Genomic DNA, 67,195 nt, shown 5'->3' with positions numbered 1-67,195 from the left:
TGCACACATGTAGCCGATATATATTTGCGATCAGATAGATAGATCCCTACTTACTTGAGCCACAAGAGACAAAAACTTTGGGCTACCATGCGTAACCACTATATTGAATAGGGCGCCTAACGCTTTGTGCGTACTAAAACGCGCACGTTGTTCACGGCTATTGGTTCCCCTAGCAACCGGTCACGCTGTATTGTAACCACCAGTCATTATACCAAGAACCTCCTTGCTCATACCCGTACCCGGATCCATAAGCGTAGTTACAGTGACACCGAATTTGGGTTCATATGCACAATTTAAGCCTGCTTTTTGAGAAGTGAACAGTAGATATGGTGTTAACACTATACAGTGTGGATATTAGTACACATGCTGACACAAAGTAACGTTCTTCGTTCTCTGCACAGTTCCCTCATTCTCTCCCAGGTCGAGTTATACACGGAGGTTTGTACCAAAAATTTGACATCCAGTCACATCAAACCTTTCTTTATGATAAAGGTACTGGGTGTTCAAATCTAGTGTCAAAATGTCCACTCTATATTTTCTTCAAGGAAATAAAGTTTACGAATCCGATACTTTTCCGATTGGGATGATTGTATAAGATGATACAATATGAAAACTATTAAAACTTATCTCTCGCTATCTGACAAAGAACAAAGAAAGATTCATTCTTGGACTGTGTATAATTACAACGTTGATAATAATTGAAGTGATAATGATAATAACAATGATAATGATAACAATTATAAAGAAATGAAATGTATCAATTATGCTCTTGAAACTGTTAGTTGCTGATCATCACGCTTGTAATGCTGCGGCTAAAGTGGACTGACATATATGATTAGTTTAAAAGGGAAGTATCCGTTTAGGTAGCTGTTTTTCTTTTTTGTTTGATTTCCTATAGTCTGCATTTAACCTTTATTAATTTTCATGAAAGAATGGCACCTTCCTGTGTAAAACAGCAACAACACAAAAACAACAACAAACAAACAAAAAGTTAAATGCATCAAAAGATGACACTAGTAGCTATAAACTTCACAAAATGATGCTTGCGCCCTCATCGAGAAGGGACAGGAAATTAGAAGCTTAGACAGTAAGAGGATTGGTTATCTCAACATGTGGGGAGACCAATGCCTAACCGATTCGGATATATTCTTCGGGAATGCCCGTATAGCGAATTGTGTGTACAGCTGTTTCTCTGTATTTGGTAGAGGAACACACAGAGCCGAAGAATGTCGACTGGAGTCGAACGTTACCGATGAGCGTATGCTTTGAATCGATGCACAACTGCTGACGGGGAATTCTATTTTTCGAATGTCCTCCGATGTTGGGCAGCAAAAAACTATAAAGATCAATTTGAGAGGTCTATGTCCGGCCAACCATCTCTTCCCTTTTTTCTTTTCTCGACTCCTCCCCCAATTTCTCATTTCCTTTTAAATTCAGTTGTTATTTACAAAAAGAATTAGTTAAAAAGTTCCAGGCCAAGGATATAAACGAATCTCTATCAATCTTTTTTTCTCTCTTTTGCTATGATTGTATATCGCTGACGAGCTGATTTTCAATGATGTAACTTTTTGAACTAGTGCATTTATCTCGGAGAGATAAAATTTAGATCATGTGAAAGAATATACCAGACAAGAGATGCATACCCCGAGGGAAAGGTGTCTTGAAATACCAAACCATTAAAGTTTTTCTTTTTAATGATTACATTTTCCTTCTTTGAGAATCACTTGAATCTCAAGACTTTTTCAAACTACAGTTCTTAAATCAAAGCGCAACCATCAGTAATCTTATACTGGTTTGAGATACCACGGAACTATAAGCTTATGATATTAAACATATCCACCAAAGAAGACATGATTTTGAAATGAAATGAAATGAAATGAAATGAAATGACATGACATGACATGATATGAAATGAAATGAATATTAATTTACCAAACAATAACATAAATGTAGTCAATATAAAAACTAAATAAGAAACAAAAACACAAATAAACAAACAAAATATAGGACCACTTACACATTGTGGTCTTTGTTTGATTTGTTGGCATATTCATCTGACGTATACTCCACTTCTTCAAAATGATTTTAGCAAATACACTAATCATAAATCGAGCATGCGTGTCAACGTGGAAAGTTGTTTTGGAACCACAAATGCTCAATCTCGCTGTGATGAGTATTCTAAAGTTTAGTCACCCAGCTGAAATGTTTTCACGGGGCAGTAAAAATAACAGTCATAATCACTGTCTATGCAAATTAGAAGTGATGATGATGTCACATTCAGCATTTTATTCATATCGGGACAACAACAATGTTGTTTTTTATTTTTCAATAGTAAAAATATACAAGATTTTATAATAAATTCAATCGTTGCGATTCTACCAGAATTACCAAATTGATAGAGGTATATATACTTGGCACACAATGTCATGTAATCATGGGCGTCACCAGGGGGGGGGGGGGGGGGTGCGTTGGGTGCGAACGCACCCCCCTTCAGACCGTTAAAAAAAAAAAAAAAAAAAAAAATTCAGTCTGCGAGCGACCTCAACGCCGGACCCTAAATGATGATTATTTTTTTTTATCTATGCATTTATTTTTCGAAATTTTGCATCGGGGACAAAAAAAAAAAGAAAGAACAAATGTGGACAAAAGCAATTCGCACCCCTGGTTCTGGCAGCACTGATTTTATACATATCTACTAGTACAAGTGTATTCTATACAGTGTTGACTATATAGATAGATTTTGGACATCCTTCCCATGCTTGGTCACTTCGACGCCACCTCGCTAGTCGTTATACCTCTCCCAGTCATGAACATAAACCGACACCCTTGAATACCAGTGGCGGATCCAGGGGGAGGGGCGCACCGGGTGTCCCCCCCCCCCCCCGCCCCCTCTTAATTTCCAAAGCGAAAAAGTATAGCTACAAACGGCAGTTTTGGGACTGTAAAATGTCAAAATTTTCAAGCTCGCTCGCTGGCATTTAGTCGTAATGCCATTCTCCTGAAGTTGCTGCCAGTAATTGCCGGCAGTTCCACCCGGTGCGCCCCCCCCCCTTACGGCAAAAAATATAGCTACAAACGGCAGTTTTGGGACTGTAAGATGTCACAATTTTCAAGCTCGCTCGCTCCCCTCGCTCGCATTTAAATTCTCCTGATATTGCTGCCAGTAATTGCCAGCAGTTGCGCCCGGTGCGCCCCCCTTAATTTCGAAAGCAAAAAAGATATAGTTTCAAACGGCAGTTTTTGGACTGTAAAATGACAAAATTTTCAAGCTCGCTCGCATTTAATCTTTATGCAGTTCCCCTGATGTTACTGCCAGTAATTGTCTGAAGTTGCGCCCGGTGCGCCCCCCCCCCCCCCCCTTAATTCAAAAGCGAAAAAATATAGCTACAAACAGCAGTTTTTCTACTGCAAAATGTCAAAATTTTCAAGCTCGCTCTCTTCGCTCGCTCGCAGTGAATCGTCATGCAATTCACCTGATGATGCTGTCACAAATTGCCAGCAGTTGCGCCCAGTGGCATGCGCTTCACCCCCCCCCCCTTAATTTCCAAAGCGAAAAATATGGCTAAGAACGGCAGTTTTTGGACTGTAAAATGTAAAATTTTCAAGCTCGCTCTCTTCGCTCGCTCGCATTTATTCTTTATGCAATTTCCCTGATGTTACTGCCAGCAATTGTCTGCAGTTGCGCCCGGCGCGCCCCCACCTTAATTTCCAGAGCGAAAAATATAGCTACAAACGGCAGTTTTTCTACTGAATAAAATGTCAAAATTTTCAAGCTCGCTATCTTCGCTCGCTCGCATTGAATCGTCATGCAATTCACCTGATGTTGCTGCCAGTAATTGCCAGCAGTTCCGCTCGGTGCACCCCCACCCCTCCCTTAATTTCCAAAGCGAAAAAATAATATAGCTAAGAACGGCAGTTTTGGGACTGTAAAATGTAAAATTTTCAAGCTCGCTATCTTCGCTCGCTCGCATTTAATCGTTATGCAATTCACCTGATGTTGCTGCCAGTAATTGCCAGCAGTTCCGCCCGGTGCGCCTCCTTCCCTTGATTTCCAAAGCGAAAAAATATGGCTAAGAACGGCAGTTTTGGGACTGTAAAATGTAAAATTTTCAAGCTTGCTCGCATTTAATCGTTATGCAATTCACCTGATGTTGCTGCCAGTAATTGCCAGCAGTTCCGCCCGGTGCACCCCCCTCCCTTCAATTTCCAAAGCGAAAAAATATGGCTAAGAACGGCAGTTTTTGGACTGTAAATTGCAAAAATTTCAAGCTCGCTCTCTTCGCTCGCTCGCATTTACTCGTTATGCTATTCACCTGATGTTGCTGCCAGTAATTGCCAGCAGTTCCGCCCGGTGCGCCCCCCTCCCTTGATTTCCAAAGCGAAAAAATATGGCTATAAGAACGGCAGCTTGACTGTAAATTTTCATGCTCGCTCGCTCCGCTCGCTCGCATGTAATCGTTATGCTCTCCTGATATTGCTGCCAGTAATTGCTAGGAGATGCGCCCCCCCCCTTAAATTTCAAAGCGAAAAAATATAGCAACAAACGGCAGGTGTTTTTTTTTTTATTGTAAAATGTCAAAATATTCAAGCTCGCTCGCTCCGCTCGCTCGCATTTAATTGTTATGCCTTTCTCCTGATGTCGCTGCCAGTAATTGCCGGCAGTTGCGCCTGGTGCGCCCTCCCCACTTTATTTCCAAAGCGAAAAAATATTGCTCCAAATGGTAGTTTTTTGACTGTAAAAGATGAAATCCTAGCTACGCCAGTGCCCTTTCCCCGCTTGGTTTCCCCCAACAACAGTAAAAGTCTAGGGATTGAGAGCTTCCTATATTCCAAATGTCTGTCAAAAAAAAAAAAATCTCGTTACATCAGGGGCAAAACGCACCCCCCTTGACAAAAAGCTGGTGACGCCCCTGGTAATACATGTATTCATGTAGCAAACCAACTTCGAGTTTAAATAGGTTAACTTTTAGTTTCTCTGATCAATCAAAATGTTCATCGCGTGTGATAATTATATTCATGGGTCCACAAATGTCGCTTCTCCAAAGTGCAATTTACCACCAGGTTCAAAATGATTTAATTCTCCTCAGCTCGTTTGGATATGTGATCATTATAGAACTTAATAAATATATTCACTGTTTAGTGACAAAATATGAAACATCAAATTGCAATAACTTTTCTCTCTATTTGTCTGAGTTTACTATAGGCTTTCCCGGGCAATTTTCGTAAAAATGTCATTTATATTTATTTCATTTGCGTTCAAGTTCGATATGTTTGAAGCTTGAAGTGACTTTGGTCAAACGTTTTCATGTCTAATGCTTTCAAATTCGTTTTAGGCACCCAAATTATTAGTGGTCACAAGTTTAGATTCGGATGTGAGCATTCAATTTCGTGTTTGGGCATGGATTTCCAAGTTTGTGCGGTCAAATTAGTGCGATGCATGATGGGCTCGCTTTTTAAGTACTTAAAAGCACTATCAAATTTCGTTTTTAAGCAAGCGATTTTCACAATTGAGCATTTGATTTCGTTATATGCACGTATACTTATAAATAGGCAAGAGTGATTACGTCCAAGTAGTCATTGAATGAGACTTTTACTTTATCGGGTTGTTTCCTACTTTGACTGGTTTAAGGCGGATCCAGGGGAGGCGTATACCCAGCTCATTAGACCCGGAAGTGGCACCAGAAATATATGTATATATATATATATATATATATATACCTTTTTTTCCCTTTTTTTTTGCGCCCTCCCTTTGCGGAATTCCTGGATCCGCCCCTGGAAACCTAAATTGTCGAAACTCGATGAGTCGCTGTCCTCTGTCGAGAATATTAATGTCCGCACTGGTTGCTAGATGAGTGGTATGGGTATTGCACTTGCTTTAATACGATCCTTTGAAGAAAACGAATTTGTTCTGAAATAAGGTCGACGGCTCGTCATAAGTATTACGGATACATATAAGAAACAAATGCGGCACTTTAGATCGAGTCATTGTGTGTTTATTCGGGACACTACATTCTCAAAATACTTTCTTTTTTCTTTTGTGGTAATCAGTGCCACGCATTGCCACGCATTAATCAATACTCCGGTTAATTTCAGCAGAAACACAGGAATATAACAAGCTAAACTCAGCACTAACTTACCTACTTTGCCACTAAATAGTAAAGAATTTGATTGAAATGTTGGACAGTGTTGGTAAATCGTGTTTATGAATATGGCTTCCAATAAAGTGATTCTGTATAGCACAAGCTACCGACCAATTTATGTTACTTGGCTGTTATATCTCAGGAACTTATGAAACGTATTTGAAGAAAACTTCAAACATTGGATTCAACAATGTGCCTGCACACAAATCTACACTAAAATTTAGCACTACCTGCACACAACTATCTTAGCTCAGGGATTTCTGTCGAAATCAATTGTCTCCACTGAACATCTTCTGCCGATTTTGGTACAGAGTTAACACCGAAAGCATTGGCAAATGAACAGAGCAAAGGTTATACCACTGACATGACAAATCACTTTTACTATACCGGTCCTATCTTACCAATCGTAGTTTTGCCATTTTAAAAGCGAAACATGAAAGTGCAATAATAATTGGCATATACTTGATGTTTTAGTATAATGAGTATTAATAACAAAGCCTTTTCCCCAGAGGAACATCGTATAAAGCCTATGTAATACAATATAGCACCATTCTTACAGAAATAGAAGTAGTAGTGGTATACGCTACAACTCAATAAGATTTATAGTATATCAGTCGTGTACATCCACTCTCTGTCATTTCTGGACAAATACAAACAAGCAACAATAATCAAACAAAGAAGGGCCCGTCAGGATAATTCGACAAATCAAATCTTTCTAAATCTTCAGTTTTCCAATTTCAATCTCACTATATATCTCTTTTCGAAACGTCATGAATGTTAATATACATGCTTTTAAAGGATACTTAAATGTCTCTTAACATCTTGTATGAAATCTTGCGGTCATACACTTCGGAGTTATTTGGGAAACAAATGAAAAATAACCACATATAGAGCAAAAATACCCTTTCTTTTCGAACAGAGAATTTTGGAATTTTTCGGGGTCCGAATAATTTCGATGGAAGTCTGTTTTTCCCCTCCATCATAGAGAAGTTTCCAGTTTTATCATTCTGAGGAAAGTTCTGAATTACCTTTACACAATCTATACCAGCTGATGAAAGTAACCTGGTTTTCAGGGTTACCAAAGGGGCACACAATCATGTACTTTAATTTACAGACTTTAAAATATCAGACAGCAGAGGAATGCGAGCGAATGAGACCGTCTTATCCGTACCACCGCCAGTAGCAATATTTGATGCCAAGCACTTTTACGCAGACGTAAGATCGGTCGCGTCTCTGCCTTCCTGACATCGCTCCATCGGTCTCTACCTCCAGCCACTGAGACGTTCGACCGCTGCACATCCCGCTGATGATAGGCCCGTTGGCGGTCTGGACGTAGCCCTCCGGGATTGTTCCTGCGACACGGTAATTCTCTGTCTCCATCTTGTCCGAGACCAAGTCGATGACCTGAACAAATAGTCGATGCAAGGGGAAAAAATCAAAGTATTCCGTTAAAGCGGTTCAATAAACTCAAATCGACACCAACTATGTGGTTCATGGAAATAGAAGCAGGCATGTACAATGGATGTGGACAGAACTGTGAGAGACAGCGCTTGTTTTGAGGGGCCAACGGATCAAAAGGCACTTGAAATAATATAATAGATTCTCCTAACGTCAAACAGAAAGTCAAGTTGGATCTTCTTTTTTCAACTTATACCTCAAGTACTGATTAAGTTTCAAAAGAAGTGACGGCAGATGTCGAGGAGGTTGTACATGGGCATATACCCACAACGACAACCCCACTTCCCGTAATCATGAGATTTGGGCCCTCGAGCCTCTTCATTTGAATTACTTTAAACACACATACACGCACACACTCACAAGCACACTAACATTCTTTTATATATATATATATATATATATATATATACGTTATATATATAAATAAATATATATATACATATATATACATAAATATATATATCAGTATATTCATGTATATGATTATAATGTATAATAGATACATGCACACGCACAAACATGCACGTTTCATAAAGACATACACACTAGCACACATTAACTTTTTAATGATACCTGATTACGTTCCTTGTTCCTGGTGAAGTTCTTTGTCATCTGTGCCAGTTTGTCTTCCAGGTCGAAAGCCACGCACGTGTTCTGATCATGAATATTCATAAACACCACATTCTGCCGGAGGAATTCATAGGAGCAATATTGATATGGTTAAAAAGTACATAGGAACTTTATGAGGGATGCGTCAGAAAAAAACCCCCACACACACACACTCACATAGGACGAACTCATAGCCATTTTCCTACAACATGATGAGTTACCTAGTTATTAGGGGATGTCGATGCCCCCTCCCCTCCCACCGATAGAAAATGTTGGGGAAAAACAATCATTTTGCCTCCTTCCCTGCCCCCCATGCAGTAATCGCAGATATGTGCAAAAATCGTTTGTTTGTTTTTTAAATAGAAAACTGTTCAACTATTTCACCTTAAACTGTGCGCCAGATTGTTAAACGTCATTGACAGATCCCATCCCTTCAGTGAGACATTTATTTTTCCTTCATGTGACACTTAAACTGGGAAAGTGCAATTTGTCATTGTTGTCTTTACAGGTTCATGTTCTCAGTTATGCATGACATTAAACTTTATCAACATAATTAGGTATCAATGGAAAAAGGAAGAGTTCTTAATTCCTTATAACCAACATTGCACTCTCCATAGCTGACATGAAATGGTAGTCCTCCAAATTTGGATTACCTTTTTTTTCGTCTTTTTTTGGATACACTGTGTATTATGTAATATGTAATTTTTCATGTTGTTATTGCACATCATGAAAAATAATGTAACTCTAGAGGAAGAAACGCGAAATCAAGCTCACCCGATCAAAGTCGATCGCGATCGTCGCTGGCGAGCCATCGCTGAAGTTACCAGGAGCGCTGATGAGAACAGTGTTGAGGGCGCTGTTGTAGGTCACGGTTTCGGAGGCAGACTCCCCGTTTCCACCCCTCAGCTCCAAGTGCCTAACCTGCAAATCACGTGATCAGTTTAAACGGCCTTCACTCTTCAGATTAGTTTATTATGACGTTAGATAATTATGACGTAGCGACTTGTATTTGGGCATGATATTAAGAGGTTCAGCCAATACCTGACAAAAGTCAGTTTCATCATGTGAAACGCATGAACAGATACAATGTTACATAGAGGACTGAGAGGCACGATTTCAACGTATGAGAAGTCAGCCTATATCACAAAATAGATCGGTAAACTGTTTTTGTAACGATCCTCTTACCTAGCACAACATGAAAATATTAAAAAAAAAATATACGCCTTGATCAGATAGAAATGAGGTTCATATAATTGATTAATTTTGGGGTTAATTTCTGAGTAGATATTCTCTTCATTTCGGAGAAAAATAATCGTAGTAGTCTCACTATTATACCTATTTTGTCTTTTAAGCTTTCTTAGTCTCCGTGAAAGCGTTTGTATATGTAATCTGCATTATAGAACTTTCATGCCATCGATGATTTAATATGATTACTTGCAGAGTGAAAGTTTTCACAAATCTGTTAAGGCCTTGACCATAGCAAACACAAAGCAATTCTAAAGTTAAATTAATGCTACGAAATTTTTGAAAAATCACGATCATCACTTTCACCATGACCATAATACCTAACATTATCATCATGGAATCTATAAAGTATGTGAAGTTTCATTGCACTCACTGCATCATAATCGAGGATTTGATCGCGTGCCCCATTCAGGCGACCACTTTTGGCTGGTTCCTGACACTGAGCACTTCCCTGGTGCACCACTGCAGCGATCGTGATGGCACCAGCTACAAGCAGAGCTGTTATGAGAACAGCGGTACAGGGGATCCTCCACAAGGCGAAACGCGAGGCTCTTGATGACGCCGTACCTGCCCCCATCTCGGAGTACGCTGGCAAAGACGAGGAATTGTCGCACTAACATAGGCCAGAGATGACATGGAAGATGTCGATAGTTTTGAGGTGTTTGAATGAACAGAAATGAACTCCGGAGATATCAAAGTGATGATATCGTATTTGTTGACGTGACTATTCAGATCTTAACTTTTTGCGAGATACTGAGAAACCACTTGAAATGAAATGATAAAAAGCTTATAATATTCTAAGAGGAAATCGAAGTTTACTCTATAAAATTTGTTTTTGAAATGGCTGCGAAATGCAAAAGTAAAGTAAAACAAAGCAATCCTAATAAGAGGTGGGTCTTACCTTTTATTAGGATCGCTTTGTCTTGGATCTCAGCTATTTCTAAGTCAATTTTCATCGAATAAACTTTAAATTCAACTTAGAATTATTTTAAGCTCTTTCATATTTCGTAAGAGGTTTCTCATTATCTAAATATATATATATATATATATATATATATATATATATATATATATTTAATTATTATCAACAGAAATTGGAAACCTGAAGCCCCATCTCAACCGAAACTGTATACCATCCCTTTAACTGTGCGAAGATCTTAGATGAATGAATATCAACGTCGATCGTAATATCATGACAATATTATGCTCATTGCCAAGGATACCACTGTATATAAATCTGGTACTTCATTCCTGACTTTCTTGAACAGTTGCGAGGAATTGAACAGTGATAGTTATGTTTGTTTTAGGGAAATTGTAAATTTCTTGAAAGATTGCAATGAGACCGCACTGCACTATGTGAAAAAGTTTGTGCAATTTCTTGATAAATCGTTCTGCATCCAATTGGAGTACACAATCTGAGTAATTTAATTCTTTCAAACACACACGCACACACACACACACACACACATAAAAGTGCGAATTATGTTGTGAAGTCATTTCTGTGATGTTATATTAGTCTAGAAAGCTCACCTGTGAACCTGATTTCTCCATGGTGAAATCGTATAGTTGATGCAGACGGTCGGTGAAAGAAGTTGCAAGGTCGACAGTTGAAGGAGTTGGTTGCTCACCGTCCAGTTGCGTGATGAAACGACACTGCAAGTTCACACGATTTATAACAAAACGCTTGGGCGTGGCTTTGGTAAGATCTGAACTTTCAATCAAAATCCTCACGCTCTGATTGGTTGGAGCCAAATCAACGGAGCGCTCATCTGAATCTGGCTTTGGTTCAATATGATCTCAAATTTTACTCAAAATCCACGTGCTCTGATTGGTTGGAACCAAATCAAAGGACCTCCCATCCTAGTTCAATTTGTACTCGCGCATTTCTGCTTAATGGCGACCAAGGAAAGAACAACAAAAACGCGAATCTCCTTCACCTTACTTCCTGAAATTGTCAACATTGCCTAATAATCATATTCATTTGGCTTTAACAGATACAGTGAAGCACAGGTACCGATGACGCACATGATGTGATAGGTCAATGTTCTCTACCTTTGAAAGTGAGAGTTTCTAAACCCACTTCCTTGTATAATGATATCTCATTGAAGCAATAGCTCTAAAATATTGATGTTTTCTTCGTCGGGATTCAGGGTAACAAACAGTTTAGGACTTGAAGGGAAAGCCCCTCAATATCCGCAATATCAGAGCAAGTGTCACATTATAGGTAATTCAAATGTCAATAGGGAAATCGAGTGATGTCCACTCAGCAAAACCAAAATTCTATAAGGTAAATAAAAATGTCCGTAGCCAAATCAAATATCCATACAATGGGAATTCTTGCGTCATCTCAGCTCAGTGAGATTATATCACGTCAATCATAGGTAATTCAGATGTGACATTATAGGTAATTTATTAGTTATCAGTTGATTCCAAAACACAGCAAAGATATCTTAACTCAAGAATATAAGATCCTGATAAGCATATCAGGCGAAGACAATGACATTATCATGCAGAGACAATTTTTCATGACTTTCTTAAAACAAATAAGAGTCTCACTCATCTTTGTTTACTTTTTTTTCTGAAGAACTCTGTTTGTTTGTTTGTTTGTTTGTTTTTTATCAGGGAATACGAAAGAGTGATGATACATTATTTAGAAAACTGAAACTTGACAAAGAATTCTGAATTTGCAGGAAAATGACAGGTAAATATTTATGAACTGCAACAAACCTGTAACAAAAGAAATATCTTTTTTTTCCGTGGGATGATGCAAAAGAGTTAAGAATCATTCTCAAGAAGAGTGTTTTCCTGTGTGTTGGGTTTGTTGTTGTTTGTTGTTGGGTGTTTTTTTTTTTGACAAAGTAAGTGAATAGCCCCAAGCCGGATTTTTTTGTTTGTTTGTTTGTCTATTCTTATAAACTATGAAATATACGATGGAAGCCATATCATGAGATTCACATTTTTATTTTTATTTTTGTAGGTGTGCATCATGCAAAAATTTCAATGAATTGCAGTTCTTTCTGGCATTTGATGTATGGTGCTGTTTACACACAAGAACATGTATAGGTTTACCAAGTCAACTGCTATATCAAAGCAAATGATAGTAATTCAAATTTCATCAGAAAATCAAATGTCCACTTATAATTGAGTAGTAATGACCAATATCCTTATAGGGACATATTTAAGAAGTCCATAGCCAAGTCAAATATTCACACAATACAAATTCTTTCGTCATCTTACGTCAATGAGACTATCACATCGATCATAGTATAGGTAATTAACATGTCACATAACAAAGTAATTCAAATATCTGTTGACTCAAAAATACTGAAAAATGCCTTATCTAAGAATATCAGATGTAATGACGTGTATGACAAGCATTATATATTGTGGAGATTATGACATTATCATGCAAAGACTATTTTGAATAACTTTATAGAATTATCTCCGTTTCTCTTTTTCTATCTTGTCTGGGGAAAAAAAAATCTTTTTTTTTTTTCAGGGAATGCAAAAACAGGCCCGTCGGAGCCAATGGTACGGTATATATAGACAGTCAACTATTGATATTTTTCCTACGCCGAAAGAAGAAATAAAACTATTTTGTGCTTTCACTGACGGTCGTAAGGCTTTTGATTCAATCAATAGGATTAAACTATGAAAATGTATGATCGTTTATGGAATTGATGGTACAATGGTAAAATTTTGAATGTTATTATCAATCTTATACGCTGTGGTCAGATGTTTCATCACTTCACTTCTCGTGTTGGTGTGAGACAGAGTGACAATCACCTCTTTTATCTGCTATATGCTTAAACGACCTAGAAAGTGAGCTCTTGTAAAGATGTAATGGCTTAAAGGTGATATCGAAACTATCCTTTGAATTACTGCAGACTGAGGACACAGTCACTTAATGTAATCTAATAACATTATCATATAATATGCTGATGACATTATCATTATGGGTAAATCTAAAGATGATTTCCAAAATGCCTTAGATACGTTGCACACTTATTGTAATGATAAAGACCTTCTTCTGAGGCACCGTGGAATAATGGATAAGACTCCTGACTTTCAAGCGGAGGACCCGAGTTCGAATCCAGTCCTGTGCTTTCCCTTCTCGACCCACATTATCTATTTATCTATAACGATGATAATAATAATAATAATAATAATAATAATAATAATAATAATAATGAAATATGTTGATAATGATATTATTAGTATCATTATCATTATTATTATTATTATCATTACTATTATTATTAATATTATCATTATACCTCCATAAGATTATATCTATAGCACATATTATCTCCCCCTACCCCCTTTAAGGATGTACGTTGAACTAAAACGCATCACCTTTGGTAGAAATGGGAAAATCCAATCAAAAGTTGGCTTAAACAGTCACCAATGAAGCACAGGTACCGATGACGCACGTGATGTGATAAGTCAATGTCCTCTACCTTCGAAAAGGAGGGTTTCTAAACACACCTCCAATTGTTTATTGATATCTCGTAAGAGCAATGGCTCTAAAATATTGATGTTTTCCTCTCCGGGATTCAGGGTAACACACACGTTTGTAGGACTTGAAGTCTTGAAGGGAAATCCCCTTCTGTTTTTGAGCAGTTCCATACCATAACAACATCCAGGATCGAGGCTGCTCGAGTCGGGAAATGCGGGAAAGATGCGATAACCCTAACCCTAACACCCCCCCCCCCCCCCCCCCCCCTTGTAGAGGTCACAGGTGAAAGCACTTCTGCCCTTTGTTGAAAGCGCTTAACGTTACTGGCACTTTAGCACAAAGAAACAAGTACAGCACAGTACAAAGACGCAGGTCATTAAAAAAATCAAAAGACAGCAAAAAGTGAATTTCTGAGGTGAATGAATGACTCGTTCTACTAACGGGACAGCAAGTGGTTCGTCCGCAATTTTAGTGTGTAATCAAGTTCCCATTGTAATATTTCATCTTGACATCATAATTATGTGATGGTGTTTGATATGCTGATTTTGATACAGTAAACTTGAAAATGGCCACCTTGAGGAGAGTTATTTTGCCATGCATGACTGCATGACTCAACTCTTTTGGTATTGAAGTAACCATTTTTGTGATTTTATTTTCTTTTATGTATTTTCATTTATATTTTTTTTCATTTTTGTCATTTTATTTTCATTTCATTTCATTTTCATTTCATTTCTTTATTGTCCAAATTATGTATAAAAACATGACATGGAAATTTGATTTTGTCACACATTCGTAACACATATTAACAACAGATGAATAACAAATTACATTACATATGAAACATCAAATGAATACTCAAAAAATTCAGGGAACTTTTCATTTTTGTTATTCTTTTTTTTTCATTTCAGAGCACCATGACACATCCTTTTGCACATCCACATTGACTCTATACAAGAACTGTGTAATAAAGTTAGCGAAACTTCACAAATACAAAACTTTCTTACTTTTTATTCGATTTTGATATACAATTTTCATTGTTGTTAGATATATTTCTTTCTTTTCAAATTTAACTTTCAGTTGAATTGATATTCCCCTTTAAGCGCAATGATAAATTAGTATATTCATTCTATCGACTCTTTTAACTGGCAGTACTTTGTATTGGAAATACGTCAGTAATTAATGTTTCCTACACTAAGTATCCAGCGGAGAGAAGCGCCATTCCATTCGTCTATTGGCCTTCAAATCAAGTACTGTATAATAATGATGTACATCACATCACATCACTGCTGTTATTCAATACACTCAGTGCCGACCAACTATGCAGGATGCATAGTGGGCGGAAACTTCTCCAAAGCTCCAAAGTTCACACTGCGTAAAAGAGGGAGGGAGAGCAGTGAGGGAAAAGTTGAGAATGCTGTTAATCTAAACTCTGAAAAAAAAGGAACCAAAATATATACAGTTGTGAAACAAACTCTTTTAGTGCAAGCATGATTTCAGTGTTTCCCTCATTTTTCGTATATTATTCTTCACTTCAATATTCATATTCAAAGTTCCATTATCATCATGTTTTGCTGTTGTTGTATTATACACTGTTCATATTCTCTGTTTAAAAAAAAAGAAAGCGAAGTGTATGCTTTCTCTGTCGAAATACAAAAAAAAAGAGAAAAGAATGCTAACATAAATGTTCAAATCGTCGCCTGCTTTCACGCAAACCCAGTATGGCCTTACGGTAGTGGATGTTTCGCGTATTAAAGATGCTAGAATTATTACTGTATGCCTATGGTTAACTGCTTTGGAAGAGTGCTCTATGTATAGAACCTATCACCGCGAAGTAGAATCCGATAGAATTAAGATAAAATGATTATCATGTCTTTAATTCGACACCGCTAAATTTTGCTGCATCACTAATTATATTGGAAAAAGGGTAGATGGAACCGGTATAATATTTACTGTTGTTACAACAACATCAGCAGCAGTAGCAACAACAACAACAACAACAACAACAACAACAACAACAACAACAACAACAACAACAACAACATCAACAAAAACAACAACACGATAAAAGAATTTCATTTTGACAGAGATGCGTGGACGTTAATCTTCTAAGATTTATTGCCAATAGTAAAGAATCTGTTGTGACTTTGTCATTGAAGAAGCTTCTGCTTTATAAGGATGTATAGAGTATCTCTTTATCCCATGTTACAATGTGTATTATTAAGAGAGGGGGGATGGAAAGAAGAGATAATTGACAATTGACATTATACACTGTCACAAACGGTATATCGAGTATATTACAGTATGTTGATGACGGTAATAATCAAACGCTTGATGTTGATATTGGGTAGCAATGTCAAAAGTGCAGCGCCAATGAAGACCTCAAGTAATAAGTATACTATTGACATCGACAATATGCATAATATTTTGACTGATTTGTGTTCAGGCAGGTGTCAGAAGTAAAACGCAGGAGGTATGAAGTTGTTTGTTTTTTGTTTGTTTGTTTGTTTGTTTGTTTGTTTGTTTGTTTGTTTGTTCATTTCCATCTGAGAGATGGCTGGATAGCCCATATTCAGCTACGTTAAGCTGGTCTTCCATGGGGTCCAGTTGGATGTGAGGTGGGACCACTCACTTCACCGGGTTAAACACCCTGCTCTTTGCGATGAATGAATGAAGCGGGATCTTTTACGTGCATGAGTTGTTACTCTCTTATACACGGGACCTCCATTTTATGTCCTATAAGAGGGACAGAGTGTTTTTGCCTCTAGCTAGAGGGAACGGTATGCTTACACACAACATTGCTCAGTCCAGACTCGGGTTCGAACCCTGTATGGCCGCGTGATCGTGAGGCAGACGCGCTACCAATTGACCGAGCCAACTCACCGCCCTTTCAGCCTTAAGTCATTCTTATTATGCATCTGAGAGTCAATGGTGCAATAATGTTGATTGTGAAAAGTCTCAAATATCATGAAAATATGAGTTGCATAACAGAAATGTAGAACAAAATAAACTAATAATCCAAGAAAGTTTTCTGACGCATGCAGTGTCATATGATTCATAACTTGATTTGATTTGATTTGATTTGATTTGATTTGATTTGATTTGATTTATTGTCGAAGAAGGAAATTCAGTTTTCACATGGTTTGACAATACAGATACATGATATGTATAAGAATATACATTATACATACACATTCAATGATATACATGAACAGAAAAGTAACATTCTAACGGATAATCAATTGAAATTTACTGCATACTTGATGGTTATAAATAACAAAAAAAGACACATTGTCTATGTTGTTGTATAACAGTATCAACATTATATTCATAACAAATATAAACACTGCATGCATTGACCTATGTTAATCATCGGATCATCACATTACACTGAATAACAAAAATCCATATTCAACAAAATTATTATACACTGACTGACACGTTTGCACGGTGAGTATTAAAAACCCCGAAATAAGCGGCTTAAATTGTGTCTAACTTCACTTTGAACAGTTCCGTTCAGTTCATTTCAGTTTAATTCATTTAATCCAGTTTAATTCATTTTAATCACAGCAATTTTCTTCAACAAAGCTATTCTTCTGCAAACCCGTGATCAACATAAAAATAACAGAAACTTTTAACAAACTGCATATACAATAATAAAGAAAGGAATAAGAGTCAGGCAACAACAAAAAAGGGGAAACGGAGCAAATACCTATAAATATGCTATTTTAATGATATCAAATAGAGAAAGAGAGGGAAAAAAAATCCTGGGCAGTTTCTTAGGAGTATAGCAGAGATATATCAAGAGCTCGTTTGAAACTGGACAGAGAGAGCTTACTTTTGAAGTCACAGGTTAACTGAATCTAAGTCTGGACTTCACTAAAGGAAATCGTTCTTGTTCCAACTTCTGTTTTAACCTAATACTAATACACATTTTTTCATACTGTTTCTCATAAAAATATTCGTTATGTATTTTCTTCAAAATTTTGCAATACATATTCCGGAAGCATTCCATTAGAAATTTTATACAAAGTGTCCAATGACAAACGATAGTAGATTGATGAGGTCGAGTACCTTGGTTGCACCAAAAGGACAGTTTTCAAAACTCTATTTTAAATAATTTGCAGCTTTTAAGAATCCGTTTTTCGCAAATTACCCCGGCTATACAATACTGCAATAATCGAATTTACTCTGAAAAAAACAACTGGAATTATATAATAGAAGAGCAGTTTCTTCTTGTCCATTTGGATGATACGTTTGTTACTAGTATTCTGTCTGGTTGATTTTGCAGCATTAATCAATAATCATTGAAAGCTGAAAGGCGTAGCCTATAACCAGATGCTCCCTTGCGCCAGGGGTATGTACGGTAGCACTGAAGTATTTTGTTTATTACTACATACTATACTCACCACCTCGGTATTTTGTATTGGGCCATGGATACATCGGTGCTTTCGACGTGGTCAGAACCATTATTATTGATACAGAAAAGAGCTATACGGATAATTAACTTCGCCACATTTTTGGAACACACTATTGTCTTATTCTTTTCCAGTAGAATACTTAAGATCCAGGATTTATATCATTTCAATATCGGGTCATTTATGTATCAATTAAACTCAGGTGGTCTCCCTGATGTGTTTTCTTCGATGTTTGTCAAAAATACTGAAGTTCATTCTTACCCTACTAGACCAAAAGATTCTTTTCATCTTTCTCTTGTACGGACCGTAGATTCTGCTTTAAAAACAATAACCACTACAGGACCTAAATTTTGGAATGAGTTGGAGAGAGAAATAATCCAATCTCAGTCTCTTTATTTATTTAAGCATAAACTTAAACTAGTTTGTCTGAATTTGTATCTATAGCTATTCTTCAATCCTCATCGACATTCTCTGTTCATACTTCACATTACTGACATTATCGATTATGTCACGTGCCACGCTCGTGATTTCTGTATTATCTCCTGAACTTCCTTTGTACACATTTGGTATCTCTGCTATTGTACAGTTTACACTGCATCTGACTTGTACCTCGCTCGGGTGATCACGCAACTCTCAAGAAGTCTTGTGCCGCGGACATTGTTTTCTTTGTTTTTTCTTTTTCTTTTTACTTTTCGGCGTTTATATTTCTCCAATTCACAAATTGTCATTCCTTTAATTACATATACCAAGTAAGAAATAATCTCACATCCGCATCTGGGAATCTACACCCTATACAAGCAATGCTTCTATGTAGATTCCTCATATTTCACATGTTTTATTGTCTTATAAGCTGTACTTGACAATTCATCCAGGCTTTTGTATTGTGATGTTTATGTTTTATGTATTTGTTGAAATGTGGAATATGGAACAATAAAAAAACAAACAAACAAACAAAAACAAACCACCAGGGAGGTGCAACTCCCTGCATGGAACCGCTGATCCCTATGCGGGATATCAGTCAGACGTTATCCTGAACATGATTGTATAGCCATACGGTAGCCTACATCGAAGCACAGAATGGACGCCAGTAATACTTGCGGTAGATGGACTCGGGCATGTAGATGGACTCGGGCATGTTTTCTCGAGGGTGCGGGCTCTCCAGGTGTCGTCTAACTCGTGTCGTCCCATTAAGATCTCACCAAGGAGGTATGAAAGTGGGCCAGTCCGTTGTGTGTGTGCTGGTGCGTGTGTGTTTCTCTGTGTGTAAAAATAAAACAAACAGAACAAAAAAAAAAACAAAAATGAAAATACTGAAAAACAAAAAAGTGTGTGTGTGTGTGTGTGTGTGTGTGGTGCATTTATAACATTAATTCCGGAGGTCATAATATTGCTGAAATAATGAAGCGAGTGAAGGTACTGAAATACAGAGCAAAGATAATCAATGATATATTAGTTAATTTTTTTTCGAATCAACGATGAACAGATATCTTCATTCATTTGATAATGACCCTAGGTTTGTTTTTTCACTTTTTTTTCCTCAGACGATCCATGTTAACCCCCCGAAAAAAACAACAGCAACAAAAACAACAAAAACAACAACAACTTCAACACATCGAAATTTGCATTTTTTATTTCCTTCACTCTAAACTAACTTAATTATCCTAACTGTGAAATTATTTTCTTGTCACTTTGGAAGATAATTACTAGTACAAGTATGTACAATCGTAATGTATCATGAATAGGCTAAGTGGTCGATTTTTTTTTCAGCTGAAAAAAAAAAACCCAGAGAGACCCAAACAGATATACAAACCAGTAGACACTATTGATAAGACACATGGGTCTGATCAGTGTTGTAAGTGATATTCAAACATCACTAAATTCTGGAATCGTGGTAGGGTCCATAATGTAGAAACACTGAAGAGAAAGAAAGAGGCAAGTAAAGCGAAGATACATGGACTAGCTAGTAACAGAGAGAGAGACAGCAAAATCTATTGAGGTCATCATGTATAGCGCCACCTAACAACAGTTTGCAGCAAAATTCCCCTCAGCAGCAGCTCTGCTCTCTTGGCTGCGCTGGTGTATGGTGTGCTAGCTCTCCGCTGGTATTGCTCTTTCGTACGTACTGGTATTATACACACACTGCATAGTCTCTACTTTACCTGTACGTAATAATATTTCCACTGCTTTTTCTCTGTGAGGATCGAGATCCAGTCCTGAGGAAGGAGAGAAGACCAGAATTGATATCAAGTTCTCGATCGCAGTGCTGGTTTCCCGGTTTCCTATCGCATCTAATACGTGCTTTGACTATTTAGTGTTGATGTAGGAGGAATCTACGAAAACGTTTCTGCTGTCGTGCTTTGTCATTTGCTTGAATATTCGTTGGGGAATATTGAGGACTGCTGTGTGCGGACGTCAGTGAAAAGGTAACCCGTATCCGGTGGGGTGGAGGTATCCCAACAGTACGCTAACTCCAGATCCTAACCATCATAGCTTCCCAAGTAACTTGTGAAAGCTGTCTCTGCTGTTTCGGTCATGTCGTGTGGCCACAAATATGGCGGAATTATCTACGTTTCGATCTAATTATCTGGTCAGAATAGTATTGTGTTTGGTACTGTGGATTGTAGTAAGACGGTATTGGGGTTCTTCGTCTGTGTCCAATCATGAGCATGCTGAATTCAAAGAGTGGTTAACAAAGAACGGCTTGAAGCGGTATGAAAAGCAACTTGACAAAGCTGGTAAGTTATGCTGTGATGTAGTTGATTTAGAGTGAGATACAAATTCACAAGTGCTGAAATCTAAACAATCAAGTGAAGCAAGAACAATCAAGTGAAACAAGAACGAGCAGTGTAGTGGCTGATTTGCCAATCATAAGTATTACTTGAGTGTCCCGCACATCGCCATTACATCACTGAAATGCTATAAATTTAAAGTCCTATACGCATAAAGAAAGCTGTATATACATTGTAATCTGACCATAATGCTGTTCAATATTTGACCACCAGCTATGTGATGTAGTCTAGTACAGATCTAGAAACTTTATGTTTTTGTGTTTAGTCAAATTTTGGCACGGGTGCTCGGACCTTTGTGTGGGATTTTTTTTTTTACAGGAAAAATTCTGAATGTTAAAGATTCCAGTGGAACCACAAGTTCAGTGATTGATACCAGAAATTTGTAACTCTTGTCATCAAATGCGAACAATGTCATTGATTTGTGCGCTGAGGAAGGGACCCGCACCTCGCCGCGCCACTCACCCCATGCCCCCATTGACAAAGTACCTACAGCTGTAATAAAAGATGTGTGCAGGGGACTGTGGATCACACACAGTTTACCTGTATAAGGTTTAACTGCGACCAGCAGCCCCAAAACATGTACCGGTAGCGCTACGCGTTTTGGGGCTGCTGGTCGCAGTTATATAAGGTTATAGGCCTACTTACATTGTACATAACACATATTTCTTTAAAAATTTAAGATTTTCAAGAAAAGCTGGCCTGTTTTTACATCAGTTTGCTTGATTGTGGTAACCCTATTAACGCTACAAAGTTCCAAGTATACTGCACACAGTCCTGTGCATACATACACATTTTTTTTTTTTTTTTCAGTGTGCCTGTACTCCACACAGGGTGGCGGTTTTAGAGCCCCTAGCGAGGTGTAAATACCTCACTAATTCTTTTTTTCTATCACCCTACCAACATCATATATTTTTTTATGTTTATAATTTACAATATGTGTAATATGTATTCCATATTTTGTTTCATCTTACTATTTACTTCATGATCTTATTCTCCTTTCTAATTCTTCTCCATTACAAGATGCCTAGCACTTAGAAACTTTAGTAATAAGTGCTTTATGAATGATATTTATTATCATATTCTTACCATGGTTTCTAATTGTTCACAATAACGTAAAAGGGTCTCTAGAAACCTACAAGTAGAAACCTCTTTGACTCTGTATCACTCATTTAAAATACTGTATGTGGAGAAACGAGCATTCCACTGTTGATTTGTCATCCTGACTGAAGCAGTGCCTTGTGTACTGCTGATTTTTATTTACCATAAATCATGATAGTCATGAGAGGCTCTAAATTCTTTTACTGCATGGATCCATCAAACAATTTGCATTGTATGTGCCTACATGCATCCCTGTATTTTTATTCAAATTCTAACCCTCTCCTATTCTTCCTAAATTGAAAGTATTTCCATGCAGGATTTTACACTAGATATTGTGGATATATTTATGGATTTGCACCTCTTCCGTATATTCTGTGGCTGCTGATGTTGTGTGTACTATAAACTTGTAATTCATCCAGATTTTCAATAGGGATGGCCTGCTTCATTTTGTATTATGTCTGTACGATGCACCATGTACATCTCCTTATACAACAATTACAATGTATATTGGTAGGCCTACAGTACTAATGAAGATGATTTAAAGTCTGTGTGGAGTAAGACTTCTCTTTGTTTTGTGTAACATGTTTGGATTGCCTGGATTTGGATTTCATTAATACACTGTAGATATTAATGAAAATAAATCAAAGATCATGTGTAAAATTATTGAGAGTGATCAAGTCCAATTTACTGACTGTAAGATCACTTGAGAGACTAGTGAGGTACACCTAGTGATCATCTGATTTGCAGGATTACATGTATACAATTTTTTTTTTACATACTTTACGTGTGATTGTGACCAAGGTCATTTATTTCACTTGATAAAGGGAAGCTGTCATTGAAGGTTGCCTTTATGTGGTCATGGTTATCTTGCAGGTTGCCAGTCCCTTGGGGAAGCAGCTCGTCTTGATATCAGTCACAGAGCTCTGAGGAGGCTGCCCTTGAAGGCCAAGAAGCGACTTGAGGAGGCAGTTGACCAACTGTCGTTGGAATTTTTCCTGGAAGACCACGGGTTGTCTCATCTCCTAACTGTGTAAGTGCATGTTCATGTCATGCCTTCATGTTGTAGTAAATGTTGGGTGTTGGTGTGAAGTACGTTGTACTCGTATTTCCTTATTACACTGTGTAAAAATCGTTTTACTTTTAGAAGTGATTACAGTGCGGAGAAGAGTGACATACAAGCCTGTATGAGTACAGTGTGCAGACGATGCATTAAATATTCGTTGTGAGTTATGTTGTAAATTGTGTATAAGAGTCAATATTGATAACACCAATCAGTAGCTAAATTGATCAAGATATGTTATATGACTGAGGTACCAAACATAATCTGATGAATTCAAAATCTGTGTGATTGTACTGAGTAGACTGGTGATTAGACCGCAGTTGGTACAGCCATGTTGCAACTTCTGTAAGCCTATAGCGCAGGAACTGTGTTTAGTTGCAGTATAGTTGATATTCAGGAATGGTTGAGATAATGCAGCAATTTTGTAGCACACATTAGTGAAAGTTTGAGGAAAATGAGACGATCTGTTCAAAAGTTACGAATTTGTAAAGTTTTTTGTGCAGCCATCACTGGATGAGAAGACCACAGTTTGTGATGTAATGTACCTACAATGATATTTTAGAAAATATACTATTTCTATATGTATATAAACAGAATTCAACATATTTTCATATTTCTAGCTAAATGAAACAGCTTGACTTACTACAGTACCTCTTTCTAAAAGCAGGGGGAACAATATTACCTTAATATATGTTTCAGTAACAAGTCAGGGTAATATCTACTTTTCATTAAAAATTTAACTTTTTTACTCTGAACCATATTCTTCCCCTCACCTTGCGCCCCCACCTTCCTAATACATTATTTTCATATTCTTATGTGCCACCTATTACTGTACAGGCTGAAATTTTCGCGTACAGATATTTTCGCAAATTGCTACTTGGAGGACATTTTCACGTGTTGTTAATTTCGAGGTTGCGAGGGTCTAACTGAACTTAGTTATTCGCGCGTTGTTATTTTCTCTTGTTGTTATTTTCGCGGTTCAAAGGCGATTCGTGAAATTCGCGAAAATTAAACCGCCGCAAAAATTTCAGCTCGTACAGTAAGTATGATGTGGTCTGTACTTTTACATGTAGGGGAGAAATCATAAACAAAACCATAGAACCAAGTTTCCTGTTTCTAGTTTTGTTTTGAGTTCACAACATTTACGTCAAGCATTTGAAAAAAAAAAATCCAATCCTATATCATTGTCTGTGCACACTACCTGCAGTATATTTGGCAGGAGTGATTTACCTTGGTGTCTGTCATCAAGGTAATTGATAAGGACAAAAATGCAACATGAAGTAAAGTGATACTATATGCATGGATGAAAAAAAAAAAGGATTGAGGGGTTTGGTTTTGCTCTGACGGGAACAATTATTCTCTATTTTAAAACAAAAGAAAGGATTTATAGACCTAGATTTACAGGTACCATCCAAATTAAATCATTCTTGATGAATGTATCGAAAATTGTCAATTTCATTAAATATTTCTGGCATTTCCACGAAAAAGAAAAGGAGAAGAAAGAAATTAAAATGTTTGGTTGAGATTCACCCACCTGGTCTCACATCACTGTACAATATACAACAATGTACTATTTGTCAATATGTGGTGGCGGCATGCTTTTTTGTTGGGGGGGGGGGGGGGGAGGAAGGGCAGGATGAGAGTTGTTAACATTCTTAGTATTTGAAAAATTGTGATTTAATCTGCTAAACTAAGCTTCACCAAACAAACTCACACCTACATACTCACACACACACAAAACATAACATACGCATACACACATGCACACATGCATCATGTAAACAGAGTTGGTGTTGGTATGGCCATGGTCGGTATGTTGGTACTGGTATGGCCAAATTCAGTACCATATCCGTTATACCAGGTGTGACCTCATTACCACTATGTATCATCTCCCCACGGTATGCAACATATTGTAGCGATCCTCACATAAATTGGTCACTATAGCAACACTTGTGCTCTGCAGTGTGATTGTGCCAGTGATTAGTGTAATGAATACGGGGCAGGGTGATACTATGTATACTGTAATATTATATTGTTGCAGGGTATGCCCATAGATTACTTATTTATGTGCGTTTTACTGAATTATTGGTGTGTGTGCTCAATCAGACCAGCGTATTGTACATATTTTGTACATAAAGGCAACTTGATTCATTGGACACACTTTCAGAAAATATAACACAGTATCTCTTGCCACTAGAAGTGTGTGAATATAGGGTGATTTTAGTAATGGATATGATGGAAATTAATCCTATGTTGCAAGCAAGTAGACTGCCTTGTGCTACAAGAAAATTGACTGAAAGTGCATGACCTCTGCCCAGCTTCGGAAGCATTTTTTAGTCTAGAATACCGGTACAAGATTACATAGCATTATAATGGCATTGTATTACATACATATAGAGGAATGGAATGATATGTGGATGAAATTGGAAAACGAGAAGCAGGTAGCAATTGATGAGGTTTCAATTTCCAACAAAGATCACAGGTTACTTCAAGAGGTTTTCCTACTCAGTGTGATATAGGGGAATTTTAATTACTGTACAGACAGGGTAGGTGATTGCAGGCTAAGATTTGGCTCAAAGTCTGAGTTCCAAGAATGTTTTGGTTCTGGTCTCTACTCGGTGGAATGCTCCTAAGCAAGTCTCAATTTGCATTGCACAAGTTTTAGATTTTGGTTTTTAACTTGAATTGCATACAGTAGGTACATCTATGTTGTGTTTCATCAATGAATGGTGGCTATCGGTGAAGGAGATTTTGTTATGTTGCAGTAAAAATGATAATTTTAAGTGTCTAGTAGAAGTCCTTTTAAAACTTTGGCTGTAAGAAAGGGACAAAAGGAATTGTAAGAGAATACATGTTGTGTTTTGCCCCTGTGGCGAGAGAAAGAAAAGAAGAACGTCACAGTACTTGAACCAATACAAGCTATCGTGCTGCCTTAAAACATACAAACAAACCAACAACAAAAAAATTGACTGCCACCTTTTCATAGCAGCAGACAAATCTTTCCAGAAACTACATTGTATTTCAGCGATTTTTTGGTCATGTTAACAAATATAACCCTGTAGATAAGACAGTAGATACCAAATTGCAACGTAGTAATAATGTCAGCTGATATTTGAGAGAGCTGCAATTCCAGTCAACCTAGTTAATAGAAAACTTTGTCATCACTATACAATACAGTACGACGGAAGATGACACACAGGGAGTAGAATCAACTACACTGTAGAAGATGCACACTATAAAACATGGGCTATTCTGCCTCCATATCTCCCCTTCCCTCCCTCCCCCTTTTCTTCTCTCTCGTGATTTCATTTTCTCGGTTCACATTGCATGTTTGTTCAAGAAGAATAGAGGAGTCATTGTAGGAGCTATTTGTTGCACACACAATGCAGTACTCTCATAATGTCATCACAGATTCGCATGACATTCTGATCCCAATACTGAAGATATGAATATACCATCTATTGCAATATGTGATCGAAGTATTTGCAGTGACATGTATGGTATGTGGGAGACATATTATTATGTAGTGGGGAAAACCAGGCACTTTGATATTATGCATGTGAGTGAAGACGTTATGATGTATCGGAGAGAGAGGGGGAGGGGGAGAAGAGTAATTGTATCAATATGACGTGGAAGATCTCAAATTTCTGTGCAAATAGCTGTTGCTATTTGTCATGCCAAAGTATTGTTCTCTCTTCTGATGGAGATGATTCTTGCTTTCAGGGGATCTTTTGCCAAAGGGTAGTGGGAGAGATTGTGCCCTTTTGATTTTGGCTGCACAGCGGTGCATATGTACTGTACAAACGTAGGTGCTCATGATAAAGTCGTGCTGCATCATAATTCATTTTCCAAGGTAGTGAGTTGTGAGTCTTGCAACCACTGTGATAACATCTCAAAATCCTGAACAGTGATTGGCTGTGGCGGTGGTATACTATATCTAAATCTTTGAACGCTCCCGTCGTTTGGTTGGTGGCAATATGTCATATGTATCCATTTATCTTTGCACACCCTTTAAATATTTACCCAGCTCCAGTATGAATTTTTAATTCATTTACTCTATTGTTAATGTGTTCATCTATGTGCACATTCTCTTTCATGTATTGCTATATCATGTATGGACATGGTTAGTCTAACAACTTATTCCAGGGATGTATGTGGAAAAAAAACAAATTATGAGCACATTTAAAGGACACGGTCACACATGTACAATGTATACTTTGAATGAATGCTGCAATATTAGAACACATCAATGAAAGTTAGATGAAAATCAGACAACCCATTCAAAAGATATGAACTTTTGAAGTTACTGACTACTATGTACAGTTTATGATGTTACAAGTGTAGAATGATACATGTATAATGAAAATATAAAGAGAATTTCACAGAATTTCATGATTTGAAAAAAAAGTACACATTCCCTTTGACGTGTCGGTGATGTACATACATGTTAAGGGTAATATTATTCCCCTTGCCTTGTGAAAGGGGCAAGTAAAGCACTCTTCTAGTACATATTGTATGCGAGCAAAAAAAAAGATAACATGTTGAATTCTCTTTCTTTATATCTCTCTGCACATGTGAAATCACAGGCTCCATAGTAGTCTTCTCATCCAGCGATAGCAGCACTGAAACTTCTTAAATTTTGAACAGATTGTCCGATTTCCCTCAAACTTTCACTGATGTGTTCTGGTAATATTGCTGCATTCTCTCAATTCCCATGCATAAAGGTGAACTTGTCCTTTAAGATAGTCATTAATCACTGATATTTCCCAAATGGTAGCATTCATCATTGTCATGTAGTGTGTTGTAGTGAAGCACTGCACGGACTCATTATCCCAGATTTATCTCTAAAGCTACTATGTACATGACCTACTTTGACTGACATGTGGTGTATCAAAGACAAAAGCATTGTGCCACTCTAACCTTTAGTTGAAATTCTAACTCATTTTGGCAACCCTAATCCTTGATTTAAAAAATGTCCTCAATGTGAATGAAAGAAGTGAAAAAAGAATAAAAGAAATTGCCTACCAGCAATCTGAACTTGGCAAACTGTGGTGACTATTAGTTTGCTTTTAAATAGTGCTGCTTCAGGAGGAAATGTGCAACTGTATGGAGAAATCACAAGTGGTACAGAATGTTGCAGATGAACACTACCAGTACAAGTACTGTTCATTATGCTCCCGTGATGCTCATGAAATATTACAGATTGCTTACATGAGTAGTCACGAGCATTGCTTACATATACAGTAGTATACTAGTTCACTGTATCATGGAGATTTCAGATGGTATGGTGTATCTCAGCAAAATTCTCAACTTCTATGTGGTCGTTCGCAAAGGTTGATTATTGTCACATTTTGTGATTCTTCTGATCTCACCGAAAATTAAGTAAGCAGTCATCCGTGGACCTAGAGTAGTAAAGAGTTCATCTTCTCTATTGCTGTATGTTAAGTTTGAAGTATACTTTTTTGGTGTGCTGTTACTTTAAAATTGTTGACTTTACATTATATGAACTCTGTAATGCACATACACTATAGTGTGATGTGCATAAAGGCAGTCCTAAGGTAAGTCTTGTACCCCTTATGATGTCTGCAAATGGATTGTACATGCATATGTATCACACTGAATGTCTCATTTATTGATGCTGGGGTCCTGACAGAGAGATCTTTCAGACGTCTGGAAAATTCCCTAGACAATAACTACTTCAGTTCTATGTATTTGACCAGGGGAAAAAAGATACCAGCCTCTGATCAACCACATCGTCTTTCATCTGACACAGATGCACAGAGCTTGACATCGGTGGCCTGAGTGAGCTGGGCGAGGTTGTGGTTTGGGATGCGGATGGTGCAGCCGAGCATGGTGTGAGCCCGGCAGATCTGCAGGCTCTCCAGGATCTGGCGGCCCTAAGGGGGGACTGGCAAGCAGAGCAGCACATGGAACCAGGGAGTCTGGCAGAGTTGTCCCTATCCACCATGGGGTCGGTTTTTCGTGGCATCTACCAGTTCGCTGTTCAGTTTGGTAAGGAATCACAGTGACTTTGATAGCATTGTGTACATACACTAAAAACTGTTGTGAAGAAGCATCTGCATTTTAGCAATGATGCATTCATATTTATGTCTGAGAGTGTTTAGGTGAGGGGGAAGGCTCAGACAAGACCTGTAGACTCATTGTAGTCAGAAAGTTGTGACCACCATCATTTTTATATTATACATATTTTTCTCTCCTTTTTGGTGGGGGGGGGGGGGGGATGACAGAAAATAGCAATGGGTTTTGGCTATCCATGTTTATTGTTAAAGGATTGTTACCTTGAAGTCACCTTCTAGTAACATGGGACAAGAATAATCATATGAACGAGACCAACTCTACAAGAGTAAAAGCACTTGAAAATTAAAAAAGAATATTCAGTTCAGATCACTTGATCCTTTGCCAGCTGAGTTGAAATTTGACTTGTATCTTCTTGTAGTAAGTGTCATGTGTAGACAGGAAGTGGAATATATTGATGGCTGGAACAATGAAACTCTTTTTAAAAACAGTGACTCATTCTAATTACATGTGATGGTTTATCCAATGAATTATCATCTTTGACATTAACTTGAGTTATCTATTACTGAAACCCAATCAGGGGAAATGAAATACACTTGTAGGGAAAAATAATGATTCTTGCTTACTACATCTGGAAACCTGTTGTTTAGGTACGTTGCTATCATAGGTTTGTGAGCGTTCCGATGGCTCTAAAACTGAACGCAGTTCACTACTTGAGCTAGATTCCATAACTTGTTTCCTGTATAAGAAGGAGCTTCCATCACTGATGGTTCTGAACAGTTGGTGGACAATTCCTAAAAATGTGCTCTTTTAATACATCGTTTCCTTTGTGTGCCATCTACATTAAAGGGGATAGTTTTGTCAAATATATACTAAGTCAATTCAGTGAATGCAGAAATATTGAGCACATCATTGAGGAAAATCAGACAATCTGTTCATAACTTTCAAATGGATTGTCCGATTTCCCTCAAAGTCCTCTGATAGTTCTACTAATATTATAGAAGTGCATTGACTGAATTCATGGAAATGTTTTGGGTTAAATCCCCTATAAAGTATTGTGTGGAAGTTATCTAAAGTTGTTGAATAAAGAGAATTAAAGACTCAAAGCAGCTTTCCAGCAAAATCTATCAATAAGTCCTGATTCAAAGAATTGGATTTCGAATGGCACTAGAAACAGGTAAAATTTTCATCGAATATCAGTCACCGTCCATTTTTACCTTCTTGGGTCCCTGGCATGTTCACCAACATGACACATGTGTATTCAGGGGAGGGGTAAGAGAGGCAGAAATGAAGGATGCTAATTAGCCCCTCTCCACAGTATGCCTTCGTCTGCACTACAACCTGTAAATACTTTTTGAAGCTAATATTAGGTTCAAAGTGTGGCAACAGGTACTTCTCATGGTTACAGAATCTGCACCTGCAACCCCAAGTAAGGGGCACCAATCCCACATGTGCCTGTGTATGAAGCTGGAAGGGGTGTTTTTTTGTGTCTCATGAAACATATTCATATGACTGTCTTGATAGTAGACTATGATCACTTGCCTGCAGAGTATAAATGAGGGAGAAATTTACAGCCCAGTGTCTAGTAATGTCTACTAGATGTCATTGTTCGATGCATTTCGGGAAGGATATGCAGAAAATTTGATTCCATGTGCTAGAGAGAAGGCATGAACAAAATATTCTCTCAACTGCAGAATGCACACAGCTCAAATATGGACCCAACTATTTCTGTCTAGTATGCACTTGTATAGAGAGGGGGGGGGGGGGGGGGGGGGGGGAGTGGGGCAAATTGCAAAATTTCACAAGGACAAACCGTAAATTTATGTAAAGTACTCAGCCAGTTCAGATGCTGTGTAATCATGCACTTCCTCAGAACCCACATTTCATGCCCATGGATATTCATGAGAGCATAAGCTACTTGTAGGCAAGGCAAATTATAGGTTTTCTTTGGCATTGGAAGTTGTTTGCATTCATAGACAACTTTAAAGGCCCCACTGTTTATCACGTAATGTGGCCTGTTATGGCTGGCTGCTGATGTCATGCCAAGCTACTAATCTGCTACATTTAGAGGATAATGATTCCTCTTCCCCCCCCCCCCCCACTCGCTCTGTAGCCTATCGCTTCTATCTAGTCAAATGAATGTAATCACGGCAGTAGAATGTATGCTCTGTGGCTCTATGATGTCATTCAGTATGTCGTTGGTACAGTGTGCTATGGGTATAACAGTATAAATGTGAGACATAAAACACACACTTTTTTGAGCCAGATATGAAACAGGTATCATTTGGGTTATCTAATGTATTTTGACATTTTTATGCCTCCGCCACGAAGTGGTGCCGGAGGCATTATGTTTTCGGGTTGTCCGTCCGTCCATCCGTCCGTCCTTCCATCCGTCCTTCCGTCCGTCCGTCCGTCCTTCCGTCCATCCGTAATGAATTTTGTGGACTGGGTAACTTTCAAAACCTTTTGAGGTATCCTAATGAAACTTGGCATGTATGTGTATTAGGGGGTGAAGTTGTGCCTATCAACTTTTGGGTGCACATGCTCAAGGTCAAAGGTCAAGGTCAAATGCTTAAAATTTCGCTATTTCCCCCATATCTATGCAATGCCTGAAGATATTTTCTTGAAACTTAGTGTATACATGTATTACCCAAATAAGATTCTCTGGTGAAAGTTTGGGGTCATGAGGTCAACAGGTCAAGTAAAATGTTAAAATTTCACTTTTTTCTCTGTATCTAGTATATATGCATGTACTGACTGGGAGTGGTTATCTAGGGAATTTGGGGTTCATGGGGTCAAAGGTCAAGGGCAATACTTCAAAATTTTACTATTTTCCTTATATTTATGCAATGCCAGCTGGATTATTTTTTTTAAATTTGATGTTATATGCATGTATAACCCACTAGACATTCTCTGGGATTTTTTTTTTTGTCAAGAAGGTCAAAGGTCAAAAGGTCAAAGCAGTGGCTCAAGTTATCTTGAAACAGTACATATTTATGTATGTTCTACCTGACAGTGATTCTCTTATGAATCAAAGGCCAGATGAAAATGATAACAATTTACTATTCAATACAGAAATTGCACTTTTTCTCCATACCTTGAAAATTACTCAAGTGCGTAAACTTATGAAAGGGTCAAAGTCAAGTTAAAGTTCTTAAATCCCCAAATACATGCTCTGCTATTCATCCAATCAAATATAGGTCAAGGAAGGTGAACATTCGATACATTTGTGACAAATATGTCATTTTAATATTTTGCCAATTTTGTGAAAATGTAATCACACATTGTCCACATGTATTATAGACCTATTAGGAGAATCATGCAGTATGGCGGAGGCATACCAGTCTCCATAGCGACATTTCTAGTTTTTTTTTGTCTGCAAATCTTGTGTTGAGTTTGAATGGGAGATTCAAATCCTCAGTAGAGATAAATGTTATTGTTTTTGTTTACTTGGGTGCAGTTTTCACTTAGGAATAAACAGTACATGCAAGACAAGTGCTTCAACATGTAGCATGGTTAAAGTTGTATTTGTTGTGCAAAGTGATATATGTGATCCTGCTCCCTTCCCCCACACCTATGTACAGCTGTACACATGTGATATTGTAGCTGAAATTCCAAGCTGAGCCTTCAGTTACTCCAGGGGAGGAGTTGACTGATATAATGGGAGAGTGTTGGTAATGTGACCCGCCACTTGTCTGACATAAGAAGAGGGTGTGCCTCATCTCGTGCGTACTCATTTACATTATATGGGGAGGGGATAAAGAGAGAGAAAGAGAGATAGATAGGGTGAAAAAAGAGTGAAGAATCACAATCATATGGTTGCATCTATTTTCTATTCTTATTTTTGCTCCCCCCCCCCCCCCCCCATGGATAGTTCAGTTGTTACAGGCAAAATGACTCGTATGTATCAATCTTGGTGTAGTTGCCTGAAATTTGCTGATTTAAAAATTGAATATATAGAGGAATGTATTAATCCTTGCAAGCCATTGATGGTTTATGGATGAGCTGATGACATTCTGGACAGATTTTCATAGGGTCAAAGATCAATGAATATGTCCTCCATTTAAAAGTGAAATATACTTTCAAGTAGGAAAACTAAGGAATGCATTATAGTCATTAATTTGGCAGGAAGGGTAGTGAAAAGAATGGAAAAATACCAAGTAACAAATGACAAAAATTAGACATGATTGTAACTGAATTAATTTCAGGTTTCATGGGGGCTTTTCACAAGAGGAAAAGAATTTATGCCTTTCCCCACTCCAGCTTTTATATTGATTTAGATTTAAATGTATAAATGTGTATGAATTGCAAAGAAGTAAAAAGCAAACAAACAATATGATGCCCTATGCCCTTTTTGTACCCTTCTTAATGCTGCCTGTTTTTGTTTTTGTTTTTGTTTGTTCAGATATGCCTATGTGTATCATATTGTTGCTCTCTCCTATGTTTCTCTTTGGGGAGGAGGGGAACTTTGCTTCTTTGAGTACGTGTGTGTATATTGGCTTTTCTCTCCTTTAAAGGTCCCCTTACTGTCTCCACCCTGGTATTTGCTGTCGGCTTTGCCTGGGTCACCGGAAATTATCGCACTGCCCAGGCCAGCGGGGTATCTTCACGCAGCCGCAGCGCCCCCATAATTGATTACATAACAGGATGTCTGGTGGATCCGAAGAGTTGTACGGTGGACTGGAACTGGGAGGGCGCTGTTCCAGTGGGAGATACAATGTCCTTCATAATCAAGGTACAAAGTTCAGCAGCAGAACAGAACTGTTTATTATTATTGGTGGTCACCTGCTTGCTCTTGTGATCCACAATCTTTTCATCTTACAGGATTGCCTTCAGTCTTGTCAAGAGGGAGATTTAGAAAATGCTACCCCATTCATTCATCCATACCTCAATATATGCAAGAAATAACCTCTCTGCAGCCTCAACAACCTTGCTTACCGTTTAGAAGGATCTTGGCAATTCTTACGCAGAGTTTACTCTCTCTTTCAAGTGATATTTAGCAAGCCCAAGAACTGGGTATGTAAAGGAATATTGTCGAGGAAATGTGAGAGCAAACGGTGGTCATTACTGTTGCTGCCACTAATTCAGAAAGTGATGCTCTTGCTACAACCACTATTGATATTGATAACAAACCTAAATTGTGATTGTCAACAAACCTAGCTAACATATGGTATCTTGCTCATTTAGTTCTACCAGAGAAATGGGATGAAATACGCCATCTCAGATGCAGACCAGCTGATAGTGGAGGTCATAGTGGGTCAACAGAGGATGGCCTGCTCAGTAGACTACAGCAATTCTAAGACTACGTACCACTGCGTCAAGTGTGCCTTCACTGTCCGCCGCTCTGGTGTATATGCCATCTCCATCAAACTTGGGCCAATACCAATCAAAGGGAGCCCCTTCAAGAAAGAGTTTCTTCCAGGTAGAACCATTTTCTTCTTTTAATGGAAAAAAAAAATATCAGTAACTGTATACGCCATATGTTTAGCAAGTCTAATTTTTCTTGAATCAGGACTTCCTGACAATTTTGCAAGTGGTTGAATTTGCAATCTTGGACAACAGTAATGACCAGAAATATGTATGTGTGCAAGTTATGGTCATGTTGGGATCAGAATTGATATATTAGCATGTTTTTAAATATGCAAATAACACCTGACTATCAAAATTCATAGAAATGAAAACCTTGCAAAGTATATGGCTATTACAATACTTACTAAATTATTTGATGTTTTGACATCGAGGTGATTTTTATTCTAACTGCTTTTGTGATGTAATCTTTTGTCATTCTGGTGTCCATTTGTCTTTGCTTGTGAAATTGTTTTTCCTTTGCTAAAACTTGAATGCCTGCCATGAATCTTGCAGTGCATATTTCTGACCACATAGAGGATAACTTTACTGATGGACTTAAATGACATCATGATGATAAGGCCATATGTGACCCGCTACAACAAACAGATCCCGTAATTTTATAGTCTAATGATTTGTCTATCATCTGCTGAAATTTCAAAGCTAAATGGTCAAAGAAAAGGCAAAAAATCAGCGTTTTTCTGGGCCGTAATTTTCCGACTTTCAACGTAACAGAAACATGTCCGAAGATTTGGATTTAGCGCCGCAGCTAGACTCCGCCCTTAGCAACGAGGGAGTGGATCTTATTTGTCAGTGCGTGGCATCCTAATTACTGATTGGTCATTCTTAGACCGCTGGCACTAAGCTTGAATGAACATTGCGGAGGTCGCTAGGAGCATGCCTTCCATCGTCAAGCGGTTAAAACTGTCTCGCCTCCCCTTGATCATGATAGCGTTGGAAGGAAAACTTTGAAGGCATTTTTCTCGAAACTCTAATTTCCTCGACCACTTGACAGGCGCTAATAAAATCATCGATTTCTCCGCAACCGAGTGCTTTTATGAGTTGTGCTATATATGAAATTAAAGTAGAAGAGTAAGGGAATAATGTCATGCCATTTTCAGAAAATTGTCCTCCCTGACTTTCGGATCCTTTTGTTGTAGCGGGTCACATATGCTCATACATCACATCTTCAGCTGTTGTTTATAGATCAGAATTAAATCAGTGACCTTTCTTGAAACTTTGTGATGTGATAAGCAGTGTGATGTCATGATCAGTCTTAGCCTATAGATGTGAAAGACCCTCTTGCTTTAGAAATTACAGAGAGTTGGCAGCATTGATGTGCTCAGCTTCAGCTTTGCTTGCAAAGTTTGGCAATGACGATGTGAAGGGGTCTTCGAACAAGGCTGGATCAATCCAGGAAATTGTACATTTTGCTGATATTTACAAAACATTTGATAGACTTTGATCAAACCTGCACAATGTTACGCTGTAGCAGAATCTGTCCACTTTGAGATCTGCCTGGCAAACTTAAATGTGTTGATTCGTTCTGGTAGAATGCAGCATCCTCAGACACTGAAAGCTATTTTTCTGTTGCGTCACATCCCATCTTATCAAATGACAATGACAATCAAAATGGCAGTGACAATCACTATCACAATAACAATCACAATCACAATCACAATGACATTCACAATCACAATTACAATCACTGTCACTGTCACTATCACAATCACAATCACAATCACAATCACAATCACATTCACAGTCACAATGACAATCACAGTCACAATCACAGGCACAATACATTACAATGATAATCACAATCGCAATTGCAATCACAATCACAATCATAATCACATTTGCATTCGCATTCGCATTCGCATTCGCATTCGCATTCACATTCACATTCACATTCACAATGACCATGACAGTTACAATTATAATCACCATTTTTGTATCTCATGGTAAGGAATTATTGTGTTGATCACTAAACTGTCACATTACCCCTCCCCCCCCCCCCCCCCCCTTCCCCCCTTGCAGGTGCCGTGGATCCGCACAAGACTGGTTTTGTGCGCCACAGCTCCCTGGTGGTAGTTACCCAGGGGCTCCTCCATGGCCTGGAGGTGGAACCAAGGGATGAGTTTGGCAACACCTGCTCCCCAGGGACATGGAACAAGCAGCACAACTCACAGGACTCAAGGTGGCTGGACTTCAAACTGCAGGTTACCAGAGTGAGTGAAAGGTTTTTAGGGGAATGCATACTACAAGATTTGCTTTTTAACTTCCCTTTCATTTTCAACATTTTCAACAATATCAAAATATGGAGGATTTTCAGAGGGACAAAGCACTTAAATGCCTGATTGGATGAGAGAGAAAATAGATATTTAGGAAGATGACTGAATTTTGCACAGGTTAACCCTGTTTTTTTTTTTTGTTTTTTTTTTTTTTGGGGGGGGGGGTTCGTTCTATGACACAGCCTCACTATCATTTTGGCTAACCACACCAAATTGCATTACTAAGATAGTCCCTAGCTATTGCCGGTTTTAGCCAAGTAGGATGTGCTTTCTGTGATGCTACTTCACATTGTTTCTACAATGCCAGGTCGGGGACCAAGCATTTGATTCCTTCAGCCCGCTGTATGACATTGCCCCTGTGAGAGACAGTCAGTGTATCTCAATGATCATCAAGCTTGATATGGCTGGGTGCTACAAGGCTGTCGCCACTTGCAACGACATCAAGCTCATGAATGGAGAGTTTAACATCCTGGTACTAAATGGTAAGTGGCTAACAGTTGACTGAGTGTTGTGGCTTTTTTTTTTTTGATAATATGATACGACTTTGGAGAATGCTTTAGTTTTTCCTTGCTTGTCCAGTTTCCAAGGAATGGATGGATTTTTTTTCCTGTGGCTGCTGTTCACATGTCCTAACTTATGCTTGTTCATATAGTGATTCAAGTCTTTGTTTGCAATGCATTTGCTTGTTTATTTGTATCTGAAATGGAAATACAAAATATGTCCAATCAGTCAAACTAAAATTTAGTCAACTTAGCAAGAAAAGATCAGTCAGCATTATGTGAAATTTCAAGAAAATTTTAAAAATATTAATCAGTGTTTGCTTTTACTTATATTTCGTGTCTGTTTCTTTATGCCTCCATCTCAATGGATGCTGGAGGCATTTTGACCTTGGGAAACCTCATTTGTATTTATATTTCTGAATTATGTACCTTTGCAGAGACGGACATAGCCAAGGTGAACAAGACGGTCAAGAAGAAGCACGTGGACAACTGGTATGAGGCGACCCTCCTGGCCACCAACCGGGAGAAGCTGCGCAAACCTCGCAAGGTGTACTGCTACATCTCACCGAAGCAGTTTACCATCAAGGAGTACTACCTCATGGTCATCCCAAAGAGACTTTTCACCTTCAGGGTGTGTCCTGCAACCAAGGTAATTTTACCCCCTTCTTCCTCCCCCCCCCCCCCATCCTCTCCTCTTTGATCTACTGCAAAAGTGTAAATTTTTTCCGTGTGGAAATTTTCGCGCTTATTTCGTGCAAGCAGAATCGAGTGCGAAAATAAAAGCATGTGAATATTTTTGCATGCCATATATTCCAGTAATTGTTGTCCTCATGCCGCGGAATTAAAAGCAAGCGAAAATTGCTTAACCAGTCAAGCGTGAAAAATTACTCACACGAAAATATCCACTTTCAAAGTAGTTCATTGATGAAGATAGCCTTGGAGCAAGGGAGAGGAGGATGCACAGTGAAATGAAACAAGTGCCTATCTCCCAAAGTTGTAATACTGTCAGCAGCATTTGTTCAAAAACTTTTTTTTTTCACCAGTGTCTTGCCAGCAGAGCAAGGGAAATCTTCTCAGTCACTCACTGGCAACTGGTACAGTTGACAGAACTTGGCAGTTTTGTCATCATTCTTTTATTTCAGTAACACTGTGAATAAAGTGTGTCCGGATTACAGCTGTTTGTTTGCAACTTGTTATCTGAAGAATAGAGGTCTGTCAGTTGTGATTGTCCTATTTCTAATTATCATTAGCTCATAGTGACCATTTCAGCTGTCACCAACAATAGCATTTCATATTGCATTTCTTTCATTCAACTGTGTGGTACAATTGTAATTCTGCCTTAAACTTTGGAAGCAAATGCCTTTGCTGTTTGGAATCATCTCTCACATCTGCAATTTATGTACAAGTAATTCTCGCTATCGCCAATGACGTAAAAAGTACCCGGATGTTGATTTAAGCGTCATTTACGGAGCATTATGGGATAGTCCGGTAGCAAAGTCACTTCCGCTCGTACGCGCGTGATACGTGACTAATGCTATTTACACACACAACCGACTGTATTCTACGTGTACTTCCGGTTTTCTCGACTTGAATTACAGCTTTAATATGATTTGAAATTTCTCCATTCTGAGGAAATTGCTCTTAATACGACTATTGGTTGTTGCTGCGAAGCTGCCATGTGTTGTTCGCACGACAATAAATGAAAAAAATCTGCAGAAATAGGACCCTTACTGGCATGCGAGACGTGACGTGGCCGCGTGGGTGAAGTTTGCGGGTGACTCCACAGCGCAGTACGTGCACGCGCGACTTAGTACTAGTGGTAGTAGGCCTAGTGCCTACGTACTAGTACTTACTTGGAAGAAATTGCTTCGGAGACAGGATAAGTTCGAGATCACGATTCGTTCCCGATTGTGTTCGCGACATTTCGACAGAGAACAAATTTTAAAAAAGATGGGCATTCCATGACGATATCCAGGTGAGTGAATATTTTCCAGCATATTTTCAGCGTATGCAGAGATGACTGATCTGTGATGTGCACATCGATCGCATGATCAAGCAGTACTCTGTACCAGTATGTGTTAGCTTATGCGCTGCCCTAGTGGCCCTGCGTGCAGTGGTGCATGCTAATGCAAGGCCGGCTGCCGGGCGGGGACTCGACTACAGTGTACGAGTATGACAGGCCTGGCCACTCGCTGGCTCTGGCGGTACAGCCGCCTAGCTACTGTACTAGTATCCGTGGTCGGCGCGGCGCTATAGGTAAGGTACATGTACGCGCACGCTAGCGTTGTGCAAATTATGCTCCGCGCCGGAAGTGCCCTTGCTACCAAGTGCACTAAATCTTGACAAAAAAGCCACATCCGGGTACTTTTTACGTCATTGGTGATAGCGAGAATTGATTATGAAGTAAATACACACAATTCCATGAGAGCTTTAGGGACCAGAGACCAGGGGAAATAGAAATAAGAGGGTTTTGTTTTTGTTTTTTGTTTTTTCATTTATTAACAAAGTCCTTCATCAAAATGTCTTTTTTTCTCACAGTAATCATGGAGGTCAAATTCAGATTTGATGCAAACATTTTTCTCTGTTGGTATTTAGTTTCATTTTGAGGGTGGTGATACGGACCTGTCAGCGCCTATGTTCACTATCGATGACGGCGGGCAACCCCCCATTCTGTTGGCTGCCAAACAGCGTGACATCATAGCGGCCACCTTCTCCAAGTTTCTCCTCATGAACATTGGTGAGGCTCACATACTGGTTGTTGTGTCCATTTATAAGCATTCCTTTGGATTCCAGGCTGCTGATGGCAATTCAGCACAAAGTAGGCTGTAGAAGGCCTACAAAATTGTTAATTTCTGAGGTGGACAATAAAAGCTTATGTGACGTGAGGAATGACTCTTTTTACATTATTCAAGGTAGTGGATGATGCTTTTATTGGGACTTCATACAGCCAGACACTTGACATGTCAACATACATATTGTGATATATTTGTGTATATTTGTAATGTTACATTCGTATCCACATATACAGCCACCAGTGTTTAATCAGGACTGAGATAATTTGATGGGACAGTATTATGACTTCCTAGCATAGCTACTTAAGGTTTACTATTTTCATTATATGTGTGTTTTTGAAAAGGTGGGTCAGAGATATTCCAAGACAAGCAGCGCTGCTTCTACCAGGAGGTGATGAAGCTTCACAACAGAAAGACTTCTGTCATCAGTCTCAACATAGACCGGCATAGTTTATTGGAAAGTGTGAGTATGATACAAAAGTGGACATTGAGTCTGATGCTGCAATGCAATTTTTCTAGCTTGATATTGACAATTTTTATAGTTGTAAAGAAGGAAAATTTAACTTGTCTGAGGGAGTGTCATTGCCATTTTTTGTTGAATTCCTTAAAGTTAAAAAAACTTTTTTTTTTCTTTTTTTTTTTGTAAGGGCCCCGTCACACTACAGCGAATGCCCAACGAATGCCAAGCAAAAGCCCAATGAATTCGAAAATGTGAAGTCAGTTTGCATGTCTGACGTTCTTTGAACTCATTAGCTATTCGTAGGGATTCGCAGAGATACGCTGGAGATTTTGGACATGTTTAAAAAAAAAATCGGCTCCAGCGTATCTCTGCGAATCCCTGCGATTAGCTAATGAATGCAAAGAACACCAAGCATGTTACGAACTATTCTAGTATTACCAACGGATGTGAACATATCTTCAAATTTTTAAATCTATTGGACATTCGTTGGGCATTCGTTGGGCATTCGCTGTAGTGTGACGGGGCCTTAAGATACCCTGTCTGTATTGGTTATGTATTATGTCTAGCTCACTTAAGCCTTTGACTCAAATGAGCTATTGGAATCATTCATTGTTCCGACGTCGATTGTGTGTTTTGCGTCATGCATAAACTTTTTGCATTTTCAGATACCATTTTCAAATATGAGGGATTAGCTACGTATGTATGATGCTTTTGTAGTAATGTCAAATGGAATTGTATGCCATGTATTTACTTCTTTATGCTTGATAAATTGTGCTTTCTTTGTTTCGCCTTTCGTGCAGTCAATGAAAGCTACCAAAAACCTGTCCACGTCAGAATGGTGCAAAAAGTTTGAGATCCATTTTGTGAATGAAGAAGGTGAGCTGATGTTTATCATAATTATGGTCAAGAAGAAATTGCAGATTATTTATGTTACTGATACACATGTTGAGTGCCAGCAAACCGGAATTAATTCCATCAATGTTGAAACATGGCCCAACTTCGAGGTATAATATTAAAACTATCTGTTCTGGTTTTGTTCCATTAATGACTCCAAAGAGAAGATGCTGTTTCCCACTTCTGTCCATCAATCTATCTGCCTATCTGCATATGTACAGATCTTTATCTATCAACTGGTTTTTATCCAACTATCTGTAGTTATCTTACCGTCTAGTGATACCAATATTTGAACATATACTAGATTTGAAAGCTACAAATAGTGCGTTATTTAGTTTCAGTTTGGATTTGAGAAATTCCATCTGTGTTCTTCAATATTCCAATCACATTTTGTTTGGTTTTCTAAGTTGGATAATGCAATCTGCATGCATACACTGCTCAATTTAAAACATGTTCTGTCCTAGATAGTAGGATAATGGTGGCTGTATGGTGGCTATAATCACTTTGAGAGTGGAACCATGCTTTTTCAACATGTAATGCATTCAAGCTATGATTTTTCAATCCTATGTGCTGCCCTCTACAGGTCAGGACTGGGGAGGCCTGATGAGGGAGTGGGTTAATCTCGTGTGTGTGGCCCTCTTTGACCCTGAGAACAAACTATTCAAGCGGTTTGAAGAGGACAACAATCAGGCCCTGGTAAGTCAACTGATGTGGACTAAAGGAACAAATGAATTATCGTATCAGAACTGGAGGCTCTCCTTCATTCTCTCAGAGAGGTCGTGAAAATTAGCAGTGCATTAGCAATGAACCTTCCCAGTTTTTGTTTGTGTGTTTGTTTCATTTCCATCTGAGAAGATGACTGGATAGCACATATTCAGCTGCGATAGCTGGTCTTCCATGGGGTCCAGTTGGATGTTAGACAGGACCACTTCAACAAGTTGAACACCCTGCTCTTTGCAATGAATAAATGAAGCTGGATCTTTTACGTGCATGAGTTCTGACTCTCCCACACACAGGACCTCCATTGTATGTCCTATCTGAGGGACAGAGTGTTTTACCTCTTACTAGAGGGGACGGTATGATAACACACAAAATTGCTCAGTTGGACTCGGGAATCGAACCCGGGTCCTTTGGATCGTGAGGCAGACGCGATACCGACTGAGCTAACTCACCGTCTCAGTCACTTGTGAAAAACTGTCCTCTTCGTGATAGATGATGAATATCAAACTCATTCATTCAAATTATATAATCTTATGGCAGAAGCTAAATGAAGTAATGCATCTGGTATTGTAGCTTTTCTTTTTAGATTGTCACAGTTGCACTGAAATGGCCTTTGCTGATATCTACTGTTTTTCAGCCCTCAGAAAATCATTGGTATTATGAGATACATACTCAATATTTTTGTCTACTTTAGCAATTAATGATTCCTTTCCTGTCACTGGATTCCCCAGGTCCATCCTAATCCAAACCGTCCATCCTACCTCAGTAAGCTTAAATACTACGAGTTTGCCGGGAAACTCATTGGCAAATGTCTGTGCGAATCTTCATTGGCTGGCAATGCACCATTGGTGGTCAAGGCCCGCTTTACACGCTCCTTTCTTGCGCAACTGATCGGTCTCAGGATTACCCACAAAGTGAGTATTTGTTGTTTTTTTTTAACTTACTTGATAGCTTGCTTGCTTATTTGATAGTTTGTTTGTTTGCTTATTTGTGCATTTGTCTTGTTTTGCTTCTTTGTCCATTTGTTCATTTGCTCTGTTGCTTGCAAGCGAGCTGAATGGTTGTTTGTTTTTGCTTGTTTGTCTGTCTGTGACTGTGTATGTGTGAGTGTTTACCTTTATTTTATTCCGTACAAAAACTCGCAATACCAATCCAGCAAGTTTTTATGAAGGTCTGATGAGGATTGAACTTTGTTGATAGTATATCAATGCTTTGATGGTTCCCCTTAACATAGGTTCCCCTGTACTTTGTTGTGATTTAAACTTCCAGCAGTGCAAAAGTTCTTATAAATTATTAGGGCATTTATGATTTTTAAGAGGAACATACTATAGTGAAATTTGTGCAATGTCATTTTGATGATATCTTTACTGCCACCAGTTCTTTTATTTGACAACCTTATTCAGAAGCTAAGACCTAACTCTTACTATGATCCATATAGACCAAGAATATGTCACACATTATATAAAGTGTGAAAAAAGAAATAGATAAAAATTGGAGCAGGCACCGTGCATCATGGTACAAGTTTGTTCTCAATGACTAGCCGAGCACGAGGTTTCTTTTGATGCCATTTTGAATGACAGACATTGTACTGATGGCTGCATAAGGGATGTCATTGTCAAATTCACTTGTTCCATCTCTTATTGGGGGGGGGGGGGGGGGGGGGGGGTAGAAATGAGAGGTAGCCACCCAAGTTCTTATTCAATCCCCCCAACTGGCCCAATGGCATTCAGGCCTGATTATTTGTCTCATATGGACTATGGAATCAACAGTGCAGGACTACTTACTGCAGGTTATGAAGCAAGCATGATGTGAACAAGGGCGCCGGAACACTTTTGATTTTTTTGTTTTTTGTTGTTTTTCTTTTTTTTGGGGGGGGGGGCAAAATCTCGACGGGGGCACATTATGTGACGGCGTGAAATCCTTGGCGAGGGAGCGGAGCGACCGATCTGGGGTACCACGGTAGGGACTTTTTAGAAGAGACCGAGCAGGGGGAGGGTGTGGATACCCCCCTCCCACGGTAGGGCCTTTTTGTACAAACAGAGTACAAAACTCGCGTTTATAGAGCATTTAAAAACAAATTTCTAGGAAATTACACATAGTGGAAAAAATTTAGTGGGAAGGATTATGATTATAACATATGGGCGTACATTTATGTGATGGTGTAAGATCCTTGGCGAGGGAGCGAAGCGACCGAGCAGGGGGAGGGTGTGAATACCCTCCTCCCACGGTAGGGACTTTTTGTAAAAACAGAGTACAAAAGTCGCGTTTATAGAGCATTTAAAAGCAAATTTCTAGGAAATTACACGTAGTGGAAACAATTTAGTGCGAAGGATTATGATTATAACATACGGGGGTACATTTATGTGACGGTGTAAGATCCTCGGTGAGGGTGTGGGAGGGGGGATACCCCCCTCCCACGATAGGGACTTTTTGTAAAAACAGAGTACAAAAGTTGCGTTTATAGAGCATTTAAAACCAAATTTCTAGGAAATTAAACATAGTGAAAAAATGAGTGCGAAGGACTATGATTATAACATATGGGGGGTACATTTGTGACGGTGTGAGATCCTCGGCGAGGGAGCGAAGCGACCGAGCGTGGGGTGGTGTGGGAGGGGGATACCCCCCTCCCACGGTAGGGACTTTTTGTGAAAACAGAGTACAGAAGTCGCATTTATACAGCATTTAAAAGCAATTTTCTAGGAAATTACACGTAGTGGAAACAATTTAGTGCGAAGGATTATGATTATAACATACGGGGGTACATTTATGTGACGGTGTAAGATCCTCGGTGAGGGTGTGGGAGGGGGGATACCCCCCTCCCACGGTAGGGACTTTTTGTAAAAACAGTACAAAAGTTGCGTTTATAGAGCATTTAAAACCAAATTTCTAGGAAATTAAACATAGTGAAAAAATGAGTGCGAAGGACTATGATTATAACATATGGGGGGTACATTTGTGACGGTGTGAGATCCTCGGCGAGGGAGTGAAGCGACCGAGCGTTGGGTGGTGTGGGGGGGGGGGGATACCCCCCTCCCACGGTAGGGACTTTTTGTGAAAACAGAGTACAGAAGTCGCATTTATAGAGCATTTAAAAGCAAATTTCTAGCGAATTAAACATGGCGAAAAAAAAGAATTAGTGTGAAGGACTACGATTATAACATACGGGGGTACATTATGTGACGGTGTGAGATCCTCAACGAGGGAGGGTGTGGGAGAGGGGTATCACGGTAGGGACTTTACGTAAAAACAGAGTTTAAAAGTCGCGTCTACAGAACATTTTAATTCAAATTTCTAGGGAATTAAACGTAGCAAAACAAACATCACTGCGAAGGGCTATCATCATAACTTATGAAAACTCTTCATTTTACTATATGTACGCGCAGAGCGAGCGAGCCACTTTCACTTTGCCATTCGTCTGAAATGTATTCATTAAAAGCTTAAAGGACAAGTTCACCTTCATAAACATAAGGATTGAGAGAATGTAGCAATATTAGTAGAACACATCATTGAAAGTTTGAGGAAAATCAGACAATCCGTTCAAAAGTTATGAATTTTTGAAGTTCTTGTGCAGTACCCGCTGGATGAGAAGACTACTGCAGTGTATGAATAACTTAGATGTCACATGCGTACAACAATATAAGGAAAATATAAAGAGAATTTCACAAAATTCCATCTTTTGAAAAAAGTACTCATTCCCCTGACTCGTTACCGACAAATGTTATGCGTAATATTATTCCCCCGCCTTTAGAAAGAGGCAAGTCAAGTGCTCTTTTATTATGCGAAAAAAGTGAAAATATGTTGAATTTTCTTTTACATTTTCTTTATACTGTTGTACGCATATGACTCACAAGCTGTAGTAGTCTCCTCATCCAGCGGTTCCAACACAAAAATTTAAAAAATTCATAACTTTTGCATTGATTGTCGAATTTTCCTCAAACTTTCACTGATGTGTTCTACTAATATTGTTGCATTTTCTCAATCCTTATGTTTATGAAGGTGAACTTGTCCTTTAAACGTGATCGCATTGTTCGAGCAATAAAAATTATTCTTATATTGCTAAAAAGCATAGAAGAAAGGGAAAATGAAAGGTTTACTAAAGGTGTGTTTCAGGGGGCACACTCGAGGACGCGAGGCTACCATCTATACACTAAATTTACTCATAAGTAAGTTTATAGATATCATAATGTATATTAATAATGAATTCTGATTTTCAGTTATGAAGTTACAACTTTTAGACAAGGAAAGTGCCTTTATTGTTCATTTTTGTCTTTGAATAATTGATTAATTATTTGTTACAGGGGGCACTTTGGGGGGGCAAGTGCCACCCATGCCCCCCTGCCCCGCTTCCGGCGCCCTTGGATGTGATACTTCCTTCTTGTTCCTTATTAAAGTGGGGACCACTGAGCGATGAAATTTATAGTTGCATCAAACATTGACAGTATTGCATGATATTATTGCTCCCTCTCTTTCTTTCTTTTTTACCCATCTCCCCACCCAATTAGTACTTTGAGACAGATGATACAGAGTTCTACATGACCAAAGTGAGGTACATCAGGGATAACGATGTGGAGGACATGGATCTGACCTTCAGTGAAGAGCTCTATGACTCAAGGGGACATCTTGAGCAGGTGGGGTCATTGCACTTTTGGCATTTATAGATTGGGGTCATCGCACCTTTCATGGGGGGTCTAGTGCTCCAACCCTCTTCATTTTATACATGCTTCGGTGTGGTGTGTGAAACAGAAAGTGGAATACAATAATGGTTTTTGTAGTACAGAAACTATATGATTTAATGCACATGTCTTCATATATCTAGATCGGATAAATAGATACGAGTAGATAGATAGATAGATAGATAGGTAGATAGATAGATAGATAGATTTTGTATTGGATAAGGAGATGTATGTATGCTTATTCAGATTAAATGGAGTGTGTCTGATGTTTTTGCTCAGATGATAAGAATTTGAGAATCATGGATGTCCTGTCATTCAAGAAATTGTGCTATTCCTTCAAAAAAAAAAAGGCTTATATATTACAGTTCTGTAATACCTCAATATAAGCTGAGTAGACTTTGTTACTCTGTATTAACACTGCAGTGAAATTAAAATATTGACACACATATGCATTTGTCTTAGTCATATGTAGTGTGTAATCACTTCCTAATTTCACTTTCATGAAAAATTCTCAAGTGCCAGGAACCAAGCGGTGATCTCATAGAAAAGGAAATATACTTGTTAATTTTCAAGTGAGTTCTTTTAGAGCTGTTTTTTTTTTTCTCAGCACTAATATACAAATAATACACTGTACACAGGGCATGAGTTAGAAATATCCACCCTGCATAATTTTACAGTTCTGAGAGCAGATAATTTTACAATTAAAATTCTTGAGCAAGTACTGTGGATTATCTGTGTTTTAAAATGATGACATGATCTAAATTCTGTGGTGGCCATTGTTGCAAGATTCCCAGACCAGCACCAGCACCAGCTCCAAGCTAACTGAACCACACACACAAACAATAATTGCAATGCATTTGCAATGAACTGGCAATGCAGCAGAATGCAGACTGGCGATCAGTAGTACCAGTCGTTAGTGTACTAACACCTGGTGAAAAGTAAAGTTGGGCCTTTAGGCTAAATAAAAGACTGGTCTCGGCTGATCATTTGATAAGGCTTCATATCACCTTGTTTTAAAAGTAATTATAATGATGATTTTGTTTTTTCCTTTTTCACTTCATCTCATGAAGGTTGTAGAGTTGCTGCCAGGAGGATCCAGTCTCCCTGTAACCAATGACAACAAGATACAGTACCTTGACCTTCTCGCCCACTATAGACTGGCCACCTCTGTATCCGACGAGATAGAAGCCTTCCTCAAAGGTATATAGATAGATAGATTGATAGATAGATTGATAGATAGATAGGTAGAAAGATGGGTAGATAGATGGCTGGATATTATGTATTTTTGTTGCATGTTTATTATCACCTCATTTAACCCGTTGAGGACGAGTCCAGAATATACTCGGGCAGGTGTCTATGGGAAATGTGTGTCGTAGCAAAATCAAACCGTCTTCAACGGGTTAAAAATAAAATGAAATCATGGTTTTAAGATGAAAGTGAAATAGCATAATACATGTTTGTTTGTGTGTTTGTGTTTCATGTTGTCAGGTCTGTGAGACATACCATACTTCAGGACAGATGTAATGGTATTCAAAATGTTTATGTGGAAATAGAAGTTAAGGAAAGAACATTAACAAGCAATCTGCAACCACTGTGTTCTTCTTTTTGTTTTTGTTGCAGGGTTGAACGACCTGATCCCTGACAACCTGATGAGCATGTTTGATGAGAATGAACTGGAGCTGCTGATATGTGGGACATGCTGCTTCAGTCTGGAGGACCTCAAGGCAAACCACACCCTAGCCGGTATGGGTCATGAGTTCAAGAAGGTATGTTTCATCCCTTGTAGCTGCTGGTTCATGTGCAGTCCCACATGTGCTCATTTGTGTTTTTGCTTTTACTTTAGTCCAAGTGCTGGTTTGTTATTGGAATCCAATATTATATTAATGAGTAGTCATACCTATTAAAACTTCTGGCTGATAGTAGTTCAGTGCACAGATTTACCTGCATTGTGACTAAGGATGAGTGACAATTTGCTTGGTAGTACTAGTAGATTCCTGCTATAATAAAGCAAATTGAGCTGTATAGAAATAAATCAAAGTTTTGTCACTCACAAATCGTATGTATAAGTGACCGAATTCGTGATCCAGAACCACAGTGATGGACTGAAAAATTAGTATTACTCTTTTTCAGGAGAAAAAACTTCCTCCGAATATGATATACAGCTCATTTGTGTTGTGGGAGACAATATTTTTGCGAGTCGTTAATTTCGCAAATATAATCCAACTCGTGAAGATGTTTGTTTCTATTAATGCATTGTATGTACTGTATGTATGCAAATTTGTGCTTCTGTAGATTTCAGTGTATTAAGTTTGAAGGTTAGCAGGGGACTCATAGAGTGAAAAACTAATGAAACAAAACTGCTTCAATTTGTTTGATGACTAGTGGGGCAATGAATTTTAAAGAGAGTTGCTAGCTCAAGCTTTATAGTGACCCATGCTAAGAAGTGGGCTGACTCAAAGAGTGTTGTCTTATGGGCTCCTCTCACCAGACGGTGGAGTGGTTCTGGATCGTCATCGCCAGCTTCACCCAGGAGGAGATGTCTCGTCTCCTGCAGTTCACCACTGGCTGTTCCCAGCTGCCTCCAGGGGGCTTTGCAGAACTCAAGCCCAAGTTCCAGCTGGTGGCTGCCCCTACTCATGGCGTCCTCCCAACGGCCCACACATGGTTAGTGGACCCCGATAGCATCACCTATAATACCCCCTGCTCCTTGTTTCTTGATGTTACACTATCACAAAAGTTCAGTGAATATCATAGGATGTATGAATACCCGACTACTTCAGGAAATAGCTGAGATTACTGCCTCAGAAATGTGGATGTAGGAGACCAGTTGTTGCATTATCAAGACCTTTGCAGCAGTGTTTCTCTGCAGGGAAAACATCTTTGTAGTAATTTTGTATGAAAGAATTTACCCAAAGAGAGTTAGACATAACTCTGGTAGCAATGTCAGTATGGGCAAGAGGGATGCGAAGGGAGTGAATAATGATCTACCAGTATGCAAGTCTGTGGTTTTTATACTTCCATTGGAAATCTTGCTGGAATGTAGCTAGTAAAGCAGGTGTAAAGTGCATTTGATTAATGATTTTAAAAAGGGATGAAGTCAGTTTTATCATACCATGATAAAAGAGGAAAACATGTTGTCACATTCTGGGCACGTTGTATTTGTAGAGTGGAGTGTAGTGATGTGATTGTTGAGTCTCTGGACTCTTAAACCAACTTTCTGCGGTTGAATTTGTACCCCATATATCTAGCCTTATGACACAGCATGATATCTGTGATGTACCTCCTGACCCAGACATACAAATTTTTACCAGACAATGACAGTGAAAATGATGATAATAGTAGGGTCATTTCAAAGAGAGACATTATTACTATGCCATCATCACATGGAATAGAATCAATGTGATGCGTATGTTTCTTTTCCAAAGTGCAGAAGTGGTCGAGTATACAAATGTGTTCAGGATTTAGATATGCACGCACAAAAAAATATTGTCAAATTTTGTTATATGTGAAAAGTTTGCAGGGGTAGAACTCCTAAGAATAATAAAAATTGTTTCTCCTTTCTTTTGCAATACAGTTTTAACCAGCTCTGTCTCCCTACCTACGATACGATAGAGCATCTGCAGAAATCGCTTGTACTTGCCATCACGGAGGGTGTGGTCGGATTCGGTATGGCATAGTTCGGCACGAGCTGGGCTGCTATCAGCTTGTGGTGCTGACGTGAGACCAGAATGGTGAGATATTTTGGCTGAACAGTGTAGAGACATGTTTTGGCTTTGTGCAGCAAGCATCAGAAATGAAATCATGCAAGTTGTGATCATACTGGATCACACTGATGACTTTGATGGCAGCCATATTTGTCTCATTTGATGAGAGTGAGAGAAGTTACCATGGTGATAAGAGTGACCAGGGGGTACTGAAGACTTTTTGAAAAAGACACATTTATTTGTTGTTGATTGTCAGCATGATGATAAGACTACCAGTTTGTCACATCACATCCTGACCACTCATGCAAACCCGTAGCGTTGTGCCCCTCACTCTAACACTACTCAGTATTACTGTCAAATGGCGACACTTGGATTTGCTGCACTGTAGCGCCACTCCCTTTTTTCGTACGAAGATTTTGTGTGGATAACGAGAATTTTATTGAAATATCACGGGATCAAGGCAATTATTAATGTTGCAAAATTTACTCACCGTATCTGTGTAAACCTTGTATGACTTTTGATTGAAGAATTTTGCAGGAAATTTGTTGTGTATATGCAATCTTAAATTTGTAAAGTGTATTCCATGTTATTTTTTACTAAATCAGCTCATTTAGCTATTAAAGTAGGTATTTTTTTGCAGGGTATTATTTTGTTTCTGTTTGCACTACTTTATACTAACACAAGATAAAGGCTGATCTGAAATCTTATGCTTTTGAAAAATAAATGGATGATTTTGGAATTTTTTTTGTATGAAGAGATACTATAAGAATCTTTCAATTGAGATGTAAACAGTTTTAAGATCTGGCTTCTTGATGGACAAAAGACTGAAACTTTCTTGCCAAATTTGAATCCATTCCAAAGTTGAAACAACATTAAAAAAATCCGTGAAATTCATGATAGTACTATTTTTCCTGGGTTTGCATACTGCTTTCATATAAAGTATCATTCTATAACTTCAATGATGGAGGTCATGATTTGAATAATACAGTTCATTCAGCTGTACTCAAAGTGTTAAAAGGGATAAACTGGTTTCTTATGGTTAATAAACAGATTGCTCTTTTAATTCAGAGTTTACCACAACCTTGGTCAAAGGATTGAAGTCAAGATAGAAAGCATGAAGGCCTACTGTAGAGAAAAATCAACATTTTTGATATCATTATATGGGCTTATTTCATTTTTAACTCCTGACATCAAGGAAAGCAGTGAAAGCAGTTTGAGAGCAATCCAAATTAGCAGAAACTGAGATGGAACAGTGAAAGCCAGTGATGTGTAACAAAACATTTCACAGTTTCACCTCTTCATTTGTGTGAATCTGTGAATACTGTATACGCTATAATTTTCGCGTACATAAATTTTCGCGAATTGCCGCTGTCACACATTTTCGCGAGTGGTTAAATTCGCGATTGGGGACCAGAGAAAATATGAAATGGCAAAGAAAGTGTGAATTTTCAACTAGCAAATAAGAATGATACTAGTTATACACTGCATGAAAAAGACTTGCCAAACTCTGCGAACAAGTAAGTTAGAATTCAACATTTTTGAAGTGGTTAAGTCCATCGCGCTAGATTTCTGATGAGTGGTCCCCTAGATTTCTGACGAGTGGTCCCCTTGCGATAATGGATTGGCTCTCTACAGTATTCATAAGTAGACGTGGACATGCGTAAACAAGCTTAGCCAGTATGGTCTGTTCGGTAAGCCGTGACATGGTATACTAGTACTGAAATGTTCGTATCATCAAGGCAAGGGATTCATTTTGGAAGGTAATATTTTCGCGTGCTATTAATTTCGCGAATAGCTCCCGACTCGCGAAATTCGCGAAAATAAACCCCCCACGAAATATATAGTGTATACAGTACATAGTATTAATGGCAAAAGGCATCATACTTTTGAGCTGTCTTTGTGTTCTGAAACCAGCAGGTGTAAAAATTTACCGTGGTGATATCCACTTTTCCATTGCTTATGATAATTTTTCATCATACCACCATACTCATACTAAAGCTTGTGTATAGTTTGTAATACCAGAAGAAAACAAAAATGTTGCAAAACCTCAAACCTCAAAAGCAGTATAATGGAAGGCATCAGTGCAGGCTGCAAAACTTGTATAGAGGACAATTTCAGCTGTCCAATTACTGAAATGAAAATCATTATTACAAAGAAAAAGGAAAAAGGTTACCAGATCCTCTGTAATGTATTGCTGATAGAAACAAGTCTGATCAGTGCATACTGTTTCATGCAATTACAAATGTATTTGAATCACTCCATCAGAAGCATCATTGCTAAATTTTCCCTCAAAATGAACCTGTGCTCTTGAAACAACAGCAGAAATCTTAAAATCTGCACTACCCTATTTAAGTCATTGTTATGTTTATGAATGATTTAACTCGTATTCACTCACTCCTTAGTATTGTCAATTTTGGGAGCAAATATACACTGTTAATTCATTCGTTCTGTATGCAAAGCACACTGATATATCTCATGGTTATAAAGCGTGCTACAGAAGAATTAGCTATTGATAACACGAACGTTTTTTATTACTCTACAATAATTATGTGGATGAACAGTGTTCAAAATAACAGCTAATTCAGATGTGGATATGTAGGACTATGTGTTTTAGGTATTACATGGTTCCCAATTCCTAAGATATTTCAGTTATCAAATTAAAAGTGTGTGGGTTGATGTGATTTCTATCTAAACTTGAACTCTCATGTCATATAACAATTACTTCTGTTGTGTTACAGCACAAAATCAAAGTTGCTAGTTGCATTAATTAATAATTTTTGTTGTCCTGCATGCTTTGTAGCATTTTTTAATGAGTATTTCATTTTGAATGATTTTGTATATTTTGTTTTACAATTTAAGTCCAATATGAAGATGACTGCAATGTGCAATTCAGTGCTTTCATACCACAGGAACACGGTTAGTGCCTGTCATCATAGAAGACAAATTTTGTAAAGTTTGCATATTAATAATCATTTTTTTTTTTTGCTATATGTAGCTGGTACGTTAACTCATGAGTTATGCAAAAGTTTGGATGCTGTTGATCAGTTTGGTGTTGTTTTTCAGGGTGCTTACCATACAGACATAGATATATTGTGTTGACTTGATTAAGTTTTGATAAGTGTTGTTATACATATATTGTACAAGTAGAACATTTTTGCCATTATTATTGTTGATATTGTTGTTTGTTTGTTTGTTTTTGGCTGGGCCAATTCAAGCAAACTTCATGTGACTGTGATATTGCAGATGAAAGTATTTCAATCTGTACATATTTCTGTGGCTCCCCAAAATGTTTGTGTCATTATATTTGTGTTCGTTCAGTAGAGTGTAGTACTTGTGAGAATTTCCACTCTGTGAAATATTCTGTGTATGATAGAGAACTGCTTAACTGCCAATGTGTATTCAGGAGCAGATATGGAAAGAAGATGGATATTGTCGACAAAATGTAATTATTACTTCGTGTATTATGTCTTAATGTCAATCAGACTCTCACCATCTCTTATGTGACAGATGATTTGTGGAAAGAGCTCTCCTTAAAGTATTGCATCTGTAGATGATTTGCCACTTGAAATTCATTGTGACTTCATCCATGCATGTGTATGTCTCTTTGATTATTCAGAAGCATAGTTTGATGCATGTATGCAGCTTTAAGTTCTGTTCTTTGTAACTCGCACCTAGAGAATAGTGTACATATGGGGGAAAATATCTTGTGTTTCTACTATGGTACTTGATTCCACTACTTTGAAAATTCTTGTTTGTATTTCATTTGTGCCAGTGTCAAGTGATATAAGCCCTTTTATCAAGTGCAGTCTTTTGTACGAGAAACTCAATTTGCCATGCAATCCATCTGCCCTAAATTCATGAAGTGATGATGTAGACTACATTATTATCAGCAGACTCAAGATCTGTATGTCCTGTGTTCAGCAGCTAAACCAATTAATAATGATAAGAAAAAAAAAATATCAATAAACAGGATGGTTGGTATCATGTATTTGAATCTTTTACTCAGTATTCAGGAACACATCAAGAAGGAAGGTCAATTTCCGTATCAGAAAAAGAAAAGAAAAGGAGAAACTTGTACATGTTTGTACATTTAAATCTGTCTCTTACACAGGTGAGGTTAGGAGCATCACTGAAGTAGGAATACAAGCTCAATATAAACTTTGATGTCTGTGCAGCCATTATTTCCTGAAAAGTCAAAGTTCATTTCATTTGTATAATGTAGGTGTTCATGAAAATACAGCAACAATCTGCAGTCTCTTTTGGAGAGAGAGTTATGTGGTTTCTTTGATAGTAATGTTGTAAACATATTAATGACCAGCTTATCCTCTTCAACATTGAAGAAAATTGAGGATTACTGGTAGTTTACTTGTAGTTGAAACCTACCTCATTGCAACGGTTTTCTACCAGAAGAAGGCAAAAACTAAAACAAGCAATGTAAAAGGATGTATAGGTGTATATGTGAAGATTTCAATTGCTGTGAAAGGTCTGATGTTCCTTGCAGCAGTGAATTTTTATGTTAAAATTTAATGCTGTGTAAATGCTTGTATTTCACAGTTTTTTTTAGAAGGCTGGTGCTCCAGCTAATCTGCATCTCATTATGAGTGCATATCCTCTTTCTATTATACCAGTCCAGAGGTAACTCTCACTACTCTGCGTGGCATTTGGAACGTTCTGATACAGGAGCAATGCACTCATCTACACATTTTCAGTATACATATACAGCTCCCAAAACCAAGAAGGAGACAATGAAAGTGCACCCCCCCCCCCAAAAAAAAAAAAAAAAAAAAAGAAAGAAAGGAAGAAAGGAATTTACATTTCTTGGACTAGATGTGACAAACCAGTTAGTGCTGCATTATGGATTTGCCCACATGAGTGTTGGTAGTGTATGATGAAGTCATCATGTGAAGGTGGTAATCAGACAAAGTAAACAACAAGGACAGCAACTGTGATGTTGTTAACCTGGTAGAAATGACACTTTGTTTGGTGTGGTGCCACATACAGTGAATTCCTATGTGTGCTGACTTGCCTATTCACACCAGTAATCATGACAGTCGGTGGGGACAAGCTCAACTACATTCTGTGGGACAGAAGTTGTCTTCACATGTCTTGGCGATACAGGTGGTTGTCACAGAAAGTGTGGTAGAAATGTCACAAGGATATGCTAGGGGATTATAATATGTAGACCAAAGTAGGTCAACAGATGCATGATACATGAAGATCTGTGTGGCTTGACCTCCACCCCACCCCTACCCCGGGGGGGAAATCTGTGATATGTGTGACTTTGAGTCCAAATAATTGTGCAGCAGTTTTATCATTTGATAAAAATTTGATTGCAGAAAAAAACCTGATAAAAACAAAACAATGTAATCAAGAGTTCTATCCATCAAGGCACGCAGTAATCTGCACCTATACTATTGTGATCGGAAAATGAGGATTTTACACCTACATGTGTGTCCCTTGGTGCTACAAAGTTGTTCTAAGATTGCCATATATTTTTTTTTTCAATTTGTGCATGCATCTCATTTTATTTTTAAATCTCAAAGCACTACAGTCATGCAGCTGGAAACTGGTCCTTGAACAATTTCACTCCTATGCTGTGACATAGATACTGTATAACGTCGCTGGGGCGACAAGACCTCGTAACTACAAAATGTCAAATGTTCAGGAGAGCCAAATAACATGGCGGCAAAGCACTATACCGAATGGGATAGCCTTTCCTCTGACGTGCCATGGTGGCTTCATTTTTGGGGTAAAACACTTAGGACTTGGACAGGACATCACTTCACCGATTATTTGACCATAAATGCAAAAAAGTCATTTTCACCAAAATTGCAGATACAAGGTCTTGTCACCCCAGCGACGATAATCACATGTGCCACTGAAGGCTGAGGTGACCGTTTTATTTTGCTTTTCTGCAAGGAGGAAACAGAGCCCATATGTCATACAAACATGGCTACACTCGACCAGCAATCACAACAGAAACATAGTGCTGTGCTTCAATAAATGAGTTTTGATCTTCAAGTTTATTTATGAGCACTCTTAGCCTAGATTTGAGATATTATACGATGCAATGATTTTAAAATAGAATTGTGGTATTTTTTATGATTATTATTCTTTTCCTTTGCAAGACGTGCTTCTAAAGAAACAGATGACAAAGGTATTTGTGGTAGTGCATTCGTCGGTAAACATCTATACGTGCATAGTGATTGTATTGATTGTGTAATTATATGTTCAAAGGAGCAAATACTTAATGTTTAAAGGTTGTTGAAGTTTTATTATGTTTTTATATTCATATGTGTAATCCAATTGTCTTTATTTGTTGTAAGTTAGAGTGCTGAATATTGGAAGTGTAATTGGCAGAAATTGTCCTTTTTTTGAAAACGTATTTATTTGTTGAAAATTGTGTTTGTGAATTCTTTTGATAAAATTTAAAGGTAACTTAAGGTAAAGCATAGTTCTCAGATGGGCTCAAAATTCATTTTCCACCACTTGGTATTTGCGTGCAATATATTGAAAGGGTCTACCAAGAAAATTGTCTGGCTGACACGGTTTGCCAGGATGATGAGTTGTTGTAAAGTATTTTGAGATCAAAAAAGTGAAATAATTTCAGTCGTAGTACATGATTTTTATTCTTGAAATGCCCTATTATGGGTAGGAAGTGCATTAAATGATGATCGATTATGCCTTGGCAGGAGTATTTCCCAATATTGAAGATGCATGCGATTCACTCTCGCAAAGATGGATGGATACTTATTCCGATTTGTAATCAATTACAAAACATTACATAACTACCACAATCATATGCTCTGAAGAGATTGCAATAGAGTCTGCACACCTTCCTGGCTAATATTTTGCATTTTCGCTGTTACCCAACTGAAATTGTATTATCACAGCATCTTTGCACACATGTCTTATGCAAATGTGTCTATTTTAGAGCAAAAATTGACAGTTTCTGCAGGCGTATGGTATGGAAACCATGTTTTACCTTTAAGTCACAGAGAAAGTATCATGTATATTTCATGTGATCTCTTTATTGATTAAGTTATTGTGAATGTCATGTATAAGAGAAGTATAGATGCAGGTCTTTCGTGAGGAATTTGTGAATGTGTGTATTTGTGTTATCAAAGTTGTAATTTTTTATTTACTCCCACAACACTGTGCAATAGGGAATTCGTAGAGTGTTCACATTGTCCCTGTGTTTGCTTTGAGGGGAAGATGTTGAAATCTTTTAAAGTTTTTACAGTGAAAATGGAAAAGATCCTGTCTATAGGTAACAGTCATCAACAATAGAGGATACATTTTTGAGTTCACTTTTTCAAAAATTGTTATCGTTATCATTTATTGCTACATCAGCCCTGTCTTGTCTATCCTGTGCATACCACAACATGAAATGTAAGGTTTTCTTCTTTTTTTTTTACCTGACTAATTTGAAACAGCTTATCGTGGTGGAGATAATGGTCCATTGCTCTTCTTGGAGCATATCGGTGTCAAGAGCATCCATCTCAAAAGTTGATGTTTTTGTGACTAACAACTAGATATCCATTTGTATTCACCATTGCCTTCACAGAAGGGTTATTCATTCGTTTTTTATGCCTCCGCCACGAAGTGTCGCCGGAGGCATTATTCTTTTTTATATTTTCAAGAAGGGCTTTTGTCCCTTTCTTCATTAGACCAAAAACCTCCATTATTCACTTTTGTGAGAAATGGGAGTTAGGTTTGTGTGTGATTTTCTTTTTAAACCACAGATCTTGGTAGATATTGAGTATCCATACATTATCACAGCAAAGAGTACACTATGAGATTTGCAAGAACTGTGAAGCCGGTTGCTTGTAAAGACTGGATGTGCCAATCATTAACCCTCTGAGGAAATCACACTATGGCAGATTCAATGGGTTAAAGAGAAATGAAACCCAACTTAATAGTAAACATGTGGATTAACTGAATGTAGCAATATTAGTAGAACACAACAGCAAAAAATTGGACAGTCATGTCAAAAGTTATGAATTTTAAAGTTTTGGTATACAGCCATTGCTACATGTGAAAGAGTACCACAGTTTGTGATGTCATTTATGTGCAATGATATAAAGAAAATATAGAGGGAGTTTCGCAGAATTTCACTTTTTACGAAAAGTAAACATTCCCTCAACTCATCAGTGACATGTTCAGTTCTTTATGCTAGAAAAGTGAAAATATGTTGAACTTGACTTGCTGCATTCCCTCAATTTACATACATGTATTTGGGTTTCATTCTCCTTTAATACCACAAGAAACAGTAAATAGATTATGTCAGGTTTCTGTCACTCCATACTAAACCTGTTCCATATGGGAACCTTGTGACCTGTTTATTAAGTCTATGGGGATTTCAGAATTCAGTATGAAAAGGGTTAACATGACAACGAGCTTTGTATGCTGAAACAAATGGCAGATGAACGAAATTTTTAAGCAGGTGCTATATGTCACATGACTTGGGTTGAGAAACCTGGTGTATCAAATCTGTATGCTGGTTATCAATAAACAATAACATGCATTTGTCAGCAACATTATTTATAACCAACAACACATTGATATTGTTCTCGCCGATTATCATCCTGTTACCTGGACACACTTGGTCTCAGTCATTTCCTCCAGTGGGTCTGTTGGAAATAACTGTCTCTGGAAATGTTTGAGTTTGTATCTGTCACTTTATGGCACTTTTCATAAAAAGTACTTTTATGCACCCGTAGGAAGTGGCGGAATCATTTGTGGTGCTGGTGAGGAGGTACTTTCCTGCCCAACTCTTGTGATTATTGACATTCTCTCAAAGGTTACCGTTTTAATAAACAGACATGGATTGCATGAACTGAACCTCTTGTAGTTTACCCATATTTTTCTGTGCTTACGACTATCTACAAAGTTGCAGATTGAACAGTCGAAGAATGGGAAACCTGAGTTTCAGCCCAGTTGTACATTGAGATAGTGAAGCTGTTAAGCTTGTTTATTCGATTTGTAGCCACTTACTACATTGCAACGTACGCAAACAAATCCAACAGAGTTCAAATGAGTTTGTTTGTTCACTCGAGCATATACTCTAATTTGCTCCCTTTACAGTTAATTAATGTACACACTTCAAATTATCAAGTATTATGTGACTTAATTCTGTGGCGGGACTAAAACTTGACTTGCAGTGAGCCTCCTGGAGAAACGAGCGAGTCAGCTTTTGCATCCCATGACGCGACCAGTATGGACGTTGGTCAGCAGCTAACTGACCCAATGGCACAATTAACAAACCGCGCAAAAACGTGCAAGATGACAACTTTTCACTCATTGCGCATGTCCCCATGGTGTTCTTAAACTACAAATGAAACAAACTCTAACACAAACCACAGACCACAAACCGCATGCACTGGTGCATTCCTGGAGGTAATAAACAGTCTGGGGCAATGAACATGAGGTTTCTAAGCTAGTTCTGTCATCGTCATCGTCTGGAATCCTGCCTATCGGTCGTTGGTTTACAAGGTTGGCAACCCCCAGTAGGTATGTGCACAGCTCAAACGGTGTCAAGATGTGCTCCCCAATTGCATTCATGAGAGCGTACCTTTGTACTTGCAGCTTTCAACCAATGACTCTGCACTGCCATTCTAATGGGGGGGGGGGGGGGGCAGCAAATGTCATGAATGTCCACTCTGTGCCTTTCTCAGCATAGAATTCTCATAGTTTCTCTTTGGACCAGCCCCATACCATGTCTCGTAGTTCACGCTGTGTACCAATGAACTGAGTTCCATTATCACATAGGAATTTTCCTGGCTGGCCCCTTACAGCGAAGAATCATCGAAGTACTTGCAGGAATTCCATCATCGCACGGTCAGCAGCAAGCTCAAGGTGGACAGTCCTTGAGTTCATGCATGTGAACAGCATGCCATAGTTTTGGCAGTCTTGTTACGTCCTATCTTCATTTGCAAGGGCCCAAAATAGTCACATGCTGTGTAGTGAAATGGCGGTGAATGTGGAGATAGCCTCTCTCTAGGCAACTCTGCCATTTCCTGGGTCTCGGTCTTGTGGTCGAAAGCTCGGCAGACTGTACATCTGAACTTTACGGTCTTTGCCAAATTATGTCCTTTCAGTATCCAGTACCTGCGTCGTGCCTTTGCAGTCGTTACTGCCACTCCATTGCGACTGCTCTTGTGAAGATGCCGCGTAATCAGGGTCGATATCCAATGTTCTTGTGGAAGTACAGCTGGATGCTTCATTTCAAATGACATTTCAGCCTTGTCTACTCTGCCCCCTGCTCTCCTCTGATTATACCTATTTTGTCTGTGTATGGGGTGAGGGTCTTTAATTCTCCCTTGTCGACTCTGGCTTTTAATGACTTCTGGGCTTTCTAGATCAAGATATTCTCTTCCTTCTGCTCTCCCTTCAACTTTCTTAGGAACCTCAGAACATATGTCAGCTGTATCAATTTTCTCCAGCTGGAGAATTTGGTACAGTCCATGACATCCTCTTCTGGCTAGGTGATGTTTAGAACCCACTGCTCTTTCCTTCTTTCCTTCTCCATATCGGGCATCTTTTCCTCTACCTTTACTTCTTCAGGCCATTCTGACTTTGGCTCACGTAGGAAGTCGGGTCCTTGCTGCCATCTGGCATTCAACTGATCTGAATTTAGCCCTCTCGACAGGTCATCTGCTACGTTCACTTCTCAGCGGATATGACACCCTTTACTTGGATCAGTGGCAGTCTGGATTTCTCCAACTCTGACAGCGACAAACATCTTGTAATTCCTGGCCTTGCTCTTTATCCACGATATTGTTATCATACTGTCAGATAACATCAGTCATGTCCATTGACATCACAGTTCGGATTGCTGTATACAACCTGCCTGCAAGTACCGCTGCTTGTAGCGCAAGCTGTGGGACAGTCAACTGTTTCAGCGGTGCCACTCAGAACTTTTCTGTCACGAACTGTGCTTTGTACTTCCCTTCGTCTACCTCCCACCTGACATACACACATGCTCTACATGCCTCCATGGATGCATCACAAAAGATGCAAAGTGTTGGCTTACCTCTGATATTAGCTGGTGTCAGGCATCTCTCAAATTGGACATTTGTCAGCTTTTCCATTTCTTGGAATAACTTTCTCCATTCAGCCTGACTTTCCTCTGACATCTTTTCATCATCCCAGTTCAAGCCTTCCTCCCATAGCCTCTGCAATCCAATCTTAGCTCATATCACTAGAGAGGTTGCAAATCCAATTGGAGCGAAGATATGAGCAACTTGGCTAAGGATGCTCCTCTTCGTCATCTAGATTGATTGAATATTGCATCCTCATTCATTTTGACTTTGTATGAGGATGTGTCTGAGTCGTTTTCTTCCCATACCACACCCAAGACTTTTTCATCAGTGATTGTCTCTAGCAATTTGGGCTTTTCATCCTTCTGATGTTCTCTGGAGAGCTCCTTGTTTGACCTCCATCCCTTTACTTTGAACCCTCCATCAGCCAGTACTTTATTGATGCTTCTGCTCAGCTCCTCTGCCTCAGTCACTGTCGGCATTGATGCACAGATGTCATCCATGTAAATATCATGCATGATGGTCGATGCTGCTTTCGGATACATCTTAGCCCCTTCCTGGGCTGTCTTCCGCAATGCCGTCTGTGCCATAGCTTGGGTTGGCTTATAACCGAAAGTGATGACTCTCATGACATAGACAACTGGCTTCTTATCAGGGTTCAGATTCCTACACAGAAAGCGATGGACATTTTGGTCCTTTGCAGGTATCATCACTCTGTGGTACATCTTGGATATATCTGCGCAGAATGCCACCTCGTGTTCCCTGAATCTCATCAGTACACCAAACAGTCGATTCAGCAGACTGGGACCCTTCATCCAATAGTCATTTAGCAAGTGTCCCTGGTAGGAGGCAGATGAGTTGAATACAGTTTGGATGAGGGTACTCTTCTTTTTTTTCTGGTCGAACGACCACATGATGCAAAATGTAATGCACTGGACATTCATACGATCATACTTCATCCTGTGACAGCTTTCTGGCAAAATTCATTTCGACCATCTCCTTGATCTGTCTGTCGTATGCCTCTGCATGATTGGGATTTTTTTGCCAGTTTCCTCTCTGTAGCATGTAGCATCCTGTCAGCCTTGCTCTTGTTATCCGGTAGAAGATCCGGCTCCTTTTGCCATGGATAGGGAACGAGCCACTGCTTTCCAACCTTCTGACAGGAATCACTGATCAGCTTACCCTCTTCTATTTCGTGTCTGCCAAGTCCGTCCGGTTGGCACTGGTTTGGACCGTGACAAACTCCCATCGACTCTGTTGTCCAGAAATCTTTCAGGTTCGTGGTATTGGTAAGCATCACATTCTATACTATGCTTTTGGTAGCCTGATGATGTGGTCAGCTCCAAATACCCCCCATCCCAGGGGGATGTATATCTTGCTTCCAAGTTCCTTTCTGTCTGGTTTCTCCTGTATGCAGCTTCGCATTATCAATTCCAACCAGGACATCATTAAAATTGATCCGCTGCTACGATGTAGACATTTCTGTCCCAGGTTGAACGCCTTGCACAAATCATCTCTCTGGACTTCCACTATGTTGTCATTGATGCAATCCAGACCAATAGCCAACACTCTGTATACTCTGTTGTCATCGAGAGATCACAGTCCTATTTGGTAGATCTTTGTCTGGACCTCTTCGGCAATGCATCCAACTTTAGTGATGTTGATGGATATTGGCTTTCCTTTTAACCCTAGGTTCTCTGCAACCAATCGTTTGACAAGGCTAATCTGTGCACCCGAATCCAGTAAACAGTTGACTGAGTAGCTCTGGTCCTTGGAACCCACCATAGTAACTTTCACAACTGGCAGAAGGGCTGTTCTACCTGAAACACTTGCCACAATCTCACAGGTTGTTTCTCTGTGCAGCAAAGGATGGTGAAAGGATGTGCACTGTTCTCCGTTCAATTTCTCTGTACACCTCTTTCTTCACTTACAAGTTTTCAGGTTGTAGTCCCTGCCTGCTCTCTTCAGGCAACTGTAACATGCATGATTGTCTTTCATCATTTGGGACCTTTCAGGCTGACTCTTTGAGAGGAGCTTCTTACACTGGTCCACCCAGTGTTCAGAGGGTTTTGCAAGTCCAGCATTTGAAGTCGGTCTGTTTACCTGACTTGTCCTCCTCAGATATATGGCTAACTGAAGCTTGCAATCGTCTGTCTTTCTGTTGAGTGGCTTTGCCTTGGCAGTCCTCCTCTTGATCTTGAGGTCCTTCTCCTTCAGTTCTGAACTCATGGCTGATCGTATGAATGCAGTGTTCCCTCCGTCTCCTTTTCCAAGTCAGCAAGAAATCAAATGCGATGAATAGTTGAAGAATGGGAAACCCGAGTTTCTGCCCAGCCGTGAATTGAGATAGTGAAGCTTTGAAGCTTTTTTTTTCGATCGGTTGCCACTAACTACGTTGCGACTTACACAAACAAATCCAACAGAAGTCAAATGAGTTCGTTAATTCACTCGAGCAAACTCCAATTTGCTTCCTTTTCAGTTAATTAATGTACACGTCGAATTATCAAGTATTATGCGACTCACTTCTGTGGCGGGACAAAAACTTGACTTGCAATGAGCCTTCTGGGGAAATGGGCGAGTCAGCGTTTGCATCCCATGATGCAACAAGTCTTGATGGTGGTCAGCAGCTAACTGGCCAAATGGCACAATTAGAAACCACACGAAAACGTGACAGATGACAACTTTCACTCATTGTGCATGTCCCCCATGGTGTTCTTAAACTACAAATGAAACAAACTCAAGCACAAATTTTACCTGACCAGTAAACCACTTCGCTCCACGAAGGAATCATTCTTGGTGCCAGTGAGGAGGTACTTTCCTATCCAACTCTTGTGACCATTGACATTCTTTGAAAGGTTACCGTTTGAATAAACAGACATGGATTTCATGAACTGAACCTCTTGTAGTTTACCCATATTTTTTGGTGCTTACAACTATCTACAAAGTTACAGATGTTCCTTTCAGGTTATCAAATCACATGAATGTATTTATGAAAAGGAATTAAAACCTAGAAATATGCTGATCATAAAAGTGTGAGAAAAAGAAAGAAGACACCACAAAACACAAAATGTGGATGTTGCAACGTGGAGGCAAGTTCAAGAATGGTGGAGAGGGGAAATGTGTTAATGGTATGTTTGTGTGTTCTTGAGAGAGAGGGAGAGACTATTACAATATGTAGGTTGATACATCAAAAGATATATAAATTTGAAAATATTCGTGCCTCATGAAGTATATGCAGTAGATATCTACAGTATGTCCAAAAAGAAAAATACAATAGGAGTTTTGCATTGATAACACCCAATATGATTAAACCATCTAAATGCTACTTCGGGGTCTTAAAATATAACACCTTAGCTCTATTTTGCAGAAAACCCCATTCAATTCGGGTAAGCGGTCACGGAGAAATGTTGATTGTTGTAAAGCACATCACGAGTCTGATTCTTTGAAGTTTAGAACTTGGATGCTCTTGGAACTGTAAATAATGTGTAAACACAATAGACAGAACTTGGAGGGAAGGGATTCCTGACATGCTCTACAAAAATCCTCATTTCTCTTTGACCGCTGAAGCATACTGAATGGGGTTTTCTGTAAGATGTGGGCAATGAGTTATACATGAAGTTTCGCACCCTGAAATTGTGTTTGGATTGATCCACTATTTTTAAAGTTATCGTTGCAGAGGGTACCGTTGTAATTTTTTGGGGGATATACGGTATATCTATCTATCTATCTATGTGTGTGTGGGTGTGTGTGTGTGTGTGTATATATATATATATATAATATAAAACAGTATATATATATATATACATATATATATATATATATAATATAAAACAGTATATATATATATATACATACATATATATATATATATATATATATATATATATATATATATATATATATATATATATATATATAAATATATATATATATATATATATATAAGTATTGAAACAAGTTCACGCAGTTGACTGCAGGTTCATCCGTATTGCAATAAATACGGATGAACCTGCAGTCAACTGCGTGAACTTGTTTCAATACTTCTGTCTAAAGCTCTTCCTTTGAGGATATTGAGCAGTCTTCATAGTACGATAGAATCACCAAGTGTGCGTATATATAATATATATATATATATATATATATATATATATATATATATATATATATGTGTATATATAATCTGTGCAGCCTGCCACTTTGCTTTTGTCTTTTAACCACAGTAAGATATGACATGTATTGCAGCTGTTACATGGATGATGATATGAAAGACTTCCCAAAATTCATATTCTCTCTTCATGATGCATTAGAACAAAGCAACATGCAAGAAGCCAAAATATGCAAGAACAAAAATGACAATAATAAATGTGTTTCACTGCTGATTTTCCCAAATCACTTTTGGTCTTTATTGTTACCTTAATATCAGGTTACAAAAATGTATCCAGGGAAAAATAATTAAGGAAACACAGCCTTTTCATCAAAAATAAACTATTAATTTCCCAGAAATGAACCTTCCTAATTCCTGCACAAGGTTACTTGTTGGTCTTTTGCACATTAACTTATCAAGTTGTAACTGTAATAAATCTGACATTCACTTGTGATTCCAAGTCATAAATGAATTTGTTTGATATGTCAGAAATCATACAAATTGCTCAGGTAGAGCAAGAAAACGTGTCCTTTTTGGGGGTCTTCTTTTTTAGCAAAATGCTTCAACAAAACTTCTGTGAAGTTGACACATGCACATCCAGTTCATGTAATTAAAATCAAGAAATTATTGCACTTTTGTGACTGTCGGTATTGAGGGGACTACATAACATGCATTTATGTGGTCATTCTACTGTATCCAACGTTCTTTGTAACTCCCTTGCAGGAATCATTAAATAGAAAGGACCTTGCATGTTCATTTATTTTCTCATATAAGGCAACACATCTAGGAAGTATGAGAGGGGATGAGAAAGATATTACAATTTCCAGACAACTAAAACTTACATCGTCTTCGAAAGACTGCTTTCTATGGATCCAATAAACATGACAAATATTTTTTTTTTTTTGAGAATTAGCATTAGTTTTTAGGAATACCAGCCACAGTTTGATAGAATTAACAATTCATCACTTTCTACACCTTATGTCAGAAATTGTAAAGGCAGCACTAGTGTATCTCTGGTAAGAATTCTCATTAACAGACATGTCATTTCTTTCAATGAATTCATATATGCAAATATTGTATACCGGTAGATATTTATGACATTTATTACTAAAGCTTCAATAAAATGACATGATACATGCATATAACTTATCCCAGCACAACACGTGGATATGACTATAATACTGAGTGTATTTATATCAAATATGCACCTCTTTCTGTGAAGCCTTCACGTCAATAAATTTACAGTGTAAAGCTCAAGTTGACCTACCGGACAGAAATAAATCTCTGACTGCTCATTAAAGCAAGTGTTCATTAAAT

At 38.4% G+C, this 67,195-nt stretch overlaps 1 protein-coding gene and 1 pseudogene across 1 annotated transcript; one reads left to right on the top strand and one right to left on the bottom strand.

Moving 5' to 3' along the window:
• The first annotated feature begins 20,525 nt into the window (after window positions 1-20,525).
• LOC139719479 (apoptosis-resistant E3 ubiquitin protein ligase 1-like) lies at window positions 20,526-51,309 on the top strand. The gene is made up of 18 exons (XM_071630895.1): window positions 20,526-21,061; window positions 23,087-23,243; window positions 29,047-29,285; window positions 33,827-34,044; window positions 34,497-34,731; window positions 36,696-36,886; window positions 37,257-37,431; window positions 37,887-38,098; window positions 40,045-40,186; window positions 40,586-40,704; window positions 41,502-41,577; window positions 42,179-42,291; window positions 43,047-43,229; window positions 46,818-46,943; window positions 48,059-48,188; window positions 48,609-48,754; window positions 49,477-49,652; window positions 50,563-51,309. The coding sequence occupies exons 1-18, from the start codon at window positions 20,878-20,880 to the stop codon at window positions 50,663-50,665; spliced, it is 2,925 nt and encodes a 974-aa protein (XP_071486996.1). The 5' UTR covers window positions 20,526-20,877; the 3' UTR covers window positions 50,666-51,309.
• Window positions 51,310-61,961: 10,652 nt separating this feature from the next.
• Window positions 61,962-63,963, bottom strand: LOC139719515 (uncharacterized; annotated as a pseudogene).
• Window positions 63,964-67,195: the final 3,232 nt, after the last annotated feature.

Source organism: Diadema antillarum, unplaced genomic scaffold, assembly GCF_040938485.1.
Source record: "Diadema antillarum isolate AM-2024a unplaced genomic scaffold, OU_Dant_1.0 scf00000111, whole genome shotgun sequence".
Lineage (NCBI taxonomy): Eukaryota > Metazoa > Echinodermata > Echinoidea > Diadematoida > Diadematidae > Diadema > Diadema antillarum.
The sequence above is the reverse complement of the archived record's forward strand: the minus strand, read 5'-3'. Positions and strand labels throughout refer to the sequence as shown.

What these genes read in the sequence shown, in the direction of transcription:
- LOC139719479 (XM_071630895.1), top strand. Translation starts at nt 20,878, where the DNA reads ATGGCGGAATTATCTACGTTTCGATCTAATTATCTGGTCAGAATAGTA. An exon ending in AGGACAACAATCAGGCCCTG is followed by an intron (nt 42,292 to 43,046) that starts GTAAGTCAACTG and finishes TGGATTCCCCAG; the next exon opens with GTCCATCCTAATCCAAACCG. An exon ending in CAAGGGGACATCTTGAGCAG is followed by an intron (nt 46,944 to 48,058) that starts GTGGGGTCATTG and finishes CATCTCATGAAG; the next exon opens with GTTGTAGAGTTGCTGCCAGG.